The sequence below is a fragment of the Eucalyptus grandis genome, chromosome 9, assembly GCF_016545825.1.
Source record: "Eucalyptus grandis isolate ANBG69807.140 chromosome 9, ASM1654582v1, whole genome shotgun sequence".
In the NCBI taxonomy this organism is placed as follows: domain Eukaryota; kingdom Viridiplantae; phylum Streptophyta; class Magnoliopsida; order Myrtales; family Myrtaceae; genus Eucalyptus; species Eucalyptus grandis.
The window spans coordinates 42,171,022-42,233,786 of record NC_052620.1 but is presented as its reverse complement, the minus strand read 5'-3'; the positions used below and the strand labels follow the sequence as shown (position 1 = coordinate 42,233,786).

The 62,765-nt window shown below is 38.9% G+C and overlaps 3 protein-coding genes and 2 pseudogenes across 4 annotated transcripts; 1 reads left to right on the top strand and 4 right to left on the bottom strand.

Annotated features, from left to right (window-relative positions):
- Nucleotides 1-2,534: 2,534 nt before the first annotated feature.
- LOC104428553 ((R)-mandelonitrile beta-glucosyltransferase-like) lies at nucleotides 2,535-6,455 on the bottom strand. The gene is made up of 3 exons (XM_039302640.1): nucleotides 6,095-6,455; nucleotides 3,801-4,046; nucleotides 2,535-2,734 (listed from the first exon to the last, which is right to left on the bottom strand). Exons 1-3 carry the CDS (start codon nucleotides 6,453-6,455, stop codon nucleotides 2,535-2,537), a joined length of 807 nt encoding a protein of 268 aa, XP_039158574.1.
- A 23,684-nt stretch (nucleotides 6,456-30,139) lies between these two features.
- On the bottom strand, nucleotides 30,140-32,157 carry LOC104428542 (7-deoxyloganetin glucosyltransferase). The gene is given in 3 exon segments (XM_039302268.1): nucleotides 30,140-31,384; nucleotides 31,607-31,620; nucleotides 31,622-32,157. Coding segments are annotated over 3 exon segments (1,461 nt in total). The 5' UTR covers nucleotides 32,131-32,157; the 3' UTR covers nucleotides 30,140-30,446.
- Nucleotides 32,158-36,076: 3,919 nt separating this feature from the next.
- LOC120288598 (7-deoxyloganetin glucosyltransferase-like) lies at nucleotides 36,077-38,258 on the bottom strand. Of its 2 annotated transcripts, none has more exons than XM_039302703.1 (2): nucleotides 37,776-38,258; nucleotides 36,077-37,146 (listed from the first exon to the last, which is right to left on the bottom strand). In XM_039302703.1, exons 1-2 carry the CDS (start codon nucleotides 38,218-38,220, stop codon nucleotides 36,215-36,217), a joined length of 1,377 nt encoding a protein of 458 aa, XP_039158637.1. In that variant the 5' UTR covers nucleotides 38,221-38,258; the 3' UTR covers nucleotides 36,077-36,214. The 2 variants fall into 2 exon arrangements, with proteins under 2 accessions (XP_039158637.1, XP_039158638.1); XM_039302704.1 differs by having other exon boundaries at nucleotides 36,077-37,122; nucleotides 38,157-38,253.
- Nucleotides 38,259-47,825: 9,567 nt separating this feature from the next.
- LOC120288570 lies at nucleotides 47,826-51,511 on the bottom strand (annotated as a pseudogene).
- A 2,519-nt stretch (nucleotides 51,512-54,030) lies between these two features.
- Nucleotides 54,031-61,521, top strand: LOC120288569 (annotated as a pseudogene).
- Nucleotides 61,522-62,765: the final 1,244 nt, after the last annotated feature.

Below are 62,765 nucleotides of genomic sequence, written 5' to 3'. Positions count from 1 at the left end.
CTTCTTCCTCTGGCTCTGGCAGTCAAATTTGATTGGATGGACCGAAAGGATTCAGGATTAAATTAGCTAAATTTTTTAGGATTCTTATAGTAATTTTCCCATTTTATGTGTGCTTTTATATCTCTCTTTATGTGTGGGGTTGGTCAAAAGACGGGTGAATACTAAAAAAAAAAAAAAAAACATATCATGCGAAATGAGGAAAGCACGTGTTCTTCGGAGTAGTATCACTTGAAAAATTGGCCTCGGCCTTTAGTAGCACACCTAATATTGACTTGAACATAGTTCATTCAACTATATGTACAAAGACTAAATTACAAATAGTTGGGTACGTGTAAGTATTACAAGAGAAGACAAGTACATGCTAGCTCTTCCGCAATGAATATATTATCTAAAATTCGATTTGTGAGGAAACCTAATCTAACACATACCACAACGGAATTTGAAAGCAAAGGAATATCCTTTCTGGAATTGATAACACAATATATAGTTTGTGTAATCTAAGTTCATGTTGTTGTCTCAAATGCTCCATCTTATACTCAGGGAGAAATAAATGTTGTAAAGAAGGAAGCTTAAGCGGCGAATTTCGAAACCTAAGTACAAGTTTGGCAACTTGGGTTGAAAGAGAAGGGGAATAAAATGGCCTAATTGCACTTGCCATGCGGCCCAAACTTAAGTTAATCCTGTTTGATACGTGGAGGCAAATTGGTCAAGTACCGATGGTGCCTATACTAGGATAATTATAAAAAAATCTTAAATTTATTATGCGAGTGTCAATTTAATTATGAACCTTTTAATTTAGTTATTTTATTGATAAATTTTGACCAATTACCAATATAATCCTTCCAATAATTTTGTTCAAAAATCACTAAGGCCGATGCCGACCATCCTATTTGGCATAGCTGGCGACGCCGAGTTTTCACATGAACAATTATTTTTATTCTAAATTTTTTCTGAATTTTAACTATCAATTTCTTTCCCTTTTTCTTTCTTTTCTTTCCCATTATTGCCAACGAGGGTGGCCAACACCCTTGTAGACCATGGAGCAAGATGGCCCTCTCCTATATTTTGCAAGGACCTAGTTGAGAGCCGCAATCCTAGCTAGCCACAATGGAAAATGTAATAATAAAAAGTTCAAGATTTGTTTAAAATATTATAAAAAATTGTTCACGCTAGTGCCACAATGTACACAGGACGGCTGACATCCATATTAATAATTACAACTAAGTAAAATGATTGGTAATTATAAAAAAAATTTTGAACTAATTGACCAAATTAAAATATTTATGATTGAGTTGACATTTATATAATAAAGTTGAGATTTTTTAGATAATTTTCCGTGTTGCCAACACCTGCGGTCTCCAATCAACAAAGCGACCTTCCATCAACTCACCTCCTCGTCTCCTTCTCTTTTCTCCATCCATACTCCAGGACGGCGCATGTGCATTATAATTCTCGAATCTCTTCCGAAACTATCGTCGGACATTATGGGGTCCTCAATTATCTTGAAGAGCTCTTTTTTTTTTTTGGTCGAATATCTTGTAGAGATGAGTATGAGATTATTGTCTTCTAGTCCAGCAAGGAGATCCCACCTTCATTTTGGTCAAAATAGGGCTTACAAACGTCATTAGTCCGAAACATACGAATTAGACCTTCTCAGCATCTTTAATTTCTTGACTTCCCGCTATAGAGATTCATTTGTATAAGACGTTTTCGCAAACTAGCGAGACCAACACGAGGGGGCTCATAATATCTTCGGAAGGCCAGTCAACTTGGACAGAACTAGCTGGACGTGCCCATTAAACCAAGTCAGTGTGAAGATGGACAACTACGAAAGTTGCAAAATTTAACAAATCCATCTCTTAATGGAGCACATTATACTCCTAACAATGGCACTCGTAAGAAAGGTACACGTGGCTGGTCGTAAATAGGATCATACTGTACAATAATTTCGACCCTGTCTGTGATTCCTTTGGCTTGAAAACACTCGTTAAATAATCATAAATCAACATGACTAACTATAAATGGATCTTGCTGTACAATGATTTCGATCATGTGTAATGATTCCCCTGACTTGAAAACACTCATTAAACAATCATAAATCAACATAATGTCATGTGATCTAATCCACCTCATATCCATTTACAACAATATGAAAACAACTCGGATAAACCATTACAATTGACAACACTTTGTATTATTTAACAACATGAACGGTTTTTCCCGACGGTTCACGACCCTGAGGTACTGTACCCTGGCTTGGAGGACTAGTACAGACGCACCAACAATCCCCCCCTACCAAGGATGATTGAGAAGGAAGGGGAGATCTTAGTCTTGAAGCGTCCGCATTTATGAGACTCAACATCTAACTTGGATCTTGCATTCAACAATTGAATTGATCGTAGGGCAAGACACTAACATATTGCATACAACACCAAAGCTCGCTAGACCTCTCCAAAATCTAACTTAGATTCTCCGAGGAGTAATTTACTAATCGATCGACCAATTGGCCAAAAACCTTCAACCATCTATAGGGGTTAATCAATGGACAAGAGTAATTCGGAGATGAGGTTGTCCACGTTATTGTATGAAGTCCCACCGGGCATAATTGCTTCCTCCGCCTTCGCCTTCCACTCCATGGCCTTCTTCCTCATCTCCGTCCCCTTCTCTCCCTCCATCAACTCCCTCACCAATCCTTCCACTTCGTCCCTCTTCACGTCATTGTCGATGTTGACACCTAATTTTAACCATGCTACTTACTTGCTCATCATATAAAAATTACATTTCATAGCATTGCATTTAGGTAATAATAACATCTAGGATCAAACTTATCTTTTCGAAAATAAAAAATAGAGAATAATAAACTAATAAATAAAATAAAACATTTGGTTGTGGAGGCAAATTTTGGAAATCTTCATTGTTGTATATATATATCCTTATTTCAAAATTTAAAAAATTAGTTGTTGTGTGATTTTGGAGCCATTTCTTTGTTAAGTGGTTGAGTGAATATCTCACTTGCAAAAACAACTTTGAGTTTTCTCTATAAATAAAGGATGCAAAGCTTCAAACTGGGGGTGTTTTCTCTCGGTTTTGAGGTCAAGAAAATTCAACAAAAAAGAGGGAAAAGCTTTTGGTGTTCTTTTTGAGGGAAAAGAAAAGTAAGCAAAGAAACAGTCGTCTGTGGAGTTCTCGAGAGAAGGAGAGAAACACAAAAAGGGGAAGAAAGGGGAAAAGTAAAAGAAGGGTTAATATCCCAAAAACCCCATACTAATACATCTGTGACAAATTTACCCCAAACTATTTTTTTGACTATGAAAAACCCCAAACTGGTATATCTGTGACAAATTTACCCTGACTGACTATAAAAAACCATAAACTTGTACATTTATGACAATTTTACCCTTAACTAATTTATTCGACTGCAAAAAATCCCAAACCGGTACACCTGTGATAAATATACCCTCAGCTAAATTAGATTAATACCACAAAAAAATCACAAAAATTGTAAAGCGTGACAAACGGAACGTAAAATTCCAAATTGGTATACCAATCAATTGTCACGTGTCATTTAACTTAATAATTTAACTATAAAATTTAATAAAAACTAACAAAGGGTAAATTTGTTACAAGTATACCAGTTTGGGGTAAATTTGTCAAAGATATACCAGTTTGGAGTTTTTGGTGGTCTAAAAAATAGTTTGGGGTAAATTTGTCACAGGTGTACCAGTTTGGGGTTTTTCAGGGTATTAACCCTAAAAAGAAAGCAAAGGAAAAAGGTGATTGGACATTTTCTTGTTCATCACCTTCTTCCCTCCGCCATTCTGCCTCTACCTTCCTCCTGTTGGCTCCGATCTCGCTCCGCCTAGCTATGACGGCCGGCTCCGCTTCTGTTTCACGCCCGCGACGCTCGTCCGTGAACACTTTGGTGCCACCCCGCCTGCCCGCGATCTGTTTCGAGATCAGCACGTCGTTCCGCCGACGCCGGGCTCTCCTGCTCTCGACTTCTCGCAACCACCACCGCTCCTCCACTGTCCCCCGCCCGCTAGCCCCTGCGACGCCCCGTTACCGCCGAGATCCGCATTGCCTACAACCCGAAGCCCACGACCTGCAACTCGAGCCCAAAGAACCCGGTTGTCTACCTCCACTCAGCCAACGCCACTTCACCAGCACCTCGCCCGATCACCGTTGCTCCCGCTTGCCGACCCATGATGCGGGCGAACACCGAGCCACCACACACCCGTGAGACGTCACCTGCGGACCATCACTATACCTCAGGAGCTCTCCTGGCGCTCTTCGCAACCCACACCAATAGCCTCCGCGATTGCCCGAACCCGACGCCGTTGTTCCCTCCGTGCCGGACCGGTCTTAGTAGCCCGACGACCGTACACGACGTTGTTGCTCCTCGCTTGTTGTTGCACATCGGAACAGAGCCACTAGTTGCCTTCTCTGTTTTGCTGCAAGTCCGGTTACTGCCCGAACCTCGCCGGAGCTCCGACAGACACCCTCTGTTCCGAACGGTGACCCATCACCAAACCACCATCACAGACCACCACTGTGTTGGCACCACCCCTCGAAAAAGTCATACTTTGGAATAGGTAAAATTTTTAGGCTAAATTTAGTTCGAGTATTCGGACTCATAGTTTTTTTTTTTTTTTTATTCTAACTTGATTTATTCTGATTTATTTTTATCGGTATCCAATTAGTAAATTTGTCATATTAAGTCATAATAATCAAAAATATTGAGCCGCGAGACGTCGGGTTATATATTTGATTATTTTGACTTTTCATGGCAAATTCATGAATTGCTTTGCATCATTGATTCATATTAAGATAATATGTCCTTGATTTACATTGATGGATTTTCAATAGGACATATATGTTGGTATGTTATCATTATTTGCTCATCACATATCATGCATCATAGGTCATATCTAGGATTTAGGTATTTAGGTCCATACACATTTCATGTTTAAAACAATGTATTTTAATTTTTTAAGATTCATATAGAATTAGGATAATTTCCTTTAATAAAACAAAAACAAAAAAGAACAAAAAATGTTATTTAGGTTATATAGATTTCATGATGTGCACATCACATGTTGCGCTTTAATTAGTGGGTTGTAGGTTAATGTTTTAATATTGCCGTCGTATAGTTCTTTTTTTTTAATAAAAAAAAAAAAGCCAAAGATTAGTATTGCATCATTATATTGTTTTTCTTAATAAGAATTATTAAGTCATTTTAAAAAACAAGAAAACACAAAGGTCATTTATTTGGTTAGTTAATAGGTTAGTTCATAATTAATCCCATTTCATGTCATCATTGTTTTAGTGTAGATTGCATATATGTATTAAAAAAATCATAAAAAAATCATTAAAAAAACATGCATATAGAATTACCATGTCATCCATCCCATATCATGTAGCACATGCACATTTAGGATTATGTAAATTAGATTGCACACATATTGTAATGATTCAAATTATGTCATATGAATTACATCTCACATGTCATTAAAGTAACACTCATGCATATCAAATTTAAATTAAGATTGCATATAATTAACATTTTAAAAAGAAAAAGAAAAACTAGGTGTCATGTCATTTAGAAATCATGTTTAGGGCATGCATTTTTATTAGCATTTTTGTAAGTTTTTCTTTAGAGAGTGGGCCTTAATGAAGATGTAGTTTATAATTTCTTACAATTTATCACTTCGATTTATTGAATGTTATTTCATTGATTGTGCACCCGCATGACCACCATTTGCATGTTAGTAGCTTAGGTTAAAATTAATCAATATTGCCTACAAAAAATATTTTTGAAATTAAAAAAAAAATGTACCGAAAGGGCGTTAGATTAATCTAGCGTGATCATGTCCCCGGACATATTGAATCTTTAGTTCGCAAAAGTAAAGTATTCTCCCATACTTTACTCGGGTTTCTAACTAACCCTAATTAATTAGTGGCGGCTCCAAATTGAGTATAATTGCATGTTTAAATGAGTTAATTTCTTAGTATCAAGTCGCGATTGGTAAGACTTGGGAGGGTTCGTGCCAAATCTTCGGACTTAATAATCCATTAGCCTTTTTGAGTAATTTACCCTCGGGAAGGTCGCGATAGTCGATCTCCATCACGATCCCCCATTCCATGCAGCTATACCGGCAGTTAGTCTGTTGCTCTGCAAAGAAATGCCAACATATCACTAGCATGCTGCTGCAAAGGCTCTCGAGTGTCAAGTTCCATCTGCTATGCGTCAAGAAACCCCCGATCATCCATTGCTTCAAGACCTCCTCCTGCCGGCACCAGCTTGCCAGCATCCCTCGGCCTGCAATTTCTTCCATGAACTCGGGTGGCAACACAACCGACTCACTTGCCACGAGGTCCAGCCTTATGATCCACAAGAAAGGCTTCTGGCTGTCAGCCAGTCCCCACACGAACTCGATCAGCTGGCCAGCCGTCATGACCATGACACTACCGAAGTTCACATACACCACTGAGCCATGATCCTTTGAGTCAAGCCGTGGCAAGCACCCGAGATCCTCTCTCCATAAGTTCCCCCTATCATTCTCAGGGCTTCATCTTGGATCTGGTCAGCAAGGAGCTGAAGCGGCCCGATGGTGTAGATGCAGGGAAAGACAGAGGAGAGAGACTCTAAGACGTCGTGCTTGAGGGTGTCGAAGGTGTTGAGGATGACTGCGGAAGCCCTGGAAGATCTCCAGACTTCTTGGATGGTGTAATTGAGCATGATGTCTTGGGGGTCTAGGGTTTGGATGAAGGTGGGGAAGTCTCTCAGGTGAATGCTTACTGTGGTCTCTAGATATCCATTCGACAAGTAGGTTGGGTCTATCATCATCATAAATCAAAGGGTTATACCACAAATAAGGCCGTTAAATGGGTGGGTCGAGTCAAAAATGATCTAACCAATATTGACCCCTTTAACCTGTTTTGATTTATTTTCATATAATGTAAATTTGACAATCCATACATAACCCATACCTAACCCGACCCAACCCATATTATTGAGACACATTAATATTTAAGTCAATCTAAAAAACCCATTTCCACCCATATAATACACTTTAAGCTCTTCAACACACACACACACACACACACACACACACACACACACACACACACACACACACAAATATATATTACTTAAATAAAATCTTCACATCAAATTAAAAAAAAAGTAAACTAAATAAAAAAAATAGTAAATAAAATAAAAAGGTGCAAAACCTTAAATTGAAATACTTTTGAAAATTCTCGATAAGAAAAAGTTTGATTAGTTAATGATTAACATGAAAATAATATTTATTTATAACAAATCTTCTAGGATGTGAGAATGGGTAACTTCTTGATTGTGATTTATCAAATTAAAAATTACATTATATAATTTAGAATTTCTATTTCGATATTGATTGAATTTCGATTTAGACAACATCGAGCTTCCTCTAAAAGTACTTTTCCAGTATGTATATGGATATCTATCTATCAAAAATATTTTTAAAAAAATCAAACTTTTATTTATTTTAAAATTTTGAATTTATTTTTATTTCTTTTCTTTTCTTTTTCTTTTCCCTTTTCTTGCTTCTTCTTCCCCCTTGTTCCTCCGCTGGTGGTGACCATCCTGAGCTTGCCGACTTGAGCTCTGTTGTGGTTAGCAAGCTCGTGGCTTCCCAAATTCGGGCGAAGTCAAGTTTTGTCATGGTCGGGGAGCTCATGGCTTGCTAGATCTCGCGAGCCAAAGCTCAACTAAGGTCAACAGCTCGTGGCTCACCAAATGGAGGTGAGCTCGATGGAGAAAACTTCCGCATTTGTTTTGAAGCTGACAAAACGTTTCCATCAGTCTAGTTTGAAGACTTGCAAACTCTTTTGTCAAAGTCTGAAGACTACTGGACCGCTAAACTCAAGATTCAAAGTCTACCCTTATTGATATTTTCTAGACCATGGAATAAGTCTTATCTAGATTCAAGTATTTCTTTAAGGGTTTGATTCAATCAACTAAAGAAGATCTCACGACTGGAGATAGCATCTCGGAATCTACTATCCTTGATTTTAATTTGGGTAATTTGGATCCGTTAAATGGTGAAGCATACTTGAAAGATTCTACTTATGGAAACCTAGATCCTGATTGTATGGGTGAGCAGGATTGGTGGGCTATCATTATATTCCTTAAATAACTTGAGATCTCCCTAATTGATTCTGTCTAACAGGTAGATTGGAAGAACTCATTTGGAAAGTGCCAACGGTTATGAAGGCATGGAGGAGTATATAAGGAAGACACTCTAGTTATTTGAGTGTGTGTGCATTAGATAAATTTCAAAGCCTAAAGCTCCTTGTTCTTTGCCAATTCAATTGTTGAGCGTAAACTTATACTCAAAAGAGAGTTTGTACATTTGTGAGACCTAGAGAAAGTGTAACAGAGTCTCTAAACTATGGAATCAAGGACGTGATACTGTAATGACTCTTTTGATTCATAGTGAAATCCAGCCATGGGCTGTCAGTGCGGGAGAGTGGACGTAGGCTTGGATTAAGCCAAACCACTATAAACTTTGTGTTCTTATTCTCTTTCCTAAACTCATTTACTTTGCTCGTAACTTTATTTAATTGTTAGAGTCTCTTTTCTTTTTAAAGTCTTTTGTTAAATAGACTCAAGTTAAAAGTAAAGTTTTACACTATACTTCTCAAAAGTTTGTTTTCGCACATATTCACCCCCTCTAGGTGCTCGTACTAGCATTTACAAGCTCGAGCTTCGCCAATGTCGGCGAGCTCGCTCCTCGCCAAATCTAGGCAAGCTTTGGCCTTGTCGACGATTGACTCGCCAGATCGGCGAGGCTCATGCCTCACCGACCGATCGTCAGCAACCTTAAGCTCGCTTGAGGTCGACAAGCTCAAGTCTTGCCTAGCCGGTCGCCAAGCTGTCATCATGCTAGCCACTAGCTAAGGAAGGAGGAAGAAGAAAGAAAAAAATGAAAAAAATAAAAAAAAATAAAAAGATAAGGAAAATGAAATATAAAAAATAATTCTAATTTTTATTTTTATTAAAAAAACATTTTATAAAGTTAAAAAGGGAAGTTGGGTTGGGAATGGATTTTAAATCCAACCTATTTAAGATCCATTTAAGTAGTCTCCTTAAAATATAAATGACCCATATATGACCCATTTCAAAATGTAAGTGACTCATATATTACCTATTTATGATTTAAATGAGTCAAATATAGATTTAAGACCCATTTTGACACCTCAAATCACAAACATAAAGGGTAGATAGAACCATTGAGAATATTATTCAAAATATTTATCTATAGTTTATAACAGAACCACCTTTTATTTTCCCCAGCAATATGCTCCATATAAAAAAAAATCATGCTAGGGGTTCAAACCGTAAATAAGATTTGTATACAAAATCATAAGTGTTCATATATCTTTTTGTTGTTGGGAATTAGATGAGCTATGTCTTTCCGTTGTTCAGACACAAAAATGGTGCTTGTTGTAAACTAGTATTCGTATGTAACTTGTACCCTAGCACTATGTTAATTATACTATACTTTCTTATTAAAATTTATTTGTTAGTATATGTGGTATCACATCGGATATTCAAATAAGTAGCACCTAACTCAAAGTGATCGACTTATATAACACCCAAAGTGCTCTTGCCGGATCATGTATAGTAAACATCTTACTAAAAAAATTAGTTGTCTTTGCATTTCTCCTATTGTCTTTTATGTTCATGCCATGTGCGAAATAAAACTAGTCTTCTTTCGAAATGTAAATGAAGGACGGGGAGAAATAAAAAGCAGAGGAAGAGAAGTGCATATGGAAATGAGAAACGTTCAAATTCCAAAATATGTAACTGCAAATATTTTTGGGGAAAAAGTTGAAAAACCTAAATCCTCCTTTGACAAATATAATATGAAGTGTGGACCTTTCAGGGGCGTAACCATCCTCGACAAGACGACGATTCTTAGCGTAAGCAAGCACCCGCAAGCACTGGGCGTCCAAACACAATTTCAGGAATCTTCAACGCCTCAGCAGCATCCGAAGCGAACGTCATCGCGCGGTCGGACACGATACACGTGACCGGGGGCACCACACCGTCTTGGGATTGCTCTTGGAGCTTCACGAGAAGACTCCTCAACGCCGATAGCCCGTGTTCAGATAGAGAAGCACAGAGCGAGGGGATGTCCTGGGTGGAGTCGGCGTCCGGGGCGGAGGCCGTCGGGGATCATGTCGAAGCGGAAGTGGGGCAGCCTGTCGAGGAGTGGGGCCCCTGCGACCGCAGCAAGCGCTTGTGGTTGTATTCGGTGTTGACGAAGGTGATGTGGAAGCCCTTTTGGTGAAGGAGCTTGGCCTGAGCATGGGATTTATGTGGCCCTGCGCTGGGTATGGGATGCATATTGCATGAGGCTTCCCTCTCGCTGGAGAACCCATCTCTCTCTCTCTCCCTCTCTCTGTGTTGTGTGTGAGGAAGAAGAGCCTCTGACTCTTTTTATAAGCGACTGGTGCTACTTGTACACTCAGATTGATAGATGAAATTGGTATATTAAGTGATGTTGCAGATTCTGATTTACTGCTGAACATAATTCGTTTGTTTTTTAATAGTTTATTATAGTGCTCAATTTTATAATTTTACGAGACTGGCTTAGAGTGCTTTTACATTACTCTTTTATGTGGGGTTGGTCAGAATACGGGTGAATAATAAAAGAACGTATCATGTGATATGATGAATAAACGGACTCTAAGCACTTGGAAATTTGGCCTCGGCCTTTATCGACACACCAAATGTTGGCTCGCGTACGGTTCATTCAACTATACGTACAAAGATTAAATTACAAATTATTGGGTACGCGTAAGTATTACAAGAGAACAGAAGTACACGGGAGCCCTTCTACAATGAATATAGTATCTTAAAATTTGATTAGCGAGGAAACCTATCGCAATCCATTCCACAGAAGAATTTGAGTACAAAAGAATATCCTTTTGAAAAATACATATAACAATATATAGTCCGTGTAACCTAAGTTCATAAGGAGTGTGCACGAAATAAAATCCTGGACATTGTTGTCTGGAACACTCCATCTTATAATCGAGCGAAATAAATGTCATAATGAAGGAAGATTAAGCGGTGAATTTCGAAACTTAAGTACAAGTTTGGCAACTTGGGTTTAAAGAGAAGGGTAATGAAATGGCCTAACTGCACTTGCTATATGGCCTAAACTTGGGCAAAAGAAAATAAAGAGTGCCAAAACTTTCGTGCGATGCTCATTTGAGTGCCAACTCACTTGAGTACTACACATTTGGAAAACTCGTTCACTTAAGTGCTAATTCCAATTTTCCTAGCCCGAAAATCTGACGTAGATGCCGGTCATTTGACATGCCAAAACTGGTCGTTTAACATGGCTTCATTGGCATGATGTGGACAATTTTTTTTAATATTATTATAATATTTCATTATAATTATAATAAGTATTATTATCATTTTGCCTTTTTTTTTTTTATGGTCAGCGAGGGTCACTAGCGATCCTCGCTCACCTTGCCGTCAGCCATGAAGGGCCTGAGCGAGGCTGTCAAAGCACTCACTAGCTTTAGGTGATTGTAGGCGATGGTGCCTCACCTAGGGCTAGCAAGGTCACGATGCCCTCGACCATGGCCTTCACGACCAGATTTGGGCAAGAGCTACCTCACCCTCACCATGAAGGCCATGGGTGAGGGTGTCATGGCCTCACCAACAGCTAGTGAGGTGTCGATGGCCTCACTAAGTGCCTTCACGGCCAAGGGCAAGGTGGCCCTCGGGTGAGGGTTTTGCGGCCAGCAAAGGTCACCGGTAACACTCGCGAGCCCTAAAGAAAAAATAAAAAAATAAAAACAAAAACAAAAAAATTAAAAAAATTTCATGTGGAACATTTGGTCGGAACTTGTACTTAAGTGAATGATTTTACTCCAATCCGGCACTTAAGTAAGCGAAAAAAAAGTTTGATACATAAGTAAACACCGTATGAAAGTTTTGGCACTTCTAGTGTTCTTCTCCTCCCGAGATACTTCTTCACTTCCTTTTACTAGTGATGATATTAGTCGTTTTCCTGCCGATCTAGAGGATGTGTATGCCTCTCAATTTCTTGAAGATGGTAATGAGGCTTCATCTCCAAGTTCAAATGTTCATGCTGAAGTTCCATCATCAGTTAACACTCCACAATCTGATCATGCTGAAGCAAGTACTCAAATTGACAATTCAGTAGACTTTAAAAGATTGCTCGAGCATCTTCTGGAGTTTAAAGCTTAGGTTTATGGATTGGGATGTGAATTTCAAACCATGTAGAATGCTCATAAAGCCACTTCAGTTTCTTTGCACGACTAAGTACATGTCCTTAATCTTCAAGTTCAAGCAAATGCAAAGGGTAAGGATATAGAACAATTGAAGGAGGATCTGAGGAAGTCGGAGGAGACTGTCAAGTCTATGGGGGATTTCCAGCTCGTTCACATCCTTAAGCAACCTTGATTTTATCCAATTCTTTTTATGTTCTCCACTTTTTGCTGTTGACAAAAGGGGGGAGAAAATTTGTGCAGATTTGACTTTGGTTTGGACTTTTGGACTTATCTTTTGTTTGGTTGTGGATTGGACTTTTGATTGTTTGATTTGATCTTTTGATGCTTGCAATAACTTAGGCTATGATAATGATTATGGAAAGGATAGTTATTTTGCAGGACTAACATATTTTTCTGTGATGACAGAATCGTTATTATCCATATCCTAATCTACTTATCTTTTATGAATTATCTTGTTTTGCTTAAGTGTTGTTTTGTAGGACAAAAGTGTTCAAATTTATAGGAAAGTTTTGTCACCATAAAAAAAGAGAGAGATTGTTGGAGAAGCTTCCTCATTATTTTGAAATTAACAAAACGTTTCCATCAGTCTAGTCTGAAGACTTGCAGACTCTTTCGTCAAAGTCTTAAGACCTCCAAACTCAAGATTTAAAGTCTACCATCATGATAGTTTCTAGACCGACGAAGAGAAGACTTATCCAGATGCGAGCTTATCTTGAAGGAATCGGTCTATACGGTTTGAAGAAGATCTTACGGCTGGAGATAGCACATTGTGATCATTTATTCTTATTGGAATCAATTCGGATAATCAAGATCTTTTGAAAGGTGAAGTATACTTGGAAGTTTCTACTTATGGAAACCTAGATCCTGATTGTATGGGCGAGCAGGATTGGTGGGCTATCATCACATTCCTTAAACAACTCGAGATCTCCTTGATTGATTCTGTCCAATGGGTAGATTGGAAGAACTCATTTGGAAAGTGCCAACGGTTATAAAGGTATGAAAGAGTATATAAGGAATATGCTCAAGTTGTTCGAGTGTGTGCGTGAAAGAAAATTTTCAAAGTCTGAATCTCCTAGTTCTTTGCTATTTCAATCCCTAAGCTTAAGTTGTACTCAAAAGAGAGATTAAATACTTGTAAGACCTTGAGGAAGTATAGTAAAGTTTCTACACTGTGGAATCAAGGACATGAGATTGTAAAAATCTCTTTTGGTTCATAGTGAAATCCAGCGAGTGGGCTGACAGTGCGGGAGAGTGGACGTAGGCTTGGTTTAAGCAGAATCACTATAAACCTTGTGTTTCGATTCTCTTTCCCTAAGCTCCTTATCTTAATTTGTAGCATTACATAATTACTTACAGTCATTTACTTCTTCAGTCTATCATTCTCCTTAATCAAGTTAATTTGTTAAGTCTTGCGAAAATTTCTTTAGCACCTATTTACCCCTCTCTAGGTGTCTTACTAACTCTATCAGGAAAAGTAAGTAGAAAATCATTCGGTAAAGGGACTAGACCCGAAATTCCATTGCAACTCATACATTATGACATTTGTGGTCCTTTGAATGTGAGGGCGAGGCATGGAGTCTTATATTTCATCACTTTCATAGATGACTTTACATGTTTCAGTTATGTCTTTCTGATCTCCCATAAATCAGAAGCATTAGACTGCTTTAGACAATATATAACGATGGTAGAGAATCAATTGAACAAAACAATAAAGACATTGAGAACCGATCGTGGACGTGAGTATCTATTGAAGTAATTTAAGGCTCTTTGTGATGAAAATAGAATTGTACAACAATTGACTATTCCTAGTCACTTCCACCCCTTATGAATTATGGATTAGTAGGAAACCAAACTTAAGTAGTCTACGTCCAAGGGAATGTGCAGCTTATATTCATGATTCTTCCCATAAATATGGCAAATTAGGTCCTAAATGGAATAAAAAATTGTATCTTTATAAGATATTCTAAACACTCCAAATGGTACGTGTTCATAAGTGAACATGCTGATAGAAGTGTAATCGAAATGGAGTCATGAGATGTCACGTTCTTGGATAACGATTTTCCTAGTAGAGGTAAGATTGATAAGGACTTCCAACTATATGAGATGGAAGATCCTAATAACACACCCACTAATGTTGTAGAGGGAAATGAATATTTACCTCAATACACAAGACCTAGTATTGATTGAGATGACCGGAGAATGGTCATGTTGACATGGAATTGACTGAGTCGATTGATCGATGATTTGATCTGATTGAATTATTGATATGGTGAATTGATTCGATAAATTATAAATTGTATTGACCCGTAGGAAGGAACTGAGGCCAAGGTAAGCCCTCTGACTCGTGAATGTGCTTAGGCAGTCCTTAGGGTGTATTTTTTTCCTAATCGGGTCTTAGGGGGATTGATCTTGCTGAGACGTCATCTCATCCCGTTGTGGGATAACGATTTCAATTCCCTAGATGGTGGTCGTGAAGGACCGGCAGCCTTGGAGTTTGGAAGGTGGAGGTGAAGAATCGGCAATCGGGTCTGACTAGTGGGTGTTAAGACAGCCCCATTTTTATTAAGTCGACATTTTTGTAAATATCCTGATTTTGTAATTAACCTGTTTGTTTATAAAAGACTTGTCTTGGTTTGAAAATTTTAGTCCTGCTCTTCTATCCCAATTGTTTGTTGTTTGGGGATTTTATATCTACTTCCTTATGTGTATTAAAATGAAATGGTCGGTGACGCGTCTTGGGACGTTGCTATTAATCCACCTAGATGAGGGATGGGAGCGTGCTCGAAGATCGGGGCGTGACACCCGACCTTCATCAGAATAGCCAACCCCGGCAACATAATGTTCAATTACAACTCATCCTTCAATAATGCTTTCAAAGTCGAAGGCGTGATCCTTAGCACTTTTGACGATTTGGAAGGGGAGGTAGTAGAGGCCATCAAAGCCAAGTATCCATAGTTTTACACGCAAGGCACACTTCCCATGCTCCACCAACAGCCCCTTCCATCGCCAAACTCGTTGGAGTCCATATAATCAATTCTATGGAGGGAAGATGGCGGATGCTTGGGTTGGCTTGACGGAAGAGAGCCTGAGTCAATGCTGTAATTGAACTTTAGGAGCTTAATAACGGTGACTTGAGAAGAACTAAGAGCATTCACTTGGCGACTCGCCGATAGCAAATGTCCCTTCTTATGGGTCATCAGGCCGAACATGGTTGACAACGAGGAAGACGTGATCTCAGAAGAGTTCAAGGAGGAGATAAAGGATAAAGGATTGATCATGGGGTGGTGTGCTGAACACAGGGTCTTGAGCCACAGCTCGGGAGGCTTTGTGATGCATTCCGGGTGAAACTCCACGTTGGAGAGGGTGTGCGCGAGAGTGCCGCTCGTTTTCTAGCCCTTCTTCATTGAGCAGCATATGAATTGCCTGTATTCGTGTGTGAGGTGGGGGATCGGGCTGGAGATGATCTATGGCAGAAGTGATGGTTGGAAGAGAGGGAGAGTTGAAGGGGTCATGAGGAAGTTGATGGAAAGGGAGAAGGGGGAGAGAGAAGGCCATGGAGTGAAAAGAGAGGGGAGGTAGCAACCAGACCGGGCGATTCTTCTGACCAACATTGAAAGGCTAGTTAACATGCTCCGTACCCTATAACACAAATTGGTAATTTGATGTGTGCTTCTTATTGTTGTTCATGGTCATTTCCTTTTCTTGGGTTGAAGTTGTTCATGGTAATTGAGTGGCCCGTTTCATCATCATTTATCACTTATCGAGAATCCATGATGTTCTATAAGATAAATTAGTAATGATAAATTATGATCTCTTTGATTAAGAGATTAGAATTAGGCGTTTTGATAACTATTGATACAATAGAAAATGGTTTGCTTATCTTGAATCAACAAAGTCCCCTTGATAACAACAGAATATACTCTTTGAAAATGACCATGCAAGCACCTTACAGCTAATCAAAGGATTATAAAGCCAATTTAGGGTACAAATGATAACCATTCTGGTTAAAGTTTAATTTCTGGAAGAGAAATAGATTTTTTTTACTTTTATTCTTAGATGAGTTTCTAAGCAAAATACGCATTTGATAATGACACAAAATTTCTATTCCTGGAATAGAAATTTGTTTGATAATGATACAAAATTTCTCCCTCCCTAGGCTATGGAGGATGACGGGCAACGGTGGACGGCAAACAATGGCTAGGGATGGTGCTTGGCAGCCACTGGTAGATAGTTGTGGCCACCGGTAGACCATGGTTGTGGATGGTGACTTGCGGTAGAAGGCAATGGATGGATGACGGCGGTGACAACGTGGACAATACGATGGCCATTGACTAGTAATAGCAAATGGGCGACTAGCTAGTAGCGAGGACAAACAATAAAAAAGAGTTTTAATTTTTCATTTTTATTTCAGAAATACAGAAGTAAAAAAGATTTACTTCTAATTTTGTTCCAAACCTGCTTTTTGAGTAAAAATTTATTCCATATATTAAAAAATAAAATAATTTTACCAAACGGATTTATGTTCCAAATATAAGTCTAGAATAGAAAAATAGTTTTGGAGCAGAAATAGAAAGGTTATCATATGCACTCTTAGTCTTTCTCTATCATTGAATCCAAGGTGTTGAATTTGGCCTGTGTTTTAAGGAAATTTTGGGCTAAGGGCGCGCATGACAACGCTTTTTGGCTGGGGAAAGAGTTTTTTTTTTTTTTTTTTTTAAGAAATAGTTCTTTTCTATTTCTATTTCGGGGAACAATTTTGAGTAAAAGAACACGTTTGATAACAAAATTTCTACTCTTGGAATAGAAAAAGAATAGAAATGCATTTGGTAAGCAACAGTTTCTTTTTTTGTATTTATTTGTTTTTTATTTTTGCACATGGATCGCCGACTGTCGATCGCCAACCGCTAGCTGTCGCCGCTCGCTGCTGCCGCATAGCCCATCGGCCGTCGACAACCACCGAAGGCGAACGGGCAGCTGCGAGAGATGGCGGCCGATGGGCTATGCGGCGGTGGTCAGCTGTGACGGTTGGCGACCGGCAGTCATGCAGTGGCGGCAGCGACGGTGGGCGGTGGCTTCGGGCGGTTGGAGGTGGCCACAGCAAGAGAGAGGAATAAAAGGAAAAAAAAAAATTGGCTTATTTCTAGAAATTGTTCCCGGGAATAAGAAGTAACTTTTTTTTGTTTCTCGTTTTTGTTTCAAATCTATTCTTTGGCTAAGTTTCTATTCCGGGAATAGAAAAACAACTTGGCGTTACCAAATAGATTTCTATTCTTTTTTATTCCGGGGAACAAAATAATAGAAATTCGGAAGGAACAAAAACGTTCTCATGCAGAGCCTTATTTGACTCATACCTTGCCCAAGTCTTGCATGTGCTCGCTATTAAATGTATTTTACGTTTATTTCAATCAAATTCCATGACAGGGACATTTGTCCTAGAATATTCCACAAGATTACTTATGTTTTTCTCATGCAAATTAGTAGGTCAAGTCAAGTTTGGGTTAACCCATTTAATCCATTGTTATATAGTGTAGATATAGTGACCCATACTTAACCCATAATTGACCAAATGCATATTACTAAAACACATTAATGTTCTAGTAAAACCCACACCATTTTAAGCTCTTCACATGTATATGCTACTTGGATAAAAACTTCAAATCAAATTAAAAAAAAAAAACAAATTAAACAATTAAAAATTTAGCAAATAAAAAATGTAAAAAAAAAAAAACCTATAAATTGAAATACTTACAAAGAACTTAGAGCTGGCAAATCCATTTTGAAATTCAGATTTAATGAGCCCAATTTTGTATGGGTAAATCTTTCTTTCTAGATGAGTAACCAAAGAGTTGAGAGAAAATAAAACTCAAAAAAATATATAGGTATTTAATATATCATTAGTGATCCATGGGGGACTATATACTTATAGCCTCCATGATAAACAAGTGAATGGGGCCGGCGCGTGGTGAAGGGAAGGATTCATCAAGCCATTTCTTACCTCAACTCCCTAAATATGAAGAGGGGTACTTTACAAATAGGGGTTAATTGCTTCGCACTTGACTTTCCAAAACCCACGCCCACCCACTCAAGCAAGTTATGTGGATCTAATTCTATGAACGGTTTTGTGATCTTCAAGGATCATATTGAGGATCATAAGATCCTACAAAAAGCCACTGTATACTAGCAAGTGCATGAGATTAGGGGCAAATGCAAAGAAGAAAACCTTGAATTCAAGCACAATACATATGGTATTAGAATAGTACATGATGTACAGTACAACCAGTAAGTACAGCAGAAGAAATAAATTTCCAACATCCGATGTCATATATATAAATTCCTTTTTAGTGAACCCTCGAACTTCTAAGCTTCACAAATAGTACATGACTTACGGCATGTTTGAGCAAGCAAGCTATATGTAGAAATCTCAACACATGCATCGCGTCTATAAGTTCTGAATGAATCACACGTGTCGCTTCAAACAACTACCTCTCAGACATCATGAAAGTCAAAATGGAAAAATGAACAGGCACATTGCAAGACTTCTTTAAGGTGAACTCGCAGTAGTCTAAATACTCCCTGGGACAACTTGAAGGCATCGCAGTGTCACTTTGGCATTCTGAAATGCTTATTATGCAAATCAGTAATCAGCGCTGCTTTTGAAACTTTCATACAAAACCTATGCCTCACTTTCTCGACTCTATAAAAAAAAAAATGAATAAATCAAACAAGCATTAAGTTTGACAAGTTATCGACCTTCATATTCATTGCTAGGACAACAGTAATAAAATTCCCTGCACCTTACATTGAGACAACCGTGATTAACAAATGCCACGTCTCGATTGTCTGCTTCTAACAAACTCTAGGTATCATCGGAAAGCTCTTCATGACTATGGCCCAATTGTCCTCTTTAATTCGAATTTTAGCAAAATAGTGCTTTCGATCTGGGTAATTACAGTCTACATCGCAGTGGCAAACCTGAATCATGATCGGTGCTTATCGCCTCTATCGCTAGTGTTGTCGTATCATCAGAGCCCGAGATTGGCGGTCATGGCTGTAGGAGTGCCAATCAAAGCAACCTATTCCAAATGCACCTTGGCCACCGACAAGAGCACCAATTGTTGCTCAATATCGGCTCTCACCATCACCAGCCCTTTTGCATCGATCCATCCCAGTCTAGTCGTGCCATTCGTATCGTTTGTTACACTGTTGTGGTTAGTTGATCACCATCATGCATCCGCAGTGGCTAGCCGTGGTGCTGCTCTTGGTTGTGTCATTGTCGATCGTCTCCGTGTCTGATTTCGATCCCTCCCATCCTGATTCAAGTATAGTTCCAAAGCGAGCTATGCTCTTTAGGAGTATTTACTCTATTTAACGACCATTTTTTTTTCTTTTATATACTGTGCCAAGCTGTGAATATCCTTTTTATAGAAATTCTAGAGAAATTGAAGCTCAGGTATCAATCGCGTGTTTTGTGGAACTCTGCATTAGACCTTTCATTGATTCGAATGCATATAATCTATGTTATAATAAGGTAGCGCATGCAAACGTTTCTGTTTCTCATGGTTTTCATCCTTTTGTTCCCCTAACAAAAAAAGAACAGAAACCTATTTGCTAACGCCACATTGTTTTTTTGTTCCCGGGAATAAAAACTTAGCCCGGGAATGGTTTGGGAACATAAACAAGAAGCAAAAAAAAGTTGCTTCTTGTTCCTGAACAACTTCTAGAAATAAGCTGATTTTTTTTTAATTTTCTTTTATTTCTTTTTCTTCTTGCCGCCGTCAACCGCCGGAGCCACCGCCCACCTCGCGCTGACGGTCGCCGGCCGCCGCCGCCGCCGGTCGCCGCCGCCGGTCGCCGCCGCCGTTCGCCGTCGCCGCCGCCGGTCCGGCCGCCCGCCTCGCGCCGCCTCCGCCGCCCGCTGCCGGCAGCCGTCGTTCATGCCGTTCCGCCGGCCTCGTTGTCTTGACCTCCCGGTTGCAGCTGCCGCTGCCCGTCGCCGCCCGGTCGCCGTCGTCGCCGCCCGGCCGCCGTTCGCTGCCCACCGCGGCCGTCTCCGGCCTCCGGTCGCCCGCCGCGCCGCCCGCTGTCGCCGCGCCTCCGTCCGCCGGTCGCCGTCGCCCCCGCCCGGCCCGCCCAGCTGCCGCACGACCGCCCGGCCGCCAGCGTCACCGCCGGAAGCCCATCGGCCGCCGACGACCGCCGGCTGCCGGCCGCCGGAGGCCGATGGGCTTCCGGCGGTGATGCTCGGCGGCGGCCGGCGGTCGTGCGGCAGCGGCGGCTGGCGGGCGGGCGACGGCGACCGGCGGTGGGAGGTGGCGGCAATCCGTCGGCAAGATTAAAAAATGAATAAATACAAAAAAAAAAAAATTGTTGCGTTATCAAACGCATTTCTATTTTTTTTTTCTATTCCAAGAGTAGAAATTTTTGTGTCGTTATCAAACGGGTTCTTTTACTCAGAAATTGTTCCCTCGGACGAAATAGAAAAGAACCATTTCTGAAAAAAACTCTTCCCGGAACAGAAGCGTTTGCATGCGCTACCTAAGTCTACATAAGTATGAACTTATGGAACATTGACTAAACTGAGATTTATGTCATTGTCGAAGGAAAAGATAACAATCCAAGTACTCAAGTCTTGCTCTTTCATTCTGTTTAAAATCCTTAATGGCTCTTATTAATAGGTGGACACTTGATTAGAACTTTTCAATGCATGTTAAAAAATAAATAAATGAAAACACAAATGTCAAAGCAACGGGCTTCTTACCAAGAGTCCTAAGGGAGCATTTCAACAAAAATCCTTAACATAATCTGACTTCAAGGAAGGAAATCACATAACGAATGCAAAACATTCAATGCTAGCGACAGACAGAAAGATAATTAATAAGAAAGAAACAAAATGATAAAGGGTTAGATACCTTTGGCTTTCGAGACAGAAGGGGAGCTGTCAAAAGTTTCCCAAAAACTGCATTCGGTTGTGGCCTTGAAAATCACAAAGTTGGGTGGGAACGTATCGGAGAAAGAAACATCATAGCCGGAATTCTACACTTGGGAATTGGACCGCGGTCTATCCTTTTACAGTATAGGAGCGAGACTAAAATGCGTATGCCCTACTAAGTACTGCCTGCCTCCACAGGGTTCACCAATCGGTACCTACGTGATCTTAAGTTCTGGGGACGAAGCTCAAATTAGAGGAAGAGTATGGACAACACGTCTGCTTCCAAACATGAACAAGTATGTAATTAATCTCATGGGCATCAGTGTGGCGGGAACACGCCTAAGATTAGACCCCGAGATTTTTCATATGAAACAGGACCATACAAGGGGGTTAGTATTGGACTCGGATGCTTGCAGACTATGCTTGTCCGAAATGCCTATAATGCCGCGAGAGAGGAGATAATTCAATTTTTCCTGAGGAAGTGACGTTGGCGTTCTAGCCCTCCCCAACCAAGGGAATTCGGTTTGTGCTATAACTTGCCTAGTGGAAATTATACTTATCCAAGAATGACATTCCATTTTGAAGGAACCAGACTTTTTCTTGATGTATGTAATGTTTTTCAATTTTTGGAAGGGGTTTTTGCCTGATAATGATGCCAATAAATGATGACGCAACTAGCATACTTGGAACATTTCAACAGGAAAATTTTCGATTCCTGTTTGATGTTAGAGCATTGACCGTTTCCTTTGTCCATTAAGTGTGTCGTTATGATTAAGAATTGAGTTTTTAGAATAATGAAAAAAGAAACCCAATAAGTCATTGTCTTCTATGTTACTTTCTTCATACTGCTGGGTTTGATAAATGCTTCACTTCAGTTCCCCTTTACAACATTGATATAATAGGAGGGGGTTGCAAAAAATAAATATTTTGCTACCAAAAGGATAAAATGTCTCGGAGCATATGTCATGATTTTGAGGGATTTATAGTGATCTTTGTCGAGACTTATAATACAACCTAAGGGAGTGAATAGATTGGTTAAAAACTTTGAAAAACTTTTGCAATATATTTCAAGTTAAACCTTAACAGATGCAGAAAGAATTTGATATAATCAGACATAATTGCTTCTATCAAACAAGTAATGCTAAGAATGAATAGAGAGAATATATTGTAAACATAGTGACTCAGCTTATATCTAACCTACATTCACTCCCAAACTAACAGCCACCAACAAATCTAGGATCCATTAGTAATTTCCAGAAAAGTTACAAAGTAGCAAATGTCATTTCACCCCGAAGCTAATAGATGCCATTGTCAATATACAAACATTGTTTTTACACTTGTATACTTCTCCTATCACATATTACAAATAAAAGCAATCTCACAAAAATGTAAAATAGCACCTTGTCCCAATAGTGAGGCCATAAGGTCTTATGTTTAGAATACAATTCATCTTACTACTAAAAGCCAATCCTAATAGGAAAGAATTAGATGGACCCTAAAAGTCGGTCCCAATAAGGTAAGACCTACAAAAGACACCGCAATGGGACTAAATACTTGCATTTACTAAGTTCTAGAGTCTCCCAAGGGGCACCACCAGAGACTAAATACTTGCATTTACTAAGCTCTGTCCCTTCTGACCATAGCTCCCTTTAGATGGCAAAAGAATTCTTCAAATAAATTCACTGGCAGATATTGGGCAGCCATTCTCTTAGAAGGAATTGAAGAGAAGAGATGTGATTCAAAAGTAGAAAATTCACAAATGCCAAAATATATTATCACTCCACTTTAAAAAAAAAAAAAAAAATGAGCCATTAAGCATAGGATTAAGAAATTTGAATTCCATCTTATTGATTATCATTTTATTGTTGAAATAGACATGTCATCCTCCAACCATATGATGAAGTTCAAACAAAAGTACATACCCCATCCATAGCCACTTAGATGGGCTAAATGGTTCTTGATATATTCCTTTCAATCCAAGCATATTAAAGGAGACAAGAACTTTTGACAGTGAGGATGAAACATCTAGTAACACTAATAGCCTATACTTTCTCAGTACATAATTCCCTCTAGAGCCCACGGACCTACCAATTGAAAACCTTGAAACCTCCAGCAATCCAAATCCTAAAATTTGTCATTTGGAAAAAAAGACAAAGGATGGATGAATGGATAATCGAAATACAAATCTCTTTAGATGGCAAAAGAATTCTTCTAACAAATGCTGGTTCCATTTGTAAATTTCCATCGAAATTTTGTAGTATAAATTGATCGGTGAATAATATTTTAAGTTGTGACAAAAAAGTCAACAATTACCTTTTTACTTGAAAACAAAAAGAAAATGTCAAAATTAAAGAAAAAATTAGAGCGGTGTTTGCATTATAATTGATCAGTGGACGGGCCGGACTCAGTACCAATCCCAAGAATTCGAGATGAAGCCCACCATACTACAAAAGATATCGCACTTTCTCCATGAAATGATCGGGCCTAATCGAGCCAAAGTATATCGGCCCAAGTCCAAATAGGAATATTCTTCCCTAGGTTCTGCCGACACGTGTTTCGGTCAGGTGGGCCTTGGCGAGCCTGAGCGGGCCCGACAGACTACCAAGCCCATGATCTGGTCTAATATGCAATTCCAATTTCCCTAAGCAAAGGCATCCTCCATGTCTACCATTTTAGTTCACGGACGTAAATAGGTCTTGGATCTTTTTCTCCTCTTTTATTTATTTATTTATTTATTATCTTGGGGTCAAGCAATGAATTTCCTCTAGGCTGCATCTCTTCATCATTTTCAAGCCAAAGAAGAGAAGAATCAATCAACTTTTGACATTACTAATTTAACTAGTCTAAGGAGGACGCAAACGTGCTCCAGAAACTGTGTGAGTATAGTTTGGACTTCGAATCGGTTCGAACACTATAACGTAAATATAGCTTTCATGCTTATTCATCTCCCACGACTCACGCTGGTCCCCAGTTGCTACTCGAAGAAAAGAATGATGCAGAGTTCATCCAAAGCACGTAAAACCATCCCGTCAATGTCGATCAAGTCTTCCCCCCTAAGTGACTTCTGCCTCGTGCTTTGTCTCTTGCCACGAACATTAGAAATAAGGCAGGCCGAAATCACTAATCTTGTTGAATTCGTCCACGCAAGCACGCACTACCTGTGTTTCACGATTATTTCACTTTGATTCTTCGACAGGGACTTTTTGTCCTAACCAGGAAGTAGTTGATAGATGCTTCCACATGATCAGTCAAAAGACGAAATGAGAGAGTTTTCGTGCCGAACGAAACTTCCCTAAAGCATGCGCAGTCGGACTTGAAAATATAACATCTTCGCTCGGTCTCTGGGCTGATAACAAGTTAACTCCATGTTAAATGCTAATGTCATTCCAACACGTAGTTAAGGTACTCACAACCTCATATATCATGTCACTGACCGTCGGTGACATAACTAGTCAACTACTTACCCGGCAAAGGATTATTACTTTTGAAATGGTTGTTTACGCTTTGATTGTTTGTGGAGGACTGTGTATATGCACATATAATCTATACCCATGGAGTAGGACTGATATGATCATATACTCTATGTTTGTAGTTCAACATGTCAAAATAGATTATAAACCAACTTTTTAACCCACATATGATGGACTAAGTCATTATATGCATTAATTATACATAGTAAATGAGTTTAAAATGGCAAACCCCACCCCCCAAAAAAAAAAAAAAAAAAACAGGTGCTAAATAAATTCACATTGACCTAAACCCAACTCATGTTTTTGACTTTCTATTCTCCTTCTATAAGAAAATAATGGACTCTATAAAGTGTACAAAGTTCAGAGTAGTCTTGGTGAGCCCGCAAAATAGGCCGACTTCACCCTTATTAAAAAGATCAAGACGGATACATTTTCCCTATTATTTTTTATTTTTTATTTATCTTGTAAATTTCATGTATTAGTAATAGGAGTATATCCTTCCTGGGTTGTGTTTGGCATTGTTATTTTATGTAATATTGTAACCTTAATTCTTGTTATTACAATCCACGGTTAGCATAACTCCATCTTATTTAATATCTTACTTCCATTCAATTAAATTTCAATTCCTCCATGTTATTTGTTGTTGTGATTTTATAAATTCACTACCAAGTACTATTTTTTTACTTATTATTCATTGTGAACAATGTAAAAATTGGAAATGTTAAGCAATGTTGAAAGCCAATTTTCTAGCATTTTATAGTCGAAATAGCAGCTTTACCCAAATAACATATAAACATGAAAAGCTTGAAGTAAGTTAATAAGATGGATACATTAAGTTAATAAGATGGATACAAATTTTCGTAGATTAAATTAAAAGTGAAAATATTTTAGTAATATGAGTCCATCAAGTTAATACTACATAAAATAGGTCAATTGGATTAGACAATTTTGATTCAACACGACCCACCTATTCAATGGCCTACTTTTGTGAAGTGTATGCATGATGTCATTATTTCATGGACGATGACTCCACTAAAAAATCCTTGACTACAAACTTGAGCTCAGTGTAACTGTAAACTATAAATTGTAATAGACAAAGACTTAAGTTTGAGATTATAATATCAATTTTTTTATTAGAAGAAGACCATCAAAATTGTAATCAGCCCAACTTTTCACGTGGCCTCAAGTTCTTTCTTAGAGAATCTCTAACATAAATCGAGTACTGTTTCACCAAAATGAGGCTACAAAAATACCATTTAAAATATGAATAGATCAATATGAATTGACAAAGTTCGTAAATGATCATTTGTTAATATTGGAAAGAAACGTAAATGATAAGAAATTTAAAAGTACAAATACCAGAAAAAATCATTCCAGCGATGTAATTTGAGTAAAATAAATGCAAATTTGCATAAAATTGTTGAGTTCTTTTGATTGATTGAGGGATACTTATAAAGAGCACAATATAGTATTTATAGTCCACTACGACGGTTACAAATAACAGTTTTTATATCAAATACATATGTAGCTTCCTAATCCTATGATGGTTGCAAGATGTTACTTCATACAATATTTATTTATGAGAAGTTATTCGGTAATACTTATCTAAAAAAAAATCAGTTACAATAAGTATCACTTGTCGATTTTATTAAGAGCAATGTTCTAATGTGTATAGAATGCAAATATGGTGGAAAAAACCAAATCAGATCAAGGGCATAGAGACCGAAAATACGACAAATTAACTAGAACTAGATCAGATCGAGAACAAATTATTGAGATACTTTTGCTGTATTTATTTGACTCGACTAACAAAAACTCCGGGCTCCGCCCTGGTTTTGATTAACAATTTTTCTAGACATGGGCGTCAAATACATAGATCGAATAAGAGATACCCGAGTTTTATAAGTCTGCATATATGCCGTCCTACATCAACCAAAGGAAAACGAAAGTAAAGGGAACAAATGGCAAGTTGGATTTGGAACGAAATTTAACTTGCACACGACAACATTTCTTGGTTGGGAAAGAGTTTTTTTTTTCTTTTTTTTTTTCAAAAATAGTTCTTTTCTATTTTTATTATGGGGAACAATTTTTGAGTAAAATAAGGTATTTTGTAACTACATAAAATTTATATTACAAAAATTGAAAAATAATAGAAATGCGTTTGGTACGAAATAATTTCTTTTTTATATTTATTTGTTTTTTTAATTCTTTCTCATGGATCGCCAACCACCGACCGCCGACCATTGCCGCCCATCGGCCACCGCCAATCACCAGCTGCCAGCCGTCGGAGGTGGATGTGCGGCGGCGATCGGCGGCGGCCGATGGGTGTGCGGCGGAGGTTGGTGATGACGGTTGTCGGGTAGTGACCGACGGAGGCCAACGGCCTCTAGTGGTCGACAATGGCTTCGGGCGGATGGAGGTGGCCGCGGCAAGAGAGAGGAACAAAAGAAAAATAAAAAAGAAAATTGGTTTATTTCTAGAAATTGTTCCCGGAAACAAAAAGCTACTTTTCTTTGTTTCTTATTTCTATTCCAAAACTATTCCCGAAAAGAAAAAAAAATAGAGAAATTGTTTTCGGGAATAAAAGTTTTACAAAACAGATTTCTATTCTTTTTTTTTTCTTTTTTTTCGGGGAACAGACCCTAAATGGCCAATCCCATCCTTAGTAGCGTTTTTAAGAAGCTTAATCTTGATAGCTCACGATGAGAAAATATTCGGTGAATGATTCTCACCACGCCACCATTATACGTGGAGTGTATTTTCTTAAATTTACCCAATCACCATTTGACACGTGTATTCTAATGTAGAAAAAAAGAATAAATTAAAATTTTTTATTTCTCTCTCTTTCTCCTCCTTCGCAGCCACCGGTCCGGTTGCTCTTATCAAATTCCCACCCTTGGTCCACCGCAACCTCCATCCACAAGCCCTCCACCTTGCTGTGGTCGCCGCGCCAACCGTGATTGAGTTCCCTCCCTCCGCAAGAGCCCAACAACAATCGAGATCTTGACCTCGTTTGTCACGGCCATGGACGAAGTTTTGTTTCAGATCTGGAAGTTGGCCATCGGGAAGACGGAAACAAAGAAAAATAGAGGGAGTGGCAAGCAGATTATGAATTTCTGAGTTATTGAAGTTTGGGTTTTCTCTCCCTTTTTTTTTTTTTTTTTTTCTTTATTATGGGCATGAGCTGCAATGAAAAAAAGGAGACCTTTAGCATTCTAGTTTATGGGTTTCTTTTTTTCCCTAGCTTCCACAGATTCCCCATAACTCTAAGGCCATGTTTGGTTGTCCGGATTTTTAATTGGAATAGAACTGGATATGATAGGATATAAAATTTTGGGATTTTTTTATATCCCGTCCATTGTTTGGTGAATCGCAATATTAAAGTCGGATATATTCATATTATATCATGTACATTTTTTATTTATATAAATGACATATCATTATAAATGAACTTAATTTATTTTTATTTTATTTTATTTTCCTCTTTTTTATATTATTTTTTCCCTTTCATCATTCTTTAATAAAATTTTATCAAATAGTAAACTGTACTAACATACCTAAAATACAAAAATACCAAAAATATATAATAAATATAAATATTTAATTTATAGATTGAATGTTTATTATAAGATAGAATTAAAGTTGAATATATAAATTAAAATAAGATTAATTAAAAATAAATTTCTATTTTTTTAATTTTTAATTTCTTAAATTAGAATTCAAATATTATTTATATTGAAATATAATTTCAATTTTGTTAATTTAATAAGTTTGTTATTTGAGAAAAATAATTTTCCTATTATGGACATTAAAAATCCTATCCTTCTTTATCCCACCTCCCCCATGGGATAATTTTATCATGCCTTATATCTCATTTATATCCAACTTTATTCTATCTGGAGCAAGCACCAAACGTAGGATATGATTTATTATATTTTATCATGAATTTTATTCCGACTGCCAAACGCATCCTAAGTTGTTTGCACCCATGTTTTCTACATTTGGCCAAGAAGACAAGCCAAGAGACCCATTGCTTTTTCACTTGTGTTGCTCCGTACACTCCAGATTTTTTGGCTAAAATGACAAGTCGAGAAATCCATTGCCCCTTCCTTGTCTCAAAGATTTTTCCCTAATTTTTTTTTCTCAAAAGACTTCTATTTTTTTTTTTTTTCAGATTTTTGGCCATTTGTTCTCAAACGGGTAAAGATGACCACAAAGACGACAGAGATGTAGGACTCTCTCCGGTGAAGATGAAGCTAACAATAAGAACTATAGAGGGGTGGTTTGGTTTGGACGTGCAACAGTGTTGGCTTGGACGGGCGTTAGCTGTGAACGAGCGAACGCTGACGCCTGGAGGTGACTCTGGCAGGAGGAGGACGAAGCAATTGATGAGCATATTTTCAATTTTTTGTGATTCCGCGTCAGGGTGCATGTCTCAATTGGTGATTGGCGAAACTAAAAAAAGCACTCCACACGGGATGATGTGAAAAGCAATCACCGAATATTTTCACGTTCGCAATGGACTATTGGGTGTGGAAGTAAATTAAAAGGATACGCATCCGGTGTCCATCTTTTTCATCGATTTGGAAGTTCGAACGTTGTCCGTCAATCATCGGTGGACAATATTTACATATGCAAATTAAACTTAAAAACGCCAATTACGTAACCACTGATACATCCTTAAAAATTAGTTTAGTCCACCCATGCTTGTTTATATTCAAACAGAATCTCTTAATAAAAAGAAAATATTGATTATTTAATCGCCTAAAAAGAACAACAGTCGTGTTAATTTCTTCAAAAGTCCGTTCTACTTTCGGACAACTTGTGAAATTTAGTAATGAAATCGTGATTATCGTTTTATTATACAATAGATTTAATAATCCTATATTCGAAGGTTGAATTGAAAATGTGACCATCCTCCATTGAATTCAACATCATGTTTTTCACGCCTCTACGTCTTGTTGACAAGTGCACTCACTACACATCTACGGGGTCCACAAATAACAAAAGGATTGTGAACTGTGTTATAGATCCTCAATTATCGATCGACCGGACTTAGAACGTCCCAATATGTCATACTTTTGGCGCCTCTCCAACATTTCCAAGACCCACCTTTGTCCCTTATATTAGAATGGGAGATAATAAGTATGCGCGCACTTGCAAAAGGACAAGCCTCCATAATGAAGAGAAGCGACATTCCGTGGCCAGATTTTATTCCCCATTTTTTCTGTATCTTTGAGACATGATAGCAATATAGCCGGTTATTAGGAGGAGAAATAGCTGCAATGGATTGCTATTATCTCCACATAAAATCTAAGTTTCTCGTTGTATGAATTGGATCCACAATCCTCATGTTCTGAAACGAAAGAACAAAAATGCTGTCATTAATTGGTAATGACATTCCTAGAGTGGCCTTCTGGAATTTTTATATGATACACAGCCTATGTAACCCTTGAAATACAAATCCCACCTCAACTAGTAGTTTTAACTTAAAAATTTGACCACCCATCTGAGTTTAGATGATGGATATGAAAGTACAGACAAATCGTGTAGTCGAAACATCCCCTCGTCCATCTTTGTCTCGTGCGGGAGGAAGAGAGTCGGAGGTGTCGCCATTGCATGGAGTGCACTGATTATTACAAAACAGATGTAATATACCCGTCAAAAAGCCACTAGCTAAATTTATAAGAGAATGTGCTTATGTTGACATAGGATCATCTTCGATTTCACCCGTTCAGCTTCTTCACAAGAACCTGGGACAAAAGCGTCTCCAAGTTTTCATAAGAAGACCCACCAAGCTCAGTGGCTTCCTCGGCCTTCCTCTTCCACTCCACGGCCTTCTTCTTCATCGCCTTGCCCTTCTCTCCATCCATCAACTCCCTCACAAGCTTCTCGACTTCCTCTCTTCTCACGCTGTTAACGATCTCCATCCCGATTCCCCATTCGTTCTTTGTATAAAAACAGTTCGTCTGCTGCTCTGCGAAGAACGGCCAACACAGGACCGGCACTCCGCCGCAGATGCTCTCCAGCATCGAATTCCACCCGCAATGCGTCAAGAATCCCCCGACCGAAGGATGCCTCAACACTCGCTCTTGCGGGCACCAACCCGCCAACATTCCTCTGTCCTTCGTTTCCGCTAGGAACTCTGAGGGCAAAACCACCTTGTCACCAGCGACGAGGTCGGGCCTTATTATCCACAAAAAGGGTTTTTGGCTGTTAGCCAGTCCCCATGAAAACTCGATGAGTTGCTCCGACGTTACCACGGCAATGCTCCCAAAATTTATGAACAACACCGAATTCGGTTCTTTTGAATCCAGCCACCCCAAACAAGCGAAATCTTCTTTCCACAAATTTGAGCCTATGCGACACGAGTTGTCATCTTCGATTTTATTGAGAAGTAAGTGAATCGGACCAATTGTGTAAAGATTTGGAAATATGGAAGAGAAAGCCATTAGAACATCCTTTTCTAAGCAGTCGAACGTGTTGAGGATGACTGCTGAGGCTTTGTTTGTTCTTTCCATCTGTCGTATGATGTAGTTGACCATGATGTCGTTACCATCGGTCGTCCTGATGAAGCTGGGAAGATCTCGCAGACGAATGTTTTTCATACCAGGAATCCAGTCTATGGTGGTGTCTAGGAATCCATTCGTTAGATAACTTGCATCTGCATCGAAATACATGGATATAACATCATATCAACAATGACAATTTATTAAACAAACTAACTGAAAGGATTGTGTTTGAGACCCCAGTTATCACAACGACTTTCAAAATTTTAAAGGACACACTCCAATCAATCAGCCGGGAATTTAGGATGATTTATATCATGCAGACAGGGTGCTTTTAAACTTAATATAGAGTAAAGAAAATCCTGTACTTCCCTAACCTTTAAGGGGAACAGCCCTTTTCGCGGAGCATATGGTACTGAGTATACACCAAAGCCCCACAAGCACTGGGAGTCCAAAACAGCACACCAGGCACTCCAAGCTTCTCTGCAGCATCAAGTGCAAAGGACATGCCGCCGTCCGCTATCACACAGCTCACCTTCGGAACCTCAGTATCATCCACAGACTTATCACTGAGCCTCCCGAGGAGGTCCATGAAAGGAGCCAAGCAATTCTTGGAAGTGGACTCACAGAGAGAAGGGATGTGCTGAGTGACATCCTCATCGGAATCACTCTGTGGGAGGCCATCGGGGATGGTTTTGAAGCGAAACCTAGGCGAGCCATCGAGAGAGCTCGGGCCTCTGGACCTGAGCAAGCGCTTGTGGTTGTACTCGGTGTGCACGAACGTTATGTGAAAGCCTCGGTGGTGGAGGATCTTGGCGAGCTTCAAGATAGGGTTTATGTGACCCTGTGCTGGATAGGGAATGACCACTGCATGAGGCTTATCTCTTGCTTCAGAACCCATCTCCCTCCCTCCCTCCCTCTCTCTCTCCGTGAGAAGACAAGACAGGCTTTCCACAGAATTGCAGAAGATGGGGTCGATGGGTCAGTGGGCTTTCATTTCACGTGTATATCGGTCTAAGCTCGTAAAACAAACCCGCGCCTTGATATATTCATGCTCGTGCAATAAGAGAACAAACAAGCGTCGTCAAAAATGAACGCGGTAGATAGATCCACCGGCCATCCTTTCTCGTTTTTCATTCTTTGTGGTTCTCCTTGGCGTTCCAAATTCTGACCTTATACGGAGAACTATTTTCCTTGGTACGATGAACATACGGCTTATGTGACCAGAGAAACGACATCATGTGACTATGGTTTAATGAACTTATGCAATTCTTCCGCTAGCTCCTTTTTTGAGGAGTGTATGCACGCTAGTAACACCATTTCTCCACCATAGAAAGAGGAGAAAATATTGACTGGTCCTGGATCGCCAAGTCAATGTGGTTTCCGATCACTCAGGAAGCAACATGTGGAGGTGTGGGGCCGCCCGGCAATCAAACGAATTTATGCACAAAAATAATTTCATTTCTCTCTCACTAGCCTGCACACACTAGCCCTACCTTCTCTCGTGCTCCGCACACAATTATTTCTATCATATTCTCTTTCCTTCGTTCCCTAGGAAGGAGAAAATTGGGTGGTCCAAGGTCTGGAACCAGCCAATATTTTCTCCATGTTTAGGGGCCATACGTGCCTCCCTAGTCCGGGATATTGGAGAAAACTTCCTTATGTGTTTTAAAGCTGACAAAACGTTTCCATCAGTCTACTCTAAAGACTTGTAGACTCCTTTGTCAAAGTCTAAAAACCGCCAGACCACTAAATTCAAGATTCAAAGTCTATTCTCATTGACAGTTTCTAGACCGCCGTAGAAGACTTATCCAGAATTAAGTATTTCTTTAAGGATTTGATTCTATCGACTAAAGAAGATCTCTTGGTTGGATATAGCATCTCGGAATCTATTATTCATCTTGAGATTGATTCAGGTATTTTGGATTTGTTGATTGGCAAAGCATACTTGGAATGTTTTACTTATGAAAACCTAAATTCTGATTGTATGGGCGAGTAGGATTGGTGGGTTATCGACATATTCTTTAAATAATTCGAAATCTCCCTAATTGATTCTGTCCAATGGGTAGATTGGAAGAGCTCATTTGAAAAGTGCCAATGGTTATGAAGGTAGTGGGGAGTATATAAGGAAGATGTTTTAGTTATTCGAGTGTGTGCGCGATAGAGAAATTCCAAAGTCTAAACTCATTGTTCTGTATCAATTCAATTATTGAGCGTAAACTTGTACTCAAAAGTGAGTTTATACATTTGTGAGATCTTGAGGAAGTGTAGTAGAGTCTCTACACTGTGGAATCAAGGACGTGATACTGTAACAGCTCTTTTGATTTATAGTGAAGTCCAACCAGTGGACTATCAGTGTGGAAGAGTGGACATAGGCTTGGATTAAGCCGACTCACTATAAATCTTGTGTTATTATTCTCCTCTCTAAACTCTTTTACTTTACTCGTAACTTTATTTAATTGTTAGTGTCTTGTTTCTATTTTAAAGTCTACTATTAAACAAACTCAGGTTAAAAGTAAAGCTTCACTCTATATCTCGTAAAAGTTTGTTTTTGCATCTATTCACCCCCTCTATATGCTCATACTAGCATTGACATGGGAATATGTCTAATCAATATTTAGGACGAGGGCCCGCTAGGTGCTCACCTAACCTGAAAAAAAACATAGTACTTTGGACAAGTGAAGCATCAGAAACGTGTTTGCACCGCCAATCTGGAAATCCCATCAAATTTACGGTGTTTCCCATGATCGTCGGCTAGTATGATGGTTCTTTGATTATCGAAACATTATGATGGTTCTTTTTACTTTCAAAACGCAATTGATTGGATCCAACTGAACAATTTTTAGATGATAGCATGATATGGATATGCATCAACATCGAAGAGGCCGGCAAATCATGTGCCACGCAAGGACGAAACAAAATACTTCAGCTAATGTCTGGAAATTATTGCATATCTAACTATTAAATAGCACGAAATCCACTAGGCACGCTCGCCTGACGTTGATTAGTGCGCTTCGAAGTTGGCGGCATACGAAGATTTGGTTCCAAAAAAAAAAAAAACTGGCATATGAAGACAAAAAGAGCCGACTGATGCCTACAAAAGAATGAAGTAAAACATGATTACATTTCCTTGAAAATATCGTCGGAACACACTTATTAAGTAATTAAGTGGGGAAAAAGAAAAGAAGAGTGCAATTTGCAAGACCCATTTATTGGTATGGTACGTATATGAAGTATAGTACTTGCAATATGGTTAGCTAGGATAAACAAGATAGACCGTGTCTTTGTAGAAAATGGAAAAGAAGAAAGAGAATTTAAGATTTCACATCGATGTTCATATTCAATCAGATTAATCGAATGCCTAAATGAAAGATTGAGTGTGATGACTATGTGACAAAGTCAAAGCCTTAGCTGCGATTGTCGCATTAAAGACGAAAACGATAGACGGCAAAATAGTCAAAGATGAATGAATTGAGCTATAGCGTCTTTTTTGCCTTTTGTGATTCTTGTTTTGTTTCCTTTGTCTTTGTAAAAGACGAGTATTGTAGAGGCGTTGCTAATTAGACAGGTCTATGCAGTTTTGTCTCTTTGCGTGTTTCAACCAGTTTTGTCTCTTTGCTTGGTTCAACCCATTGGACTAGTCTTGTGATTATCGATCCATTTCTTATTTTATTGGAACCTTGAAAGGGAATGACTATGAAATTTGGGAGTCTTTTCAAACTTTACGGATTATGCAAATCTATTGGACTTCCAGATTGATTAATGATCAATGAAGCAACGGAGAAAAGTGCATTGGATACCTTCTTCTCGATGTTCTGATCATAACATAATCATAAAAATATTTTTCACACATGCACATTGTTAATTGGTCATTGAATATTTTATTGGGTATACCGAAAGCTACATCATGTGATGATTTATGTGATTTTTTTTTTTCGTAACATGATTTATGTGACTTGGGTTCCATTTATTTCTACAAAAATAAATGATATGAAAAATATTTTCCTTAAAATGATTATTTGTATAACTTGATAAAAAAATCATTACTAATAGTAATTAATGTCTAAGCAAATATATTTTTTTTTTCTAAGTGGTATAGATAATTAAGTTTAAAAAAATATTTTTTAAATCATCAAATGGACAGTGGCATGAATTCGTCTAACTAATAACTTTCTTAGTTTGATGAGCCATGTTATGGCTTGATGTGAGTATATTCGGATGATTTGACATACAAGAAAAGTGAAAGATCGCACGAACAAGTATATGTACTTGAGACACCGCATTTGTTATCTGAAGGATAAACTTCATGTATATCACTCATTAAGGTACACCGTATATCTTTCTCAAAATTATTACGTGTTTAATTGTTTGCTTTAAAACCTTCTAATCCGTAGAAAATTGATTGTTTGTAAAACTATGTCCTCCCATTTCCTTTCTCCCACAAAAATCGGTAAAACAACGACAAATGAAAGAATTGGAAGTGAAAGATATTACACTCGAGATCCATCTATATTCTGTATGGTTTTAAAATTTGCATGAGCAGCCCTACTTTTGGTTGGAACGTACAAACCATTTCTATCATGGAGGTCTTAAATCGCATTATCACTTAAGGAATAGCACGATTGATATTTTATTGAATATCTTTTCTTCATCCAAAGTAGTAAAAAAATAGTGGTAAATGCTATATATGGAGCACAAGCTTGATGAACTGAACAAGTTCTATTATATCCAGAGCGAGTGAAGATAACAAAGACTTAATTATTTGCACACGGCCATGCACGCGTGCGCACAGGCCAAGTCTGAACTCCAACGTCAAACTTGGATCTTGCATTCAACAATCAAATTGATCGGTGGGCAAGACAATAACACATTGCATACAACACCAAAGCTCGCTAGACCTCTCCAAAATCTAACCTAGATTCTCCAAGGAGCAATTTATTAATTGATCAACCAACTGGCCAAAAACCTTCAGCCATCTATAGTAGTCAATCGATGGACGAGAGTACTTCGGAGATGAGCTTGTCCACGTTATTGTATGAAGTCCCACCGGGCATAATTGCTGCCTCGGCTTTCGCCTTCCACTCCATGGCCTTCTTCCTCATCTCTTTCCCCTTCTCTCCCTCCATCAACTCCCTCACCAATCCTTCCACTTCATCCCTCTTCACGTCATTGTCGATCTCCATCCCGATCCCCCACTCCGTGCAGCTATACCGGCAGTTAGTCTGCTGCTCCGCAAAGAACGGCCAGCATATCACCGGCACGCCACCGCAGAGGCTCTCAAGTGTGGAGTTCCATCCGCTATGTGTCAGGAAACCCCCAATTGCCCCGTGCTTCAGGACCTCCTCCTGCTGGCACCAGCTCACCAGCATCCCTCGGCCTGCGATTTCTTCCACGAACTCAGGTGGCAACACAGCCGACTCGCTCGCCACAAGGTCCGGCCTTATGATCCACAGGAATGGCTTCTGGCTGTTAGCCAGTCCCCACGCAAACTCGGTCAGCTGGCCAGTGGTCATGACCGTGATGCTTCCGAAGTTCACGTACACCACTGAGCCAGGCTCCTTCGAGTCAAGCCATGGCAAGCACCCGGGCTCCTCTCTCCATAAGTTCCCCCCTACCGATCTCAGGGCTTCGTCTTGGATCTGGTCGGCAAGGAGCTGGAGCGGCCCAATGGTGTAGATGTGGGGAAAGACGGAGGAGAGAGACTCCAGGACGTCGTGTTCGAGGGTGTCGAAGGTGTTGAGGATGACTGTGGAAGCCCTGGAAGATCTCTCGACTTCTTGGATGACGAAGTTGAGCATTATATCTTGGTGGTCTAGGGTTCGGATGAAGGTGGGGAAGTCTCTCAGGCGAATACTTTTCATGCCTGAAGTCCAGCTCACCGTGGTCTCCAGATATCCATTCGACAAGTAGGTTGGATCTGTCATCATCATAAAACAAAGAGTTACACCACGAACAAAGGGTCTAGGGGTCCAAATATCGAGAATATTGTTCAAATATCTATCTACAGTTGATCCCAGAATCACCTTTCAGTTTCCATAGCAATCGTGCTAGGGGTCCAAACAGTAAGTAAGATTTATATATAAAATCTCAGGTGTTCGGAATTATATGAGCTATGTTTTTTCGTTGTTTGGACACAAAAATAGTGACGCTGTAAACTAGTATTCGTATGTAACTTGTACCATAGCACTACGTTAAATATACTATAGTTTATTATTAGATTTGTTCATTAGTATATGCAGTATCGCATCCGATGACCTAAGCAAAAGTGATCGACCTATATACCACCTAACGTGGTCTTGCCGGATCATTTATAGTAAACATCTTACTAAAAGATTTGCATTTATCTTATTCTCTTTTATGCTCATGCCATGTACGAAATAAAATTGGTCTTCTTTCGAAATGTAAATGAAGGACGGGAAGAAACAAACGTAGGGAACTGAGAAACGTCTAAATTCCAAAATATGTAACTGCAAATATTTTTTGGTGAAAAAAGTTAAAAGAAAAAACCTAAATCCTCCTTTGACAAATATAACATGGAGTGCGGACCTTTTAGGGGCGTAAAACCATCCTCGACAAGACGACGATACTTAGTGTAGCCAAGCATCCCGCAAGCACTGGGCGTCCAAAACACAACTTCAGGAATCTTCAACTCCTCGGCAGCATCCACAGTGAACGCCATCGCGCCGTCGGACACGATACACGTGACGGGGGGCATCACACCGTCTTGGGATTGCTCTTGGAGCTTCAGGAGAAGACTCCTAAACGCCGATAGCCCGTGTTCAGATAGAGAAGCACAGAGCGAGGGGATGTCCTGGGTGGAGTCGAGGTCCGAGGGCGGGAGGCCGTCGGGGATCATGTCGAAGCGGAAGTGGGGCAGTCCGTCGAGGGAGTGGGGCCCCTGCGACCGGAGCAAGCGCTTGTGGTTGTGTTCGGTGTTGACGAAGGTGATGTGGAAGCCCTTGTGGTGAAGGAGCTTGGCCAGTTTGAGCATGGGGTTTATGTGGCCCTGTGCTGGGTATGGGATGCATACTGCATGAGGCTTCTCTCCTGCTTGAGGATAAACCATCTCTCTCTCTCTCTCTCTCTCTCTCTCTCTCTCTCTGTTGTTTTCGTGGAAGAAGAGCCTCCGACTCTTTTTATAAGCGAATAATGCTACTTGTACAGACAGATTCATCGATGAAATTGGTATTTTACGATCTACGTGATGTTGCGGGTTCTGATATACTGCTGAATTAAACACGTTCTTTTTAATATTTAATTATAGTACTTAATTTATAATTTTATGAGACTAGCTCAATGGGAAAAATTACCAAAAAGTCCTAGACTAGTACGGTTATGCCAATTTAGTCATAAACTTATTTTTGGCTAATTAAGTCATAAACATTTTGTAATTATGCCAATTCAATGCACAGACCAAATTTAGCTGGTCTGACGTGGACAATGCCCTATAATTTTTTAATATATATTTTTGAATTATCTATTAATTATTTAATCTTTTTTTCGCTTTTATTCTTTTCTTTTCTCCTCTTCCCTCCTTCTTCCTTTGACTTTGGCAGCATTGGATAGACCGAATAGATTTAGGATTAAATTAGCCAAGATATTTAGAATTATTTTAGTAATTTTCTCAGTTTATGTGTGCTTTTATGTCACTCTTTATATGTGGGGTTGGTCAAAAGACAGGTGAATAATAAAAAAACAACATATCGCAAGAAATGATGAAAGCACGTGTTCTTCGGAGTAGTATCACTTGAAAATTTGGCCTCGGCCTTTAGTAGCACACCTAATGTTGGCTTGAACACAGTTCATTCAACTATATCTACAAAGACTTAATTACAAATAGTTGGGTACGTGTAGGTATTACAAGAGAAGACAAGTACATGCTAGCTCTTCCGCAATGAATATATTATCTAAAATTCGATTTGTGAGGAAACCTAATCTTGTGAGGAAACCTAATCTAACACAGACCACAACAGAATTTGAAAGCAAAAGAATATCCTTTCTGAAAATACGTAATTGATAACACAATATATAGTTTGTGTAATCTAAGACTTTGTTCGTTTCACGGAAAATAATTTTTGGGAAAATGGATTTAGGATTTTCTGGTGTTCGTTTCACGGATAATGAATTCATTGGAAAAAAATGTTTTTCATGAAATGAAATTTTTTTCTAAATTAAGAAAAATGTTTTTCACTTTTGAAAAGTGGAAAATATTTTCCTTACTTGATCTCTCTTATCTCACACCTCTACAAATCTTCACTTCTTCTTCCCCCCTTTTTTGTTCGAATTATTTTTTTAATTTTCTTTTTCTTTTTAATTCCAATTATTTTTGATTTCATTTTTCTTTTCTATTTATTTTCTTTTTATTTTTATTTTTAATTTTCTTTTCTTTGTTTCCCATCTTCTTCTTTCTTGACTAGTCGTTGGCCGTTGCCAAGCGAACCTTGAGCTCGTCGATCTCAAGCTCGCACTCTACACTCTTGATTATCATTTTCTTTATTTATTCTACCATGCAGTTGTACATTATTCAAGCAAAGAACTTTACATGCTTTGCTTCTTTTTTCTTTTGTTTATTAGAACACAAAAGACGCAAGGAAAGAACATGCTACTCAACTGGAAGATTCTTATGAGGGCTGTACATACTCTGCTTCTTTCCTCTTTTGCTTATTTTTAAAAACCATACGAATATTTTTAGAGTAGATGAGCAATTGACGACAATGAGGGAACAAATGTATGAAGTAAGTTTGCCTGGATTTAAAGGCAAGTTCATATTTGATGGATTTATAGGTCGGTAAGTGATACATACCTAAGTGGTGAAGTCTTAGAAAATGTTTTCCTTATCGAACACCGGAAAATATTTTCCGAAAGATTTTCAGGTTTTAGCCGAACACCGAAAAATATTGTTATTTTCCTGGAAAATGACTTATGAAAAAATATTTTACGGAAATTGCCTATTTTCCGCGAAACGAATAGACCCTAAGTTCATGTTGTTGTCTCGGATGCTCCATCTTATACTCTGAGCAAAATAAATGTTTTAACTAAGGAAGCTTAAGTGGCGAATTTCGAAACCCTAATTACAAGTTTGGCAACTTGGGTTGAAAGAGAAGGGGGAATAAAATGGTCTAATTGCACTTGCTATACGACCCAAACTTAAGTTAATCCTGTTTGATACGTGGAGGCAAATTGGCCAAGAACCTGATGGTGCCTATACTAGGATAATTATAAAAAACTCTTAACTTCATTTTGCGAGTGTCAATTTATTTTGAACCTTTTAATATAGTCATTTTATTGATAAACATTTTGACCAATTACCAATATAATCCTTCTAGTAATTTTGTCCAAAAATCATTGATGTCGATGCCGACCATCTTGTTTGGCATAGCTGGCGACGCCAAGTTTACACGTGAAAAAAAAAAATTTTATTCTAAATTTTTTCTGAATTTTTACTATCAATTTTTTTATTTTCCTTTTTAAATTTTTTTTTTCCCACTATGACCGGCGAGGGTGGCCGACACCCTTGCAGACCATGGAGCGAGATGGCCCTCTCCTACATTTTGCGGGACTTGGTTGAGAGCCACGGTCCTAGCTAGTTACAATGAAAAATATAATAAAATAAAAAAATTATAAAAATTGTTCATGCTAGTGCCACAATGTACATAGGGCAGCTGACATTCATATTAATAATTTTCGGCTACAACTAAGCAAAATGATTGCTAATTATAAAATTTTTTTAAACTAAATTGACCAAATTAAACTATTTATGATTGAGTTGACATTTATATAATAAAATTGAGATTTTTAGATAATTTTCCGTGCTTCCAATACCTGCGGTCTCCAATTAACAAAGCGACCTTCCCTCATCTCACCTCCTCGTCTCGTTCTCTTTTCCCCATCCATACTCCAGGACGGTGCATGTGCATTATAATTCTCGAATCTCTCCCGAAACTTTCGTCGGACATTATGGGGTCATCAATTATCTTGAAGAGCTTTTTTTTTTTTGGTCGAATATCTTGTAGAGCTGAGGATAAGATTATTGTCTTGTAGTGCAGCAAGGGTATCCCACCTTCATTTTGGTCAAAATAGGGCTTACAAATGTCATTTGTCCGAAACATACAAATTAGACATTCTCAGCATCTTTAATTTCCTGACTTCCCGCAATAGAGATTCATTTGTATAAGACGTTTCTGCAAACTAGCAAGACCAACACAAGGGGGCTCATAATATCTTCGGAAGGCCAGTCAACTTGGACAGAACTAGCTGGACGTGCCCATTAAATCAAGTCAGTGTAAAGATGCACAACTACGAAAGTTGCCACAATTCAACAAATCCATCTCTTAATCGAGTACATTATACTCCTAGCAATGGCACTCGTAAGAAAGGTACACATGACTGGCTATAAATAAGATCCTGCTGTACAATTATTTCGACCACGTCTATGATTCCTTTGGCTTGAAAATACTCGCTAAACAATCATGAATCAACATAACTGACTGTAAATGGATCCTGCTGTATAATGATTTCAACCACGTCTAATGATTCCCCTGCTTGAAAACACTCGTTAAACAATCATAAATCAACATAATGGCATGTGATCTAATCCACCTCACATCCATTTACAACAATATGAAAACCGCTTGGTTAAACTATTACAATTGACAACACTTTGTATTAGTTAACAACATGAACGGATTCCCTGACGGTTCACGACCCTGAGGTACTGTACCCTGGCTTGGAGGACTAGTACAAACGCACCAACAATCCCCCCCTACCAAGTGTGATTGAGAAGGAAGGGGAGATCTTAGTCTTGAAGCGTCCACGTTTACGAGACTCAACATCTAACTTGGATCTTGCATTCAACAATCAAATTGATCGGTGGGCAAGACACTAACGCATTGCATACAGCACCAAAGCTAGCTAGACCTCTCCAAAATCTAACTTAGATTCTCCAAGGAGCAATTTACTAATTGATCGACCAACTGGCCAAAAACCTTCAACCATCTATAGGGGTCAATCAATGGACGAGAGTAATTCGGAGATGAGCTTGTGCCCGTTATGTTAGCTAGGTTCACTCATATGTGAAGGAAGCCCAATGAGTTGTAAGCCCAAAAAGGGCTTGAGCCCATATAATAAGTTATATGAGGAAATAGGGTTTCTCAGTATCTATATAAAGAGGTAGCTGCAAAACAAGGAAACAATAACAAGAGAAAAAGAGAAAGCAGAAAATCTGGGGTTTGGGGCAATATCTAATTTATATCAAGCTGGCGTCGGAGGTTGATTCGTGGTCCGATTGAGCTGAAATTTTGTCAGCATGTTCGTGGTGCAATTTTATCGAATTTGAACGGTTTGATTTGCGTTTGAAGCTGCCTACATCAGGTTTTTTGTAGATTGATCAAAACCTGCGTTTTCGGTCAGATTTATTCTTGATCTCTTGTGAAGTTCATGTGTATTGCCAAGAAGTATGTTTTTAAGGTGTTTGCTGCTATGTACCTCTAGTATTTGCTAGAGAATAACAATTTTATTGATAGTGAAGATTTTTCAGGTGGACTCCGATCCTTGGTTTTTTTTATCTCCTCACATCGATGAGGTTTTCCACGTAAAAAATTGTCTTGTGTTCGCGTGCTTGGTATTTATTTTACTCTATTATATCGATTCCTGTTAGGTTTACACAAGATGGGAGATTATTTTATTCCCACGGTTTTGAATGAGAGAAAGAAGTGAGGAATCCTCTTTTCGACTCTGACTCTCCCACTCCAGTCATTGCTTTTCTTTCTGTTACTTCGAAAGTAGCTGCTTTAGCTTCAGCCACTCGCCGTGTTGATTCGATATTGTTCGAATTATTACCGTTCTCCCATCAGAGTGGTATCAAAGCATCATGTTATTGTTTGATTTTTTTGCATTGTGTTAAACAATGGAAACGAATATGAGTAGAATGGTTACATTAAATGGTTCGAATTATCATATTTGAAAAGGGAAGATGGAAGATTTTTTATATGTGAAAGATTTTTATTTGCCTGTATTTGCTGAGGAGAAACCAAAGAATAAAACTGATGTTGAATGGTTTATATTTCATCATCAAGTGTGTGGTTATATCAGGCAGTGGGTAGATGATAATGTTTTGAACCATATTATTGAGGAAACACATGCACGCAGTTTATGGGATAAGCTCGAACAGTTATATGCTCGAAAGACTGGAAATAATAAGTTGTTTTTGATAAAACAGATGATGGCTCTGAGATATTATGATGGTACTTGTTTGACTAATCATTTAAATTCTTTTCAAGGAATTATAAATCAGTTGGCTGCAATGGGAATCAAGTTTGATGATGAGATACAAGCACTATGGTTGCTTGGTACTTTGCCGGACTCATGGGAGACGTTCCGAACATCTTTGTCTAATTCTGTCCCAGATGGTACGATTACTATGGATTTGGCCAAGAGTAGTATTTTGAATGAAGAGATGAGAAGGAAGACACAAGGATCGTCCTCTTCACATTCTGATGCCTTGGTTGTTGAGAAAAGGGGGAGAAGTGAGTCTCGAGGTTCGAGAAATAGAGATAAAAGTCGAGACAAAATCAAAGGTAAGTATAATAAATTTGCTAATGTTGAGTGCCATTATTGTCATCAGAAGGGACATATTCAGAGGTTTTGTCGCTAGTTAAAAAGGGAGAAACAAAAGGAGAAAGGTAAAGAAAAGAAAAGTGATAATGACAGTGATGACAACCATTTTGCTGCACTTAAAGAAGACTTTCTCACTATTTTTTATGGTGATGTGATGAATTTTGTATCTAATGAGATCAGTTGGGTAATTGAAAGTGGTGCATCCATTCATGCTACGTCTCGTAGGGATTTCTTTACATCATACAGGTCAGGTGACTTCGGATTTGTGAAGATGGGAAACGATGGACTAACTCAAGCTGTAGGCATTGGTGATGTGTGCCTAGAAACCAGCAATGGCACAAGGTTAGTATTGAATAATGTTAAACATATACCTGATATCCGCTTGAATTTGATTTCTACAGGCAAGTTGGATGATGAGGAGTATTGCAGCACCTTCAGTAATGGTCAATGGAAGCTCACCAAAGGTTCTCTTGTTGTGGCTAGAGGTGAAAAATATTCTTCATTGTACATTATGCAGGCAAAGTTGTCCACAGACAAAATTAATATAGTAGACAGTGAAGATGCAGCTGAATTATGGCATAAGAGGCTCAATCACATAAGTGAGAAGGGTTTGTCAATATTGGCCAAGAAGAAGCTCCTTTCAAGATTGAAAAGTTCAGCGTTAAAGAAGTGTGCTCATTGTTTAGCAAGAAAACATAACATAGTTGCATTTAAAAGCTCCTCTCCTTCAAGAAAGTCAGGTATATTGGATTTAGTGCATTCTGATGTTTGTGGTCCTATGAAAACAAAATCACTTGGTGGCTCTCTTTATTTTGTTACCTTCATAGATGATTTTTCAAGGAAAATTTGGATTTATACCTTGGAAACTAAAAATCAAGTGTTAGATGCTTTTAAGCAATTTCAGGCTTCAGTTGAGAGACGGACTGGAAAGAAATTAAAATGCATCAGAACTGATAATAGGGGAGAGTATATTGGACCTTTTGATGATATTGCAGATAACAAGGTATTTGACATCAAAAGACACCTCCCAAGACGCCTCAATTAAATGGCTTAGCTGAGATAATGAACAGAACATTGGTTGAAAGGGTAAGATGCTTACTTTCACAGTCAAAGCTACCTGGATCCTTTTGGGGTGAGGCTTTAAGTACAGTTGTGCATGTATTAAATCTTACTCCATGCGTTCCTTTAGAGTTTGATGTTCCTAATAGAGTTTGGACATGCAAAGAAGTTTCTTATGATTTGCGTGTCTTTAGGTGCAAAGCATTTGTGCATATTCCCAAAGATGAGAGGTCTAAACTTGATGTGAAAACACGACAGTGCATATTTATTAGTTATGGACAGGATATGCTTGGCTACAAATTTTATGATCCGCTTGAAAAGAAAATTGTAAGAAGCAGAGACGTTGTGTTTATGGAAGATCAAACAATAGAGGATATTGAGAAATCGAAGATGATTTCAGCACCATAGGTTAGTGATAATCTGGTTGATTTAGATCCAGTTCCTCTTACAAATATTCCTACACAGATTGATGAAGAGCAGTAGGAAGTCAATGTTCCAAATAACGCACATGTTCCTGAACATGTTGAAACATATAATAATATTCCAAAACCAGAGGCTCAGTTAGATGTTCCATAGGATGTTCTAGTCTGGAGATCCGTTAGAGACCGACGACCTTCCACCAGGTATTCTGAAGACGAGTATGTATTATTGACTGATGTAGGTGAACCAAAGTGCTATGCAGAAGCAATAGAAAATGAGTAGAAAAGCAATTGGTTTGATGCTATGCAAGATGAGATGCAGTCACTTTATGATAATCATACTTTTGAGTTGGTGAGGTTACCTAAAAGTAAAAGCGCTTTGAAGAACAAGTGGGTATATAGGTTGAAGCAAGATGAACATACTTTACAACCACGGTACAAAGCTAGAATGGTTGTTAAGGGATTCGGTTAGAGAAAGGGTATTGATTTTGATGATATATATTTTCCGGTAGTGAAAATGTCTTCTATCCGTGTGGTACTAGGCTTAGCAGCTAGCCTAGATTTGGAAATTGAGCAAATGGATGTTAAAACGGCCTTCCTACATGGTGACTTGGAGGAAGAGATATACATGGAACAACTTGAGGGTTTCAAAGTGAAAGGGAAAGAGGATTATGTGTGCAAATTGAAGAAAAGTCTCTATGGCCTAAAGCAAGCACCGATGCAGTGGTATAAGAAATTTGCGTCAGTTATGATAGAACAAGGCTATAAGAAGACTTCTTCAGATAACTGTGTGTTTGTCCAAAAATTTTCTGATGATGACTTTATTATTCTCTTGCTTTATGTTGATGATATGCTGATTGTTGGCATGAATGCTTCAAGAATTGAGTTTTTGAAGAAATAGTTGAGCAAGTCTTTTGCCATGAAAGACTTGGGCTCGGCGAAACAGATTCTTGGCATTAGAATTACCCGAGACAGAGATGCTAAGAAGTTGTTTTTGTCGTAAGAGAAATATATCGAGAAGATCCTTTAGAAATTTTACATGGACAAGGCTAAAGTGGTTAGTACTCCTCTTGCTGCCCACTTTAAGTTAAATATGATGCAAAGTCCTACTACTGATAAAGAAAAGAAAGATATGGAAAGTGTTCCATATGCTTCAGTTGGAGGAAGCTTAATGTATGCGATAGTATGTACACGCCCAGACTTGGAGCATGCAGTTGGCATTGTTAGTCGCTATTTGTCAAATCTAGGCAGAGAGCACTGGAATGCAGTGAAGTGGATTATGAAGTATCTTCGGGGAACTTCAAATTTGAAACTCAGTTTGGGGACCGGGAAACTTGAGTTAGTTGGATACACAGATTCCGACTTGGCAGGAGATATTGATACTCGTAAATCTACTTCTGGTTATTTGATTTCTTTTGCAGGTGGAGCTATGTCATAGAAGTCAAGATTGCAAAGTGTGTTGCACTTTTTACAACCGGAGCTGAATTTATTGCAGTGACTGAAGCTAGTAAAGAGATGCTATGGATGAAGAAGTTCTTAGAAGAACTTGGGTTCAAGCAAAAGAGGTATATGTTATTTTGTGATAATCAAAGCGCAATTCATCTTGGTAAGAATTCATCTTTTCATTCTAGATCGAAACACATTGATGTTAGATATGATTGGATAAGGGATGTTCTAGATAAAAAGTTGTTGGAACTTGAGAAAATTTATACATATTATAATGGCTCCGATATGATGACGGAGACTCTACCAAGAGAGAAGCTTGAACATTGCCGTTTGATAGCAGGGATGGTGAATCCCTCCACATTGTCGTGAGGGGGAGATTTGTTAGCTGGGTTCACTTCTATGTGGAGGAAGTCCAATGAGTTCCAAGCCCAAAAAGGGCTTGAGCCCATATAATAAGTTATATGAGAAAATATGATTTCTCATTATCTATATAAAGAGGTAGCCACAAAAAAAAAAAAAAAAAAAAAGGAAACAGTAACAAGAGAAAAAGAGAAAACAAAAAATCTGGGGTTTGTGGAAATATCTAATTTACATCAAACTGGCATCAGAGGTCGATTCGTGGTTCGATTGAGCTGAAATTTTGTCAGAATGTTTGTGGCGCAATTTTATCAAATCTAAACGGTTTGATTTTCATTTGAAGCTCCCTACATTAGGTTTTTCGTGGATTGATCAAAACCTTCGTTTTTGGTCAGATTTATCCTTGATCTCTTGTGAATTTCATGTGTATTGCCAAAAATTATGTTCTTGAGGTGTTTGTTGCTATGTACCTCTAGTATTTGCTAGAGAAGAACAATTTTATTGATAGTGAAGATTTTCAGGTGGACTCCGATCCCGTGGTTTTTTATCTCCTCACATCGAGGAGGTTTTCCATGTAAAAAATCGTCTTGTGTTCTTGTACTTGGTATTTATTTTACTCTACTATATCGATTCCTATTAGGTTTACACAAGAGGGGAGATTATTTTATTCTGCTGCATTGATTCGATATTGTTCGAATTATTACCGTTCTCCCATCACGTTATTGTACGAAGTCCCACCGGGCATAATTGCTGCCTCGGCCTTCGCCTTCCACTCCATGGCCTTCTTCCTCATCTCCTTCCCATTCTCTCCCTCCATCAACTCCCTCGCCAATCCTTCCACTTCATCCCTCTTCCCGTCGTTGTCGATCTCCATCCTAATCCCCCATTCCATGCAGCTATACCGGCAGTTAGTCTGCTGCTTCGTAAAGAACGGCCAACATATCATCGGCACATCGCTGCAAAGGCTCTCCAGTGTCGAGTTCCATCCGCTATGCGTCGGGAAACCCCCGATCGTCTGGTGCTTCAGGACCTCCTCCTGCTGGCCCCAGCTCACCAGCATCCCTCGGCCCTTAATTTCTTCCATGAACTCGGGCAGCAACACGGCTGACTCACCTGCCACAAGGTCTGGCCTTATAATCCACAGAAATGGCTTCTGGCTATTAGCCAGTCCCCACGCAAACACGGTTAGCTGGCCAGCCGTCATGACCATGACGCTGCCGAAGTTCACGTACACCACCGAGCCAGGCTCCCTCGAGTCAAGCCATGGCAAGCACCCGAGATCCTCTCTCCTTAAGTTGCCCCTACCATTCTCAAGGCTTCGTCTTGGATCTGGTCAGAAAGGAGCTGGAGTGGCCCGATGGTGTAGATGCGGGGAAAGACACAGGAGGGAGACTCCAGGATGTCGTGCTCAAGGCTATCGAAGGTGTTGAGGATGACTGCAGAAGCCTTTGAAGATCTCTCGACTTCTTGGATGGCGAAATTGAGCATGATGTCTTGGTGGTCTAGGGTTCGGATGAAGGTGGGGAAGTCTGTTAGGCGAATGCTTTTCATGCCTGAAGTCCAGCTTACTGTGGTCTCAAGATATCCATTCGACAAGTAGGTTGGGTTTGTCACCATCATAAATCAAAGGGTTGTACCACAAATAGGGCCGTTAAATGGGTGGGTTAAGTCGGATTTGGGTCATATAAAAAATGGTCCAATTCATATTGATTCATGTAACCCGTTTTGATATATTTTTATGTAATGTAAATTTGACAATCCATACCCGACTCATATTATCAAGACACATTAATATTTAACTCAATCTAACAAAATCCATTCCCACCCATTTAATACACTTTAAGCTCTTCAAACACACACACACCCATCCCATTGGTGGTTGCGTGATTTGCGCTCAATCCCTCTACCGGAAGGAAGCGAGTTCAAATCTCCACAGTCGCTTGTGAGACTCACCCACGGTTCGGGGGAGGTGGGTTCCTTCGGGTCGCCCCGGGTTTACGTTGCCGACTGTACGGCGGTTCCCGGATCAAAAAAAAAACACACACACACACACACACACGCACACACAAATACATATATATATATATATATATATATATATATATATATGTTACTTGAATAAAAAATTCTCATCAAATTAAAAAAAAGTAAATTAAACAATAAAAATTAGTAAATAACATAAAAAGTGAAAAACCTTTAATTGAAATACTTTTGAAAAATTCTTGATAAGAAAAAGTTTGATTAGTTAATGATTGACATGAAAATAATATTTATTTATAACAAATCTTCTAGGATGCGAGAATGAGTAACTTCTTAATTGTGATTTACCAAATTAAAAATTACCTTATAATGTTTAGAATTTCTATTTCGATATTGATTGAATTTCGATTTAGACAACATCGAGTTTCCTCTAAAAGTACTTTTCCGATATGTATATGGATATCTATCTATCAAAAATATTAATCGAACTTTTAATTATTTTAAAATTTTGAATTATTATTATTATTATTATTATTATTTTATTTTATTTTATTTTATTTTATTTTCTTATTTTCTCTTTTCTTGCTTCTTCTTCCCCCTTGTTCCTCCGTTGGCGGTGATTTGCCCAAGCTTTGTTGTGGCCAACAAGCTCATAGCTCACCAATTCGGGTGAACTCGAGCTTCATCATGGCCGGCGAGCTCATGGCTTGCTAGATCTCGTGAGCCAAAGCTCAACCAAGGTCGATGAGGTCACGGCTCGCCGAGATGCAAGTGAGCTCGGGCTTCGCCGAGACCAACGAGCTCGCTACTCGCCAGATCCAGTTGACCTCCGGCCTCATCAATGAGTGAATCGCCATATCGACGAGGCTCTAACCTCGTCGATTGTTAGCGACCTCAAGCTCGCTTGGGGCCAGCGAGCTTGAGCCTTGCCTGGCCGATCACTGGCCGTCATCGTGCCAACCACCTGCTAAAGAAGGAGGAAGAAGAAAGAAAAAGAAAAAAAAAGGGAAATGAAATATAGAAATAATTTTAATTTCAATTCTTTTTAAAAAAACATTTTTATAAAGCTAAAGAGGGAAGTTGGGTTGGAAATGAGTTTTTAAATCCAACCCATTTAAGATCCATTTAACTAGTCTCTTTAAAATGTGAATGACCCATATATGACTTATTTATGATTTAAATATATGGCTCTAAAACCCATTTTGACACATCTAACCACAAACATAAAGGGTAGATAGAACCATTGAGAATTATTCAAAATATCTATCTACAGTTTATAACAGAACCACCTTTTCTTTTCCCTAGCAATATACTCGATATAAAAAAATCATGCTAGGGGTTCAAACTGTAAATAAGATTTGTATACAAAATTGTAAGTGTTCATATATCTTTTTGTTGTTGGGAATTATATGAGCTATATCTTTCCGTTGTTCGGACACAAAAATGGTGCTAGTTGTAAACTAGTATTCGTATGTAACTTTTACCCTAGCATTATGTTAATTATACTATACTTTCTTATTAAAATTTATTTTTTAGTATATGCGGTATCACATCGGATATTCAAATAAGTAGCACCTAACTCAAAGTGATCGACTTATATAACACCCAAAGTGTTCTTGCCGGATCATGTATAGTAAAAATCTTACTAAAAAAATTAGTTGTCTTTGCATTTCTCTTATTGTCTTTTATGTTCATGCCATGTGCGAAATAAAACTAGTCTTCTTTCGAAATGTAAATAAAGAACGGGGAGAAATGAAAAGCAGAGGAAGAGAAGTACATATGGAACTGAGAAACGTGCAAATTCCAAAAAATGTAACTGCAAATATTTTTGGTGAAAAAAGTTGAAAAAGCCTAAATCCTCCTTTGACAAATATAATATGAAGTGCGGACCTTTCAGGGGCGTAAAACCATCCTCGACAAGACGACGATACTTAGCGTAAGCAAGCACCCCGCAAGCACTGGGCGTCCAAACACAACTTCAGGAATCTTCAACTCCTCGGCAGCATCCAAAGTGAACGTCATCGCGCCGTCGGACACGATACACGTGACCGGGGGCACCACACCGTCTTGGGATTGCTCTTGGAGCTTCAGGAGAAGACTCCTAATCGCCGATAGCCCGTGTTCAGATAGAGAAGCACAGAGCGAGGGGATGTCCTGGGTGGAGTCGGCGTCCGAGGGCGGGAGGCCGTCGGGGATCATGTCGAAGCGGAAGTGGGGCAGTACGTCGAGGGAGTGGGGCCCCTGCGACCGCAGCAAGCGCTTGTGGTTGTATTCGGTGTTGACGAAGGTGATGTGGAAGCCCTTGTGGTAAAGGAGCTTGGCCAGCTTGAGCATGGGGTTTACGTGGCCCTGTGCTGGGTATGGGATGCATATTGCATGAGGCTTCCCTCTCGCTTGAGAACCCATCTCTCTCTCTCTCTCTCTCTCTCTCTCTCTCTCTCCGTGTTGTTGTAAGGAAGAAGAGCCTCTGACTCTTTTATAAGCGACTGGTGCTACTTGTACACTCAGATTGATAGATGAAATTGGTATTTTAAGTGATCTTGCAGATTCTGATTTACTGCTGAACATAATTCGTTTATTTTTTAATATTTTATTATAGTGCTCAATTTTATAATTTTACGAGACTGGCTTAGTGTGCTTTTACATTACTCTTTATATGTGGGGTTGGTCAGAATACGGGTGAATAATAAAAGAACGTATCATGTGATATGTTGAATAAACGGACTGTAAGCACTTGGAAATTTGGCCTCGGCCTTCATCAACGCACCAAATGTTGGCTCGCGTACAGTTCATTCAACTATATGTACAAAGATTAAATTACAAATTATTGGGTACGTGTAAGTATTACAAGAGAACAGAAGTACACGCGAGCCCTTCTACAATGAATATAGTATCTTAAAATTTGATTTGCGAGGAAACCTAACGCAATACATTCCACAGCAGAATTTGAATACAAAAGAATATCCTTTTGAAAAATACATATAACAATATATAGTCCATGTAACCTAAGTTCATAAGGAGTGTGCACGAAATAAAATCCCGAACATTGTTGTCTCGAACACTCCATCTTATAATCAAGTGAAATAAATGTCGTAATGAAGGAAGATTAAGTGGTGAATTTCAAAACTTAAGTACAAGTTTGGCAACTTAGGTTGAAAGAGAAGCGCAATGAAATGGCCTAACTACACTTGCTATATGGCCTAAGCTTGGGCAGTAAAAAAATAAAGAGTGCCAAAACTTTTGTATGACATTCACTTGAGTGTCAAAACTTTTTTGCTCACTTGAGTACAACAAATTTGAAAAATCGCTCATTTAAGTGCTAATTCCAATTTGCCTGGACGGAAAATCCGATGTAGACGCCAGTCATCTAATATGCTAACGCCGGTCGTTTGATGTGGCTTCGCTGGCATGACGTGGATGATTTTTTTAAATAATAATAATAATAATAATAATAATAATAATAATAATAATAATAATAATAATAATAATAATAATAATAATAATAATAATAATAATAATAATAATAATAATAATAATAGCTTTTTTTTTTTTTCTTTAGGGCCTACTAGGGTCACTGGCAATCCTTGCTCGCCTTGCCCTTAGCCACAAAGGCCCTAAGCGAGGCTATCGTGCCCTTGCTAGCTTTAGGCGACCGTAGGTGATGGTGCTCGCCTAGGGTCGGCGAGGTCCTGCCGCCCGATTGACCATGCCTTCGCAACCATATTTGGGCAAGGGATGCCTCACCCTCATCATAAAGGCCATTGGTGAGGGCGTCATGGCCTCCCCGGCCGGCCGGTGAGGCCCCGATGGCCCCGCCTAGTGTTTTCGCAGCTAAGGGTGAGGCAGCCCTCGGGCGAGGGTTTTACGGCCGGCGAGGGTTACCGGTGACATAACAAGCCCTAAAGAAAAAAATAAAAACAAAAACAAAAGTTTAAAAAATTTCATGTAGGACCTTTGGCCAGAAGTGGTGCTTAAGTGAACAATTTTACTCTAATGTAAGTGAAAAAAAAAGTTTTTGCACTCAAGTGAACACCGTATGAAAATTTTCACACTCCTAGTGTTCTTCTCCCCCAAACTTGAGTTAATCCTGTTTGATACACATAGGCAAATTGGCCAAGTTTCTAATGGTGCTAATATCATGGTAATTATTAAAAAATATTAAATTTATTATACAAATACCAATTTGATTTTTGTGTGACATAACTAGCGACAACAAGAATTGATATGAACAAATTTTTTAATTCTAAAATTTTTCTGAACTTTTATTATCAATTTTTAAATTTTTCCTTTTCCTCTTCTTCTTTTTCTCCATCGTGGCCGATGAGGGTGGCCAACACCCTTGCAAACCATGGAGCAAGACATCACTCACTTAGATTTGAGGAGCGCCTTGGCGAGATCCGTGAGCCTAGCTAGCCACAATGAAAATATAATAAAATAAAATAACCAAAAATGAAAAATTCAAGATTTTTTTTTTTAAATTGTAAAAATCGTCTCAGCCTACCAAATTATTAGTGCAAATTCTTTTAAAATGTTATTACGACCCAACCTCATTCACGTGCATGTATAATATAATAGCAGAAAAATCAGACGATGGGGAATCGGACCACGGATGTCTCGACTCGAGATCAGGCTTGACTTTATGGCCGGCATATTCGCACGTCGGATTTCTTTCTCCTTCACTTATTAAGTGATGTAACAAATCATTATCAAAAGTTAAACATATTGATTGTTCAAAAATTCGGACTAATTTGTCCCCTCATTAATATACTGGTTATTGTGAATCTTGAAGTCTTAATCTACCTAACATTAGCTATATAAAAATAACCAATAAACATAGAGTACAGCTCCTTTAGCCAGTGCTCCACTTCCTAAGTCGGTGCCGAGTGCTCATTCCAACTTGCGTATTGAAAGAGAAATCATCAATCATGAAGCCATCCGTCACAAAGCCCCACGCTCTGTGCATACCCCTTCCGGCAGAGGGCCACATAAACCCCATGCTAAAACTGGCCAAGCTTCTTCATCACAAAGGCTTCCACATCACTTTCGTTCGTACCAAGTTCAATCACCAGAGGTTAAAGAAGTCCGTGGGAGAGGGTGCTCTTCGGGGCTTGGACGATTTCAGGTTCGAGGTCATCTCCGATGGATTGCCACCGTCGAACCCGAGAGGCATACTCGACCTCCCTTCTCTATGCTTGACATTGCCGGTGGATGGCTTACATTCGTTCCGCGAGCTCGTCCTGAAGCTCATGAATTTCGATGCCCCTCCGCTCACGTGCATAGTTTTCCATGGCGTGATGAGCTTCACCTTGAAAGTTGCCCGAGAATTTGGCGTTCCGGAAGTGATGTTCTTCACTCCTAGCGGTTGCGGCATGTTGGGGGACCTCCACTTTGAAGAGCTGATGGATAGAGGCTTATTCCCATTGAAAGGTAGGTGATAAGATTTCTCTTTCTTTATGCGGATTGAATCTACATGCTGTCTAATTCATTCACTATACCTATACGATATTAAATTGTAGACGAAAGCTGCTTGGGTAATGGATTTCTCGACACGGTGGTCGATTAAATATCTGCGATGCAGGGCATCCGATTGAGGGATCTCCCGACCTTCATCAGTGTTGAGTAGGTCACTCCCAATTGGAGAAGCCAGCATAATTATGTATATCTATAGTATAATATGTATAGTAGTGAGTGTGTAAAAGTAAAAAGAAAAAAAAAAATCAAGAGAGATCGGGAGATAAATCAACATGATCTTCCACATCCAAAAAATCAAGGGAGATTGAGAAACAAATCAAATTAATCTTCTCAGATCTATAAAATCATGAGAGATTAGGAGACAAATCTATGTGATTTTCATATCGTACAATTCCAATTAGGATTGCATTTGCTCCTATAAATAAGAGTCATCCTCAACGGAGAAGTATATACAAAAGCAAGAATATCAAAGCAACATAGCGAAAGAAATGGTTTTCTTCTTCCAATAGAGAGTTATCTTTGAGTGGGTTATCTAGTTTGTGAGAGTTTTAGATCCACAAATTGAAGACACTGAGAGATCCACCTTAGGGTGAAGTTGTATCACATTATTTATCATAGTGGAAGTTTGAAGTGAACTATGGTCCCGTGGTTTTTCCCTTCACCTTAGAGGGTTTTCCACATTAAAATTCTAGTGTTATTTACTATTCATCTTTACTACTTTCATTCAATATTTTATCCTATTTAATTTTCATAGAAATAATAGTGGGAAAAACCATTTGGGCCTTCCCCACAAATATTATTATTTTTCCCAACAAGTGGTATCAGAGCGAGGTTGCTCTATATATTATTTTTTTGTGCAGAATTAAATGGAGGAAAATTTTGGCAACATGATAAAATTGACTACATTCAATTATGCAATCTGGAAACCAAAGATGGAGGATTTGCTATACATTAAAGACCTTTGGAGGCCAATTGTGAAAATGATGGAGGTACCAGTACCAACGTCCAAGGAGTTCGATCCTGTAGTAGAAGCCAAATTGGCATCGTGTTCTGGTGGCAAACCAACGACCATGTTCGAAAACGAATGGATGGTGCTCAATCGAAAGTGTGCCACTCACATCCGACAATGTATCGATAAGAGCATTTTTCAAAATTTTGCTAGTGAACATGATGCTGGTGTTCTTTGGCAAAAATTAGAGAAAATGTACGCAAGAACAACAACTCAAAATAAAGCAAATCACATGCGGCGGCTCGTGAATATGAAATACAAAGACGGGAGCAGTGTCTCAGAACACATGAGCGAGTTCCAAGGTATAGTAGACCAACTCAATTCTATGAAGATGACATTAGATGATGAATTGTAGGCATTACTGCTACTTAGCTCTTTGCCAAATAGCGAGGACACACTTGTTGTGTCGGTCAGCAACTCGACTCCTGATGGCAAGCTTACCATGGACGTGATAAAAGATAGAATGTTGAATGAAGAATCCCAACGAAAAAAGAGTGGAGTCAACCTTGAGTTCGAGGCTCATGTCATTAACTGACAAGAAAATCAAGAACGGAGAAGGAGAAGCAAAAGCTGAAACTTCAGGAATCAACAACGAGGAAGGTCTCAATCCAACTGCAGACGAGACAAGAAGTGCCATCATTGTGGTAAATTGGGACACTTCATTCGAGAACGTGGAAAGTTAAAGGCAGAAAAATCAAAGAGCATAACATCAACAAAGTTGACGAGAACCAAACGAATGACACTGTAAATATTGCAGACGAGGTGATCATTATTCAAAGTGATGATTCCATTAATCTTGCATCCCAAGATTCGACATGGGTAGTTGATACTGGTGCATCCTACCATGTCACGGCTTGTCAAGATCTTTTCACATCTTACACCACTGGCGATTAAGGACTCGTAAAGATGGGAAACGAAGGTACGTCCAAAATTATTGGTATGGGTAATATTTATTTGGAGACTAATGTTGGATGTAGGTTACTACTCAAAGATGTGAGACATGTTCCAGACATACACCTCAATCTTATATCTGCCGGCAAGCTTGATGACAAAGGCTACAACAATTTCTTTAGTGATGGGAAATGGAAACTCAATAAAGGTAATTTGGTGGTTGCCAAAGGAGAAAAGACTAACTCTCTCTACATCACACAATTCAAGCTATGTAGTGGAGAGGTGAATATAACGGGAAAATGAGTCACCATCAAGTTATGGCATAAGCGACTTGGACACATGAGGGAGAAAGGACTTAAGATTCTCACTAGAAAACAACTCCTACCTAGAATGAAAGGTACACCGTTGTATACTTGTGTCGACTGCATTATGAGAAAACAACGTAGAGTAGCATTTCGCAGTTCCCCACCATTTAGAAAAGCTGAAATTTTAGATTTGATACATACTGATGTATGCACAATGCAAACTAGGACACTTAGAGGTGCGATCTATTTTGTAACATTTATTGATGACTACTCTAGAAAAGTGTGGGCATTTGCCTTGAAAACTAAAGATTAAGTGCAAGAAAATTTTCAAACAATTTCATATGAAGGTTGAAAGAGAAACAGACAGGCGATTGAAGTGTGTACGCTCAAACAATTGTGGTGAATATCAAGGACTTTTTGAAGATTATTGCAAAAATCTTGGGATCAAACTAGAAGATCCGTACTAAAAACACTTCAACACAATGGTGTTGCGGAGCGGATAAACATAACCATATGTGAAAAAATCAGATGCATACTCTCCAACGCAAAGTTGTCAAACCACTTTTGGGGTGAGGCAATGAGGACGGCAGTTGATTTAATCAACCTATCACCTTCAGCTCCACTTGACGGTGATGTACCACAAAATGTATGGACTGGTAAAGATGCTTCTTATGGCCACTTGAAGGTGTTTGGTTGTAGAGAATTTGTTCATATTCCAAGGGATGAAAGATCAAAGTTTGATGGGAAATCAAAGCAATGTATTTTTTTGGGGTACGCTCATAAAGAGTTCAGCTACAAACTTTGGGACCCCATTAAACAAAAAATAGTTAGAAGCAGGGACGTGGTATTTCTTGAAGATCAGACAATTGAGGACTTCGAGAAGCACAAGAAATCTCCATCAACAGATGAATACCCAATTGATCTTGGCCTAGTCGCTCCTCCTATCGATTTTAATAACAAACAAGCTGAATCTAGAATTGAAGGTAAAACTACTTCAACTGAACTTGAACCACTTGATGAACATATCACATCAGAACCTCAATTAAGGAGGTCAACCCGTGAATGACAATCTAGTCGTAGATATTCTCCCAATGAGCACATGATGCTCACTGATGGGGGAGAACTAGGGAACTACCAAGAAGCTGTATTCCACGAGCACAAAGAGGAGTGGTTAAAAGCCATAAAAAAAATGAGATGAAATCCTTAGATGAAAATCATACTTATGATTTAGTCAAGTGGCCACATGGAAAAAAAGCTCTAAAAAACAAGTGGGTGTTCAGACTAAAGACTGAAGAAGGTAACTCACAACCACAATATAAAGCAAAGTTGGTTATGTAGGGATTCGCTCAGAAGAAAGATATTGACTTCGACAAGGTATTTTCTCTTGTAGTTAAAATGTCCTCTATCCGAGTTGTCCTTGGCTTGGCAACAAGCTTGAATTTCGAGGTCGAGCAACTTGACGTGAAGACTGCGTTTTTACATGGAGATCTAAATGAGGAGATCTACAGGGATCAGCTGAAAGGTTTCAAAATCAAAGGCAAATAAAACCTTGTGTGTAGAGGCGAGGAAGAGTCTTTATGGGCTCAAGCATGTGCCAAGACAGTGGTATAGAAAATTTGATTCCTTCATGGAAGAAAATGGGTTCAACAAAACCACCGATGATCACTGTGTGTTCGTCATGAAATTTACTGATGGTAATTTCCTCATTCTTTTGCTACCCGCAAAACAAATTCTTGGGATGGAAATCTTGCGAGACAGGCAGAACCATAAACTTTGGTTATCTCAAGAAGGGTATGTTAATAAAGTTCTTGAAAGATTTAACATGAATAAATCCAAAACAATTTGTTCTCCATTTGCAAATCATTTCAAACTCAGCTTAGAGCAGTGCTTAAAAGTGAGACTGAAAAGAAGGAAATGGAAAAGGTTCTTTATGCATTGGCGGTTGGCAGTCTAATGTACGTGATGGTATGCACAAGGCCTAATATCGCCTATGTAGTTGGTGTGGTAAACAGATTTCTATCCAATCTCGATAAGGAACACTAGGCAGTAGTCAAATGGATATTCAGGTATCTTTGAGGTACTTCTAATAAATGTATATGCTTTGGTGATGGTAAAACTGTGTTAGAAGGTTTTTCAGATACAGACATGGCTGGGGATGTGGACTCGAGAAAGTCTACATTGGGATGCCTAATGACTTTTGCAGGGGGAGTAGTTTCATGGCAATCTCGACTACAAAAATGCGTTGCCCTATCTATTGCTAAACCGGAGTATATTGCGATAACGGAAGCATGTAAAAAACTCTTGTGGATGAACAAGTTATTACAAGAAGTGGGCCACAACCGAGAGGAGTATATCTTGTATTCAAATAGTCAAAGTGCAATACACCTCAGCAAAAATGCAACTTTCCACCTGCATCCAAAAACATTGACATCGATATCTCTGGATACATGATGTGTTGGAAGAAAAAGCCCTACAGCTAAAGAAAATACACACTGACAACAACGGCTCAGATATGATGACAAAATCTCTATCTACAGTGAAGATGCAAACCCGTCGAACTTTTGCAAGTTTGACTTCCTCTCCAAATTGCTCATGAGAGGGAGATTTGTTGAGTAGGTCACTCCCAATTGGAGAGGCCAATGCAATTATGTAAATCTATAGTAGAATATGTATAGTAGTGAGTGTGTAAAAGTAAAAAGAAAAATAAAATAAAATCAAGAGAAATCGGAGATAAATCAACATGATCTTCCACGTCCAGAAAATCAAGGAGATTGGGAAATAAATCAAAGTAATCTTCTCAGATCTATAAAATCATGAGAGATTAAGAGATAAATCTACGTTATTTTCATATTGTACAATTCTAATTGGGATTACATTTGCTCCTATAAATAGGAGTCCTTCCCAATGGAGAAGTATATACAAAAGTAAGAATATCAGAGCAGTAGCAGAAGAAATAGTTTTCTTATTCCAAGAGAGAGTTATTTTTGAGTGAGTTATCTAGTTTGTGAAAGGTTCAGATCTACAAATTGAAGACAATGAGAGATCCATCTTAGGGTGAAATTGTATCCCATTATTTATCATAGTGGAAGTTTGAAGTGGATTATGATCCCGTGGTTTTTCCCTTCACCTTGGAGGGTTTTCCATGTTAAAATTCTGGTGTTATTTACTATTCATCTTTAATGCTTTCATTCAATATTTTAGGATTAATACCCTGAAAAACCCCAAACTGGTACACTTCTGACAAATTTACCCCAAACTATTTTTTTGACCATGAAAAACTCTAAACTGGTATACTTGTGACAAATTTACCCTGACTAACTATAAAAAAACCCTAAACTAGTACATTTATGACAAATTTACCAAAAACTAATTTATTCGATTGCAAAAAACCCCAAAATGGTAAATTTGTGACAAATATACCATTTGTTAAATTGAATTAATGCCACAAAAAATCACAAAAATTGTAAACTGTGACAAACGGAGTGTAAAATCCTAAATTGGTATACCGGTCAACTGTCACGTGTCATTTAACTTAATAATTTGATAATAAAATTTAACTAAAACTAACAGAGAATATATTTGTTACAAGTGTACCAATTTGGGGTAAATTTGTCAAAGGTATACCAGTTTGGGGTTTTTGGTAGTCAAAAAAATAGTTTGGGATAAATTTATCACAAGTGTACCAGTTTGGGGTTTTTCAGAGTATTAACCCAATATTTTATCCTATTTAATTTTCACAGAAATAGTAGTGGGAAAAATTATATGGCATTCTCCACAAATATCGTTCTTTTTCCCAACAATCAGAACAGCCAACCTTAACGACATAATGTTCAATTACAACTCCAAGTCCGTCAACAATGCTTTCAAAGCCGATGGGGGTGATCCTCAGCACTTTCGACGATTTGGAAGGGGAGGTGGTAGAGGCCATCAAAGCCAAGTATCTGTAGCTTTACATGCTAGGCCCACTTCCCATGCTCCACCAACAGCTCCTTCCATGGCCAAACTCGTTGGAGTCCATATAATCAATTCTATGGAGGGAAGATGGCGGATGCTTGGGTTGGCTCGATGGAAGAAAGCCTGAGTCAGTTCTGTACGTGAACTTCGGGAGCTTAGTAACGGTGACTCGAGAAGAACTGAGAGAATTGATCGTGGACTCGCCAATAGTAGATTTCCCTTCTTGTGGGTCATCAGGCCGAACGTGGTTGACGGCGAGGAATATGTGATCTCGAAAGAGTTCAGGGAGGAGATAAGGGATTGAGGATTGATTATGGGGTGGTGCACTCAAGAGAGGGTCTTGAGCCACAACTCGGTTGGAGGCTTCATGATGCATTGCTGGTGGAACTCCACGTTGGAGAGCGTTGCATGGGAGTGCTACTCGTTTGCTGGCTCTTCTTCGCCGAGCAGCATATGAACTGCCTGTATTCATGTGCGAGGTGGGGGATCGGGCTGGAGATGATCAATGGCAGAAGTGATGGTTTGAAGAGAGGGAGAGTTGAAGGGGTCATGAGGGAGTTGATGGAAAGGGAGAAGGGGGGAGAGGCGAGAGAGAAGGCCGTGGAGTAGAAGGAGAGAGGGGAGGCAGCAACCAGACCGGGCGGTTCTTCTCACACCAACATTGAAAGGTTGGTTAACATGCTCCGTGCCCTACAACACAAATTGGTAGTTTGATGTGTGCTTCTTATTATTGTTCATGGTCATTTCCTTTTCTTAGGTCAAAGTTGTTCATGGTAATTGAGTAGCCCAGTTCATCATCATTTATTACTTATCGAGAATCCATGATGTTCTATAAGATAAATTAGTAATGATAAATTATGATCTCTTCGATTAAGAGATTGGAATTAGACGTTTCAATAACTGTTAATACAGAAGAAAATGGTTTGGCTACCTTGAATTGACAAAGTCCCCTTGATTACAACATAATTTACTCTTCGAAAATGACCATGCAAGCACCTTGCAGCCAATCAAAGGATTATAAAGCCAATCTAATTATAAAGCCAATTTAAGGCGGAGAATAAGAAGAAGGATCGAGATAATCAAGGTTATTTAAGGCACGAATGATAATCATTCTGGTCAAAATTAATTTCTAGAAGAGAAATAGATTTTTCTACTTCTATTCTTAGATGAGTTTCTAAGCAAAATACACATTTGATAATGACATAAATTTATATTCCTAAAATAGAAATTTGTTTGATAACAAGAAATAATTTCTCCCTCTCAAGCTATGGAGGATGGCAGGCAATGGTGGGTGGCGGCGGGCGGTGGCTAGGGATAGCGCTCGACGGTGACCAGTAGACGGCTGCGGCCACCAGCGGACAATGGTTGTGGATGGCTACTGGTGGCAGACATCAGTAGACGAATGATGGTGGCGGTGATGGTGGTCAACGAACGGTGACCAAGTGGACAATGGACGATAGCTAGTGACCAGTAGTAGTAGATGGGCGACTGGCTAGTAGTGAGGACAAACGATAAAAAGAGTTTTTGTTTTTCATTTTTATTCCAAAAATAGAGAAGTAGAAAATTTTTACTTATGATTTCTGTTCAAAACCTATTTTTTGAGTAAAAATCTATTCCATAAATTGAAAAATTATTTCCTTAGTAGCATTTTTAAGAAGCTCAATCTTGATAGTTCACGGTGAGAAAATAGTTGGTGGATGCTTCTCACCACGCCACCATTCTACATGGAGTGCATTTTCTTAAGTTTACCCAATCACCATTTCACACATGTATTCTAATATAGAAATAAATAAAAAAAAATTAAAAATCTTTTTTTTTTCTCTCTTCTTCCTCCTTTGCAGCCACCATTCTGGTCGCTCTTATCAAATTCCCACCCTCGGTCCACCGCAACCTCCATCCACAAGCCCTCCACCTTGCTATGGTTGCCACGCCAACCGTGGTTTGAGTCCCCTCCCTCCCCAAGACCCCAACAACAATCGAGATCTTGACCTTGTTTGTTGTGGCCATGGACGAGGTTTTGTTTTAGATC

Excerpts from the sequence above, each read along its gene's own strand:
- LOC104428553 (XM_039302640.1), bottom strand. The coding sequence starts at position 6,455 with ATGACGGCTGGCCAGCTGATCGAGTTCGTGTGGGGACTGGCTGACAGC. Across the intron at positions 4,047-6,094 it reads CTATCGCGACCTTCCCGAGG|GGGCTAGCGGGCGGGGGACA; the intron begins GTAAATTACTCA and ends GGGGCGTCGCAG. Across the intron at positions 2,735-3,800 it reads AGAATGGCGGAGGGAAGAAG|GTGTCAACATCGACAATGAC; the intron begins GTGATGAACAAG and ends GGTTAAAATTAG.
- LOC120288598 (XM_039302703.1), bottom strand. The coding sequence starts at position 38,220 with ATGCTCAAACTGGCCAAGCTCCTTCACCACAAGGGCTTCCACATCACC. Across the intron at positions 37,147-37,775 it reads TGGTTTTACGCCCCTAAAAG|ATCCAACCTACTTGTCGAAT; the intron begins GTCCGCACTCCA and ends TGATGATGACAG.